Source organism: Nicotiana tabacum, chromosome 12, assembly GCF_000715075.1.
Source record: "Nicotiana tabacum cultivar K326 chromosome 12, ASM71507v2, whole genome shotgun sequence".
Classification (NCBI taxonomy): Eukaryota; Viridiplantae; Streptophyta; class Magnoliopsida; order Solanales; family Solanaceae; genus Nicotiana; species Nicotiana tabacum.
The window spans coordinates 61,890,201-61,962,289 of record NC_134091.1 but is presented as its reverse complement, the minus strand read 5'-3'; the positions used below and the strand labels follow the sequence as shown (position 1 = coordinate 61,962,289).

Genomic DNA, 72,089 nt, shown 5'->3' with positions numbered 1-72,089 from the left:
CACGTAGCTAAAATCATGTTTATGTCCGGGTAGACTTAGGATTTACCATGCATTATTTATACTACTTGATCTAAATTTGTTAGCTTAATTAATTAAATTTATAATTGAGATTGAATTAGAAATTATGTTAGGCCAAGACTCTTTACCTTGAGTTTTTGGCAGGATACGATTTTGGAATTTTGTTGAAAACCCTAGTGTTTAGTAAAAATTGAATTTGACCACAAAATAAATTATGGAATTGGGTATAATTTACATATTTAAGTTCGTAAAGTCATAGGCAATATTTATCTTCAAAAATTTCTGAAATTCAGGCACGTGGGCCCGAGGTTGGCTTTTATGGACTTTTCGAGTTGGGTTGAAAAATTACTCTAATAGTTAAATTATAAACTTTTGAACAAATATTGATTGATTTATACGTCATCTGATTAGTTTCGGGTTGCTCAGCATTGTTTTGAGGCGACTAGTGAGGTTTGAGAGCCGAGTAGAGGGCTTGGAAGCGAAGTAAGTCTCTTGCCTAATCTTGTAAGAGGAAAATTATCCCTGTAGGTATTCTAATTATTGTGTATTATGTTTTATGGGTGTTACGTACGTACGAGGTGATGAGAGTCCGTGCGTAGCTAAAATCATATTTATGTACGGGTAGATTTAGGACTTTACCATGCGATATTTGTATTACTTGAACTAAATTTGTTAGCTTAATTACTTAAATTTATAATTGAGATTGAATTAGAAACTATATTAGGCCAAGCCTCTTTACCTTGAGTTTTTGGCAGGATACTTGATTGTCGGTAAAATTATGCTTTCTTTATGTTCCTATCCCTGTGGTGTATTTATGTGACCCGTAGTTCGGAAAGTTCCTCTATTCATGTGGATCGGGTCGTACACCTCGGCAATGCTATGAAATAACATTATGGATAGGGTCGTATGACCTTGGCAGTATATTTGAGATGCATCTATGGACCGGGTTGTATGACCTCGGCAGTGTACACTATTATTAGGGATCGGGTCATATGACCTCGGCATAATTTGTGTGTAATATCGCTAGGACTTAGAATATACATGAGATTTCCTTCTTGACTTGAGACTTGACATTTACTTGATGTTCCTTATCTGTTTGAGGTAGAACATGGTATTTAAGTATTTTATATTCGTATTATGTTAAAGGATCATGTTAGTTACAGTTACTTCCTTTATCACTATTTATTGTGTTCCATGCTACTTACTTCATCGCTACTTATTGTTTTTCATGCATGCCGATGTTTCATGCACTTTATATATTGGACCACTAGTAAGAGTCGATGTCGACCCCTCATCACTACTTCTTCGAGGTTAGACTAGATACTTACTAGGTACACATTGATTTACATACTCATACTATATTTTTGCATTAATTGTGCAGGTATTGAGGCAGGTACTTCAAGCAGTCATCCGGGCACGCATACGCTCTATCCGAAGACTTAGTGGTGAGATGCTCTCCATACTTCGATCTGCAGCACATGGAGTCTCCTTCTTGTTATATTTACTATTTCTTCTACATTATCTCAGGCAGTAGCTATATTGTTTTGTATATTCTACTAACTTTCTCGTGCACTATTGACACCGAATTTTTGAAAGTTTCTAGTAGATGATTATGGTTTTACCTAATATTATCATCATTTCATTTTATGTTTTATTATTCTTTATGGCTTAGTAAGAATGTAAGTATGTCTCTAAAGTTTCTTCACTTAACTTCATTTACTTATGAAACACATGTTTTTAAGATTGTAAAAATGGACAATTAAGTTGATGCTTCATCGTTGGCTTGCCTAACGGCGACGTTAGGTGCCATCACGGACTATAGTGGGAATTGGGTCGTGACAGCTTGGTATAAGAGCATTAGGTTCACATAGGTCTCACAAGTCATGATCAGGCCTAGTTGATTCTTGTGGATCGATGCAGAGACGTCCGTACTCGAGAGGCAATAAGGTGTTAGGAAACTTATATTTCTTCAGCTCTTATCATGCAGTTGAAGTTGTGCTAAGTATCTCACTCATATTCACTTACAGATTGTGAGAACGTGTGCGACGGCAGTACCCAACGGCAGCGGGGCAGCTCCCCCAGCCGTCAGAGGTAGAGACATAGGCCGAGGGAGGGCCACGGCTCCTACTAGAGGACGGGGGCATCCTAAAGTTGCTCTTGTAGTACCACCAGTGTATCCGGTGGAGGATCCTATTAGTGAGGAGCAGGATGAGGCACCTATAGTTTTATGACCGCACCAGAATTTCAGGAGGTCATGGTTCGTATGTTACGGTTCATGGATTTTATGACTCAGGCTAGACTATTCCCAGCAGATTCGGCCATCTCTCAGGCGGGAGGGGGAGCACAGACCCCTACCGCTCATGCTCCTGGGCATGTTGCTGCCGTTTATCAGACCCTAGGTACACTACCTGTGGGCGGGGTTCAACCGGTTACAATGGTTAGGGCAAAGACTAGACCGGTCACGACCATTGAGGAGCAGAAGCGGCTAGACAGATGGACTAGGCTTTATCCTCCTGTCTTTCGTAGTGAGCATTCAGAGGACCCACAAGATTTCATTGACCGTTGTAGGGAGAGACTGCATAATATGTGGGTAGTGGAGTCTAATGGGGTGAACTTCACCATATTTCAGCTAGAGGGGAAGTCCCGCAGATGGTGGCATTCTTATCTCTAGAGCAGGCCGGCGGGTTCAGCTCCCTTGACTTAGGATCATTTCACACACCTCTTCTTGGAGAGATATATTCCACCCTCACAGAGGGAAGAGTTACGGGATCAGTTATAGTAGCTCCAGCATGGTCAGATGTCTGTAACCGACTATGAGGCGAGATTCTCTAAGTTCTCTCATGATGCAGCTATCATATTCCCCATAGATGCGGAGAGAGTGCGGAGCTTTATTGTAGGATTGCACTATAGGATCTAGGTTTCTATGGCTCGAGAGGCAGTTATAGGAACTCCTTACAATCAGGTTGTAGAGATAACTTAGAGGATCGAGTGTATCCGCAACCAGGGCCGAGGGTTCACATCGAGGGGTAAGCGGCCTCGGCATACTGGTGGATTCAGTGACTCCCCGTCTAGGGGCAAAGGTCAGTCCATGAGCGGCTAGCCTAGCAGGCCTATGTATTCAGCACCACCTCCTGCTTGGAATGCTATAGTGTGTCCCTACTTCAGCGCCATTCCAGAGAGCACCTACCATCCACCGGCTATTCAGGGTTCCTCTAGTAGGTATTCAGGTCATCCGGTTCAAACCCAGAGTCAGCACTTTTCCACATCGAGAGGTTGCTTCGAGTGCGTGGAGCTTGGTTATGTGAGGAGGTTTTGCCCCAGGCTTCAGGGCAAGGCAGTACCGCAGGTCCATAAGCCCATGATTACCGCACCAGCTGCCGCATCGCCCGTCTGGTTGGCCAGAGGCAGAGGGAAGGTGGGTAGAGGTTGCCCTAGAGGGGGAGGCCAGCCAGCTGGCACTCTGGCTAGATTTTATTGCCTTCCCAGCCAGACCATATGCAGTAGCCTTAGACATCGTGATCACAGGTATTATTTTGTCTACCGTAGGGATGCTTCGGTACTATTCAATCCAGGGTCTACTTATTCATATTTCTCTTCTCTATTTTTTCCTTATCTGGATGTATCTTATGAGTCCTTGGGTGTTCCTGTATATGTGTCAACACTAGTGGGTCAATTTGTTGTCGTGGGTCGAGTTTACCGGTCCTGTGTAATGATTTATGTGGTTATAAAACCAGAGCGGACCTTCTATTACTTTATATGACTGACTTTGAGGTCATCCTGGGCATGGAATATTGTCTCTTCACCATGCAATTCATGATTGCCATGCCAAGACTGTTACCTTGGCGATGCCAGAGTTGCCTAGGTTGAAGTAGGGGTGAGCATTCGGTATTTCGGTTCGGTATTTAAGACCTACGGTTCGGTACTTCGGTACTTCGATATTTGGTTTATCAATTGTATATACCAAATACCGTACAAAAGTAGTTCGGTATTTCTTGTTTGGTTCGGTACGGTATCGGTATGATTTTGGTATATCAATTTACATGACAAATGTTCATATGAATATAAAAATTAGGAAAGGTAGCAGCGACCAGACATTAAAAAGTGAACCAGAGATACTCATGGCGTAAAACTTTCAGTTTTACTTTGTGATCCCATATTGAATCTTGAAAAATTTTCAAAACCATGCATGTTCTAATAGTTTTTTTCTTTCTCCAACATGATCCGATAGTCAACTCAGGAAATCCGGTAGAGTAGAAACATGGCAGCTAGCTCTAGCAACTAGAAAGTGTTGTGCAACTAACGAGCAACATCAAAATATTTGTAATTTAAAGCCCATAATATTTCTAATATTTTGAATAGCCCATAATAGATCTAAGTTTTAACCGACTTTAAAATCAGAACAATCAAAGGATAAGCAATTAGCAATGAAATTTGCAAATAGGAAAATGAAATAATAGAAAGTATGAATCTTATAAGAGAAAAATGATGAGTTGCACGAGGGCTGCCTGCTAAACATCTAAACCTAACGGAAAGATACATCTAATAATCGTATGCGTTGCTGCTACCTGCGAATTGTGAGAAACATTTGAAAAAAAAGTTCGGTACTTCGGTTAAACGGATATACCGAAATATCAATATCTTAATACCGAGGACCGTACCGAAGTACCAAACTTTCAAAAAATCCATACCGAATTAATACCAAAGTACCGAAGAACCGAAATCGAAGTACCGAATTAATTCAGTCGGGTCCGGTTTGTTCATTTTTTGGATTTTATGGCCACCTCTAGGTTATCTCGTTCTTGAAGGCTCGACATATAGTTGAGAAGGGTTATTTGGCCTATCCGGTCTTTGTTCAAGATAATGTTGTGGAGACTCCTATGATAGATTCAGTTCCCGTCGTGCAGGAATGCTCCTATGTATTTTTTGCGAATCTACCAGGCAAGCCACCGAATCGTGATATTGATTTCGGCAATGATTTGGCGCCAGTCACCCATCCTATCACTATTCTACCTTATCGTATGGCTCCGGTGGAGTTGAGAGAGTTGAAGGAGCAGCTTCAGGAGTTGCTCGAGATGGGGTTCATCAAGCCAATTATGTCGCCTTGGGTGCATCGGTATTATTTGTGAAGAAGGATGGGAGCATGCGGATGTGCATTGACTATCGCCAACTGAACAAAGTCACCATCAAGAATAAGTATATATTGTCGTTCATTGATAATTTGTTTGATGAGCTACATGGTGCTAGAGTGTTCTCGAATATCGACTTGAATTCTGGGTATCATCAGCTAAGGATTCGTGCTTCAAATATTCTGAAGACGGCTTTCTGGACTAGATATGGGCACTATGAGTTTCTAGTGACGTACTTCGGCTTGACTAACAAGCCGGCAGAGTTTATATATTTAATGAATCGGGTGTTCATGTCATATCTTGACTCATTTGTCGTTGTCTTCATTGATGACATATTGATCCACTCGCGTAGCATGGAGGAGCACGAGCAGCATTTGAGAGTGTTGCTTCAGACCTTGCGAGAACAAAATCTATATGCTAAGTTCTCCAAGTGCGAGTTCTGGTTAGATTCTATGGAATTTCTTAGGGAATGTTATATCAAGAAAGGGTAATAAGGTGGATCCCAAGAATATCGAGGCGGTTTAGAGCTATCCTCATCCCACCACGGCAACCGAGATCAGGAGATTCTTAGGGTTAGCACGTTATTATTGTCGGTTTGTGGAGGGATTCTCCTCTATTGCAGCTCATTTGACTAGATTGACCCATAAGGGTGCTCAGTTTAAATGGTCCAATGATTGCGAGTCAAGCTTTCAAAAGCTCAAGATCGCATTAACTATAGCACCAGTGTTGGTTCTGCCCGCCAATTCAGGGATATATACTGTGTATTATGACACTTCAAGCATCGGTTTGGGCGTGTATTAATGTAGGAGGGGCCAGTTATTGCATATGCTTTATGTCAGTTGAAGCCCACGAGAAGAATTACATTGTGCATAATTTGGAGTTGGTTGCGATAGTTCATACTCTTAAAATTTGGAGGCATTATCTTTATGAAGTGTCGTGCGAGGTCTACACCAATCATCGTAGTTTGCAACATTTGTTTAAGAAGAGGGATCTTAATCTAAGGGAGCACAGATGGCTTGAGTTACTGAAGGATTATGACATTACCATCCTTTATTATCCAGGCGAGGCGAATGTGGTCGCGAATGCCTTGAGCAGAAAGGCCGAGAGCATGGGTAGTTTAGCGTTCATTTCAGTAGAGGAGATGCCATCACTATGGATATACTGGAGTAGAAGTGGGAACACATCACTATGGATTTCGTGGTTAGTTTGCCGCGAATGTTGAGGAAATTTGATGTTGTTTGGGTCATTGTCGATAGATTGACCAAGTCTCCACACTTTATTCCGGTAATGACTACATACACTTTAGAGAGGTTGGCCCAGATTTATATTCAGGAGATTGTCTGATTGCATGGAATGCCTATTTCCATAATTTCATATAGAGGAACCCAGTTCACCTCGCATTTCTAGAGAGCGGTATAGAGTGAGTTGGGTACCCGGGTAGAGCTCAGTACAGCCTTTCATCCGCAGACCGACGGGCAGTCGAAGTAGACAGTTCAGATTATGGAGGATATGCTCATAGAATATGTGATTGACTTAGGAGGGTAGTCCAGCTTTAAGATGGCTCTATTTGAGGCTTTGTATGCTCGACGATGTCGTTCCCCCATCAGATGGTTTAAGCCCGGCAAGGCTAGGTTATATGGCACTAATTTGGTAAGAGATGCCTTGGATAAGGTGAAGCTGATTCAGGAGTGACTTCGCACAGCTCATTCTAGGCAGAAGAGTTACGTAGATCAGAAAGCGCGTGATTTGTCATTTATAGTGGGCGAGAAGGTTCTACTGAAAGTCTCGCCGATGAAGGGTATCATGAGGTTTGGAAAGAGGGGCAAGTTGAGTCTGAGGTTCATCAGTCCATTCAAGGTGTTGGAGAGAGTTGGAGAGGTTGCATACAGGCTTACTTTTCCTCCTAGACTATCGGGAGTTCATCCGGTGTTCCACGTGTCTATGCTCCGGAGGTACCACGCCGATAGGTCCCATATGTTGTATTACAGTACAGTTCATCTAGATGAGAGTTTGGGTTATAAGGAGGAGCCAATTGCCATTGTTGATAGGCAGGTTCAGAAGTTTAAGTCTAAGAAGATTTCAGTAGTGAAGGTCCAGTGGAGGGGTCAACTAGTCGAGGAGGCGACTTGGGAGACCAAGGAGGGTAAATATTCACATTTATTCATAACTTCAGGTATGATTCCAACCCGTTCGAGGATGAACGTTTATTTAAGAGATGGAGAATGTAACAATCCGACTGGTCATTTTACTTTCTAGATCTATGTTTCCCTATTTAAGACTTCTTTTATGTGCTTTTATTATTTTATTACTTGCAGGGGTTTTTTATTTGGGTTTAGAAGGGTTCGGGTTAAATCCGGAACACTTAGTTCCATTATAATGGCCTAAGATGGCCAAGTTTGACTCGATCAATACTTTGAGTAAATGATATCAGAACCGGGATTTGAAGGTTCTAATAGGTTCGTATGACGATTTTGGACTTGGGCATAAGTTCGGATTAAGTTTCGGGTGGACCGTAGCGTTTCAGCGCTTATTGTTGAAAGTTGGCATATTGAAGGTTTTAGAATTTTTTATGTTTGATTTGAAGTAGACTTTGGTATTATGATGTTCGTTTGGGACTTTGAGCCTTGGAATAGGTTCGTATGGTGATTTGTGACTTTAGCGTAAAATTTGGCATCATTCGGAGTTGTCTAAGTATGATTCATCGCGTTGGGAGCTAGTTGGAAGAAGTTTGAAGTTCAAAGGGTGATTAATTTGGTTTTGAGGTGCGATTCTAGGTTTCAATGTTATTTTACGTGTTCCGAGACCTCGATTAGGTTCGTAGTATGTTTAAGGACTTTTTGGTATAATTGGATGGGGTCCCGGATGGCTCAAGTGAGTTTCGGACCACCCAGAGCAAAGTTGAAGTTGGTAGATATTTTGGTGCTGGTTTTGTTCTTCGCGGAGTCACGCATTCGCGATGAAGGATTTTAGGTTGGCGGCATTTTTGTGCTTCATGTTCGCGTTCTGGGCATTGCATTCGCAGAGTAATAGGGTCAATGGCCTACGGGATCGCATTCTTGGCGTCGCGTTCGCGAAGGGGTAGGCCGGCTGAGGAATGGCAAATCTATGGCCTTCGCGTTCGCAAAGGGTCGTTTTTCCTTTGCGATCGCGAGGATACTTCCTCAATCACGAGGAGGGAATGCCTGAGCAGAATACATTTTCATAACAGGACTTACGCTCACTTTTTTCCATTTCTCATTTGGCTTGGCTGATTTTGGAGCTTCTTTGTCACGACTCCAATTTCCCACCTTAGGATGTCGTGATGACACCTAGTCTCTAAGACTAGGTAAGCCTAATATTTAATAATAACATAACAGGAAGAACCAACTAAGATACTAAAATAAAACATAACAACTCATATAAATTTCCAAAATAGAACCTCAACCACATATTCCCAAAATCGGTGAAACTGAGTCATAAGCTCTACAGAATAATCTAGAATGCCTACTACAATACTGTCTGAATAAGAAAACAACAAAATGAAATGATATGGAAGGTGACTCCGAGGCCTGCGGACGCCAATCAGGTATACCTTGAAGTCCCCAGAAGGCAGCTAACAAGTCAATCAGTAAAGTTTAGCATGGGAAGACGTACCTGGATCTGCACAAAATGATGTGCAGAAGCGCAGTATGAGTACACCACACTGGTACCCAGTAAGTATCAAGTCTAACCTCGTTAAGTAGTGACGAGGCCAGGTCATGACACCTACTAGGGCATGATAAAAATAACAAAATATAATAACTAGGAGTAATGGAAAAACTGAGAGATGAATGGTAACGAAGCAATTTAATAACGTAAACTAATGACAGAATTGTAAGTAAAAAGATAACAAGAAGGAAGAAATTAATGAGAACCACAATTAGTCAATACGGACAAAACTGATAAGACAAGGAAGAACAAAAAAAACAACAAGAACTATCCAACCAATAACTCTTTTCATTATGAAATGTACAATAAGAATCACAATTGAGGTACCGCCTCGTATTCACTTTTCATAATTTTAATCACAATATTTCCTTATACCACCGCGTGAGCCTTACATTTAGATAGTTTTGAAATATTTTTCCCGAAATAGCTACATGCACTTTAGCCCACCTTATGACGTTGTGTAGCTTCAAGTAATTCCCTTACTAGCAACACGCACAAAAATTTTACCTTATGCCGCCGCATGCACATTAACCCCTATCCTTATACCTCCGCATGCGCATTAATATCACAACACAATAACAACTCGCACCACAAGTGCCCATACTCCACAACTTGCCAAAAATCAACAATATCAATATTTCCATAACAAATAGCCCATGGCTCAACCACAATGTGTACAAGAGTATCAACAATAACAATGAATGTGAACTGCTCAACAAGGAAGATATTCCAACAATTAATAACTTCGCCTCAATATGATAACAGCTTTCACAACTCCGACACCAATAACTCAAAAAAGACATATTTCACGAAATAACAACTTCAAGTAAAAGTAATTCAATAATTAAGGGTGTAATAAGGCAATAAGGAAGGCAATAACTTCAACTAAAGAATATAAGAGCAAAGTATCAAGTAACAGGTAGAACAAGTGTTAACAAAGTCAAATAAAGCATATAAGGATAGACTAACATATGTAAGAGTAGATTAACAATGAGAATTAAAATGTGATATGACAATTTAAAAAAGGCGTGAAAAGAGTCTAAATAACCTAAACCGGTCAAATATCACATATAACCCGTGTACCCACTCGTTACCTTGTGTACACGGATTTCACATAACACAAATAGCACAACCAATCCCAAATCCTAAGGGGTAGTTCCCCACATAAAGTTAGGCAAGATATTTACCTCAACTAGGCCAACTCAACCCACGAAAAATAGCTTTTCCCCTAAAATCCCCTCCACACGGCTCAAGTCTAACCAAAATTGACATAATATCACCAAACAATGCAAGAAAAAATAAATACAATAGATAAAGCTATGATCTTTACACTTTTTCTAAAGTCAACAAAAGTCAACCTTTGGCTCATCCGGTAAAAACCCGAGTCTAAAGGTAGATTCCAACTACCCATAACCCCACGAGTCCATATATATGATTAGTTTCAAAATCCGAGTCCAAATCGACTCTCAAAACTCAATTTCTTATTTTTCAAAAACATGAAAACATTTCCCAATTTTTCTTCTTTGATTCACATAAATTTGATGTTAAATCTAAGATATATTCATGAAATATAGTTAAAAATTGATTAGAATCACTTATCCAATATTTGTAGATAAAAATTCCCTCTCCAAATCGCCTCCTACCGAGTCTAGGGTTCTAAAATGTGAGAAATGAGACTAAATACCGACTTTCCAGCACTTATGTCCAGCTGCAAATGTCGTATTTGCGACAAACGGTTCGCATTTGCGAACCCTTGAAATGCGTACCAGGGATAGTATTTGCGACAAATGGTTCGCATTTGTGAACCCTGACAGCCTCAACAAATGTTGCAATTGCTACAAAGGCTTCGCAATTGCGAAGCTGGACAACTTCACAAAAGTGACCAAGTGGTCGCAAATGCGACCCAAGACCCAGGCCTACTGACTTTGCAATTGCGAAGGGGTAAGTCTCAATTGCGATATCATACCACCCCCTGTCACCTTCACAATTGCGAGGCTAGTGTTCGCAATTGCGATAACAGAGCACCAGCACACCAGCAATTCCATTTTCAGTTCAAACCATTCTGAAACGCATCTGAAACTCATCTGAGCCATCGGGGCTCCAAATCAAACATCTACACAAGTCTAAAATATCATATGAACTCGTTCGTGCGACCAAAACACAAAAATAACATCTAGAACTATGAATCAAACACCAAAACGCATGAATTTCAGAGTAAAGTTCAAGAATTACTAGAATTGCAACTAAGCATCTGAATCCTATCAATATTACTTCAAATGATACCAAATTTTGCAAACAAACTCTAAATAGCATAACGGACCTATTCCAAGTTCCAAAATTAAATTCTGAGCCGAATAGCCAAAAGTCAACCTATGGTCAAATTTTTAAACCTCAAATTGCCAATTTTTGGCAAAACAACACAAATCAACCTATGGACATCCGAATTCAATTTCGGGCATATGCACATGTCCAAAATCACGATATAAAGCTATCGGATCCATGAAAATACCGTTTTGGGGTCATTTTCAAAAAAGTCAACCATTGGTCAACATAAACAACTTAGGCTTCTAAGCCAAGAATCAAAGGATCCAAAGCAACCCGAAATCTTCCCGGAATTAAACCATTCAACCCCGTAAGTCATAAAATCAAAAATAAATATGTGTGAAGCATCAAAAGGGGAAACAGGGCACAATTACACAAAATGACTGCTCGGGTCGTTACATTCTCCCCCTATTAAAATAAATGTTCATCCTCGAACGTGCATAAAGACATACCTGAAGTGATGAAAAGGTGAGGATAACGACTCTGCATGTCGTGCTCGGCCTCCCAGGTCGCCTCCTTGACTGAATGACCCCTCTACTGAACCTTCACTGAAGCAATGTTCTTTGATCTCTACTTCCGAATCTGTCTGTCCAAGATAGCCACTAGCTCCTCAATATAAGTCAAATCTTTGTCCAATTGGACTGAGCAGAAGTCTAATACATGAGACAAATCACCATAATACTTTTGGAGCATAGAAACTTGTAGGCCACCTCCCCCACTCTCTCAAGGATCTCGAAAGGACCGATATACCTAGGGCTCAACTTGCCCTTATTCCTAAACCTCATTACACCCTTCATGGGTAAAACCCGGAGCAAAACTCGCTCTTCAACCATATACATCATGAACCTTCCGGTCAGCATAACTCTTCTATCTAGAATGGGTTGTATGAAGCCGATCCTGGATTAACTTGACCTTCTCCAAGACATCTCGAACCAAATATGTGTCCAACAATCTTGCCTCACCGGGCTCATACCAACCAATGGAAGAACGGCGTTGTCTCCCATACAGGGCCTCAAAAGGAGCCATCTGAATACTTGATTGGTAACTGTTGTTGTAGGAAAACTTTGCAAGTGGGAAGAACTGATTCCAAGAACCCCCAAAATCCATAACACATGCACGAAGCATATCCTTAATATTTGAATGGTGCGCTCGGACTGCCGTCCGTTTGGGGGTGAAATCTTGTACTCAATTCGTGTGCCTAGATCATGTAGCACGTCTCTCCAGAAGTGCAATGTAAACTGCGTGCCCCAGTCAGAGATAATGGATACTGGCACGCCACAAAGTCGGACAATCTCACGGATATAGATCTGAGCCAGCTGCTCTAAAGAATAGGTAGTCACCACCGGAATGAAATGAGCCGACTTGATCAACCTATCCACAATCACCAATACATCATCACATTTCATCAAAGTTTATGGGATCCCAAAAACGAAGTCCATAGTAACATGCTCCCATTTACACTCGGGAATCTCAAGTCTTTTAAGCAAACCGCCTGGCCTCTGATGCTCATACTTCACTTGCTGACAATTTAGGCACCAAGCTACATACTCCACTATGTCTTTCTTTGTTATCCTCCACTAATAGTGCTGCCTCAAATCCTGATACATCTTAGAGGCTCTCTGAATGTAGAAACCAAGGTAGGTGCATGTCTAGACAACTCAATGAATCTGATGGCATACTCCCACACTGTCATAGTACCCTGGCGTAGCTGCTCAAACTCCGCGCACCATGCATCCCCAAGGGTTTGGGGAACAAACTCTCTCAAGAACATCTCTGAAAACTGATTCCATGTAAGTGAAGCCGCATCGGCTGGGCTACCCTCCTCGTAAGCCTACCACCACTGATACACTGCTCCTGACAGCTAAAATGTAGTAAAAGCAACCCCACTCATCTCCACAATACCCATGGTGTGTAGAATACAGTGGCATTTCTCTAGAAAACCATGTGCATCCTCTGAAGCTAAACCACTATAAGTAGAAGGATGATACTTCTTGAACCTCTCAAGTATACATTGCTCCTCCTCAGATACCACTGCCCTAACATCGGGCTGAACCAGAATAACAGGTTGCGCTGGCATAACCTCTGGGACCTGATCAACATAGAGCCGCTGCTTTGGAGAACGGGTCGTGGGAGTCTGAGCTCCTCCTCCAGCTTGAGATATGGCTGGTGCAAGTGGAACCAACCCCGCCTGAGCCAGAGTACCAAACATGGTCAAGAACTGTGCTAGGGTCTCTTGAAGTGCAGGGGTGACAACAGACGCCTCGGGTACCTGCCCCCCAATTAGAGCTACTAGCGGCTCCTCGATCACAGCTCGGGTCGGTGCTCTAGCTGCACAACACCCCCCTTCTCGGCCTCTTCCCCGGCCTCTCGCGGCTCTAGTAGGGGGCACGGGTGTCTGATCGTCGGATCCAGCAGTGCGTGTCCTCACCATTTGTGAGAGAATAGAAAGTCAAAAATTTAGATTTCAAAGTCAACCAATTCGCATGATAAGGAATCAAAGAAGTGGAAGTTTCCTAACAGTTACGTAGCCTCTCGAAGATAAGTACAGACGTCTTTGTACCGATTGGCAAGACTCTACTAAACCTGCTTATGTCTCGTAACACCTATGAACCTATAGCTTTGATACCAACTTGTCACGACCCTAATTTCCCACCTTAGGATGTCGTGATGGCATCTAATCTCTAATACTAGGTAAACCTAATATTTAATAATAACATAACAGGAAGAACCAACTAATATACTAAAATAAAATAGAACAACTCATATAAACTTCCAAAACAGGATCTCAACCACATATTCCCAAAACCGGTGGAACTGAGTCATAAGCTCTACAGAATAATCTAGAATGCCTACTACAACACTGTCTGAATAAGAAAATAACAAAATAAAATGATATGGAAGGTGACTCTGAGGCCTGTGGACGCCGAGCAATTATACCTTGAAGTCTCCGGAAGACAGCTAACAAGTCAATCACTAACGTCCAGCACGAGCAGACGTACTTGGATCTGCACAAAAAGATATACAGAAGCGTAGTATGAGTACACCACAATGGTACATAATAAGTATCAAGACTATCCTCGGTAGAGAAGTGACAAGGCCAGGTCAAGACACCTATTAGGGCATGATAAACAGAACAAAATATAATAACGAGGAATAATGGGAAAATGGAGAGATGAATGGTAATGAAGCAATATAATAACGTAAACTAATGACAGAATTGTAAGCATAAAGATAAGAAGGAAGCAATTAATGAGAACCACAATTAGTCAATACGGATAAAACTAATAAGACAAGGAAGAATAAAAAAAATAACAAGCACTGCCCAACCAATAACGCTTTTCATTATGAAATGCACAACAAGAATCACAACCGAGGTACCTCCCCGTATTCACTTTTCACAATTTCAATCATAATCTTTCCTTATACTATTGTGTGAGCCTTACATTTAGATAGTTTTGAAAATATTTTTTTCCTAAATAGATACATGCACTTTATCCCACCTTATGACGCCGCATGGCTTCAAGTAATTCCCTTACTAGCAACACGCACATAAATCTCACCTTATGCCGCCGCATGCACATTAACCCTTATCCTTATACCGCTGCATGCGCATTAATATCACAACACAATAACAACTCGCACCACAAGTGCCCATACTCCACAATTAACCAAAAATCAACAATATCAATATTTCCATAACAAATAGCCCATGCTCAACCACAATGTGTACAAGAGTAACAACAATAACAATGAATGTGAATTTCTCAACAAGGAAGATATCCCAACAATTAACAACTTCGCCTCAACGTGATAACAGCTTTCACAACTCCAACATCAATAACTCAACAAAGAGATATTTCACGAAATAACAACTTCAAGTAAAAGTAATTTAACAATTAAGGGTGTAACAAGGCAATAAGGAAGGCAATAACTTCAACTAAAGCATATAAGAGCAAAGTATCAAGTAATAGGTAGAACAAGTGTTAACAAAATCAAATAAAGCATGTAAGGATAGACTAACACATGTAAGAGTAGATTAACAATGAGAATTAAAACGTGATATGACAATTTAAATAAAGACGTGAAAAGAGTCTAAATAACCTAAACCGGTCAAATACCATATATAACCCGCGTACCCACTCGTTACCTTGCGTACACAACTTTCACATAACACAAATAGCACAAGCAATCCCAAATCCTAAGGGGTAGTTCCCACACACAAAGTTAGACAAGATACTTACTTCAACTAGACCAACTCAACCCTCGGAAATAGCTTTTTCCCTAAAATTCGCCTCCACACGGATCAAGTTTAACCAAAATTAACATAATATCACCAAACAATGCAAGGAAAAATAAATACAATAGATAAAGCTATGATCTTTACACTTTTTCCAAAGTCAACAAAAGTCAATCCTGGCCTAGTCCGGTCAAAACCTGGGTCTAAAGGTAGATTCCAACTACCCATAAACCCACGAATCCATATATATGATTAGTTTCAAAATCCGAGTCCATATCGACTCTCAAAACTAAATTTTATTTTTCAAAAACTTGACAAAATTTCCCAACTTTTCCTATTTGATTCACATAAATTTGATATTAAATCTAAGATATATTCAAGAAATATAGTTAGAAATTAATTAGAAACACTTACCCAATATTTGTAGATGAAAATCCCCTCTCCAAATTGCCTCCAACCGAGTCTAGGGTTCTAAAATGTGAGAAATAAGACTAAATCCCGACTTTTCAGCCTTTATGTCTAGCTGTAGATGTCGTATTTGAGACACAATGCAAACCCTCCCAATTCCGGACCAGGGATCGCATTTGCGAACCCTGACAACCTCAACAAACGTCGCAATTGCAACAAAGGCTTCACAATTGCGAAGCTGGACAACTTTGCAAAAGCGACCAAATGGTCGCAAATGCGACCCAAGCCCCAGGCCTGCTGACTTCCAAATTGCGAAGGGGTAAGTCACAATTACGATATCAGACCACCCCCTGTCACCTTCGCAATTACGAGGCTAGTGCTCGCAATTGCGATAACAGAGCACCAGCACACCAGCAATTCCATTTTCAGTTCAAACTATTCTGAAACGCGTCTGAAACTCATCCGAGCCCTCAGAGCTCCAAACCAGACATCCACACAAGTCTAAAAATACCATACGAACTCGCTCGAGCTATCAAAATACAAAAATAACATGTAGAACTACGAACTGAACAACAAAATTCATGAATTTCAAAGTAAAGTTCAAGAACTACTAGAATTGCAACTATGCGTCTGAATCCTATTAATTCAACTCCAAATGATGCCAAATTTTGTAGACAAGTTCTAAATAGTATAACGGAACTATTCCAAGTCCCAAAATCAAGCTTCGAGCCCGATAGCCAAAAGTCAACCTACAGTCAAACTTCTAAACCTTAAATTGCCAATTTTCGGCAAAATAACACAAATCAACCTACAGACTTCCGAATTCGATTCCGAGCATACGCCCAAGTCCAAAATCATGATACGAAGCTGTCGGAGTCATCAAAATACCATTCCGGGGTCGTTTTCACAGAAGTCAATCATTGGTCAACATAAATAACTTAGGCTTCTAAGTCATGAATCAAAGGGTCCAAATCAACCTGAAATATTCCCGGAACAAAACCATTCAACCCCGTAAGTCATAAAACCAAAACCACACATGTGTAGCATAAAAAGGAGAAACGAGGCGCAATTACCCAAAATGACTGGTCGGGTCGTTACATTCTTGAAGCGGGTTTTTATCAAGCATTATAAAATGAGTGATTTCTACCTAATATAAGTTAAATACATGGATTATGGGTAGATTTTAACATAGCAATTAGTAGGATTTGGGGATTTTGTTGAGAAACCTAGGGTTTAGTTAAAATGGGATTTGACAACGAAATTGATTATGGAATTGGGTATAATTTATATATTTGTGTTCGTAAAGTCATGGGTAATATTTATATTCGAAATTTCTGAAATCCGGGTACGTGGGCCTGGAGTTGACTTTTATGGACTTTCTGAGTTGGGTTGGTAAATTACTCTAATAGTTCAATTATGAACTTTTGAACATATATTGATTGATTTCTGCGTCATTTGATTAGTTTTGGGTTGCTCGGTGTTGTTTTGAGGCGACTAGTGAGGTTTGAGAGCCGAGTAACGGGTTGGGAAGCGAGGTAAGTCTCTTGCCTAATCTTGTAAGAGGAAAATTATTCACGTAGGTATTCTAATTGTTGTGTGATATTTGTTATGGGCATTACATACGTACGAGATGACGAGAGTTCGTACGTAGCTAAAATTATATTTATGCCCGGGTAGATTTAGGACTTTACCATGCAATATTTGTATTAGTTGAACTAAACTTGTTGGCTTAATTACTTAAATTTATAATTGAGATTGAATTAGAAATTATGTTAGGCCAGGCCTCTTTACCTTGAGTTTTTTGCGGGATACTTGATTGTCGGTAAAAATTATATCTTTATGTTCCTATCCTTGTATTGTATTTATGTGACCCGTAGTTCGGAAGGTTACTCTATTCCAGTGAATCGGGTCGTACGTCTCGTCAATGCTATGAAATAGCATTATGGATCGGTCCATACGACCACGGAAGTATATTTGAGATACATCTATAGATCGGGTCATACGATCTCGGCAGTGTACACTATTATTAGGGATCGGACCGTACGACCTCATAATTCGTGTGTAATTTCGCTAGGAGTCAGAATATACATGAGATTTCCTTCTTGGCTTGAGACTTGACATTTACTTGATGTTCCTTATCTGTTTGAGATAGCAGATGGTATTTGAGGATTTTATATTTTTATTAGGCCAAATACATAAACAACCCCTTAAACTTGTCACCATTTTTTACTTAAACACTTTAATTAAGCTTGTACCCTATTGGCCACTCAATGTCTATATAAAATGTACCAATTAAACACTTTACGAACAATCAGCAAACAAAACAAAACGTGTGATTATCAAACGCACTGACATGGAAAAGTATCAAATAAAATTATGACACGTGGCTGGCTAACATAGACTCACACAACACAAACTTGTCTCTTTCTACATTATGTTGAACACGACGGATGACAGTCAAAGAGAAGTGGTGATGACGATGTTGCTAGCGGCACTCACCGCGTCGAAATGGCAAAGCAGTCAAAGAAATGAGTATGGAAGAGACTGTCGTTGACTATTTCCGGCAAGAGGGCTCGTGAAGAGTTTGTTTCTGACTAGAATATTTTTCATCAAAGAATCCGGCTAAGAGAGGATATGAGTTTTACAGCTAGAAAGTCTGGTGAGGGGGCTCGGCGAAAAATGTAGAAAAGGAAAAAATTAGCAACCCAGCTTACCATGACAAATATTATTAGAGGGACTATGAAAAGATTGAAACTCTGAAAAACCCAATTTAGTTAAGCCTGGATTCTTGATTTCAAAGTGACATCCAGTAGGCCACTCTTTGCAGGTTCTAAATAACTATGGGAAATCAAGATCATGAAAAACAAAAGGAAGCAACAGGAAGAAAATAAAAGACCTAGCAAAGAACAAAGAATTAAGAAGCTAAAAAAAATAAAATTCGAAGTAACAATGCCTAAAAAATGGTAGAAGGAAAAAAAGTAAGAAAAAGTGAAAATTATCGTTTTAAACAAATGTTTGATGTTTCTGATGGTATCCTATAAATGAATATTTTTTAGGAACTAAAATGGAATGAATACAATCCCAGAGTCTTGATAGTCTTGGCAACATCTGAAGGAAATAATGATGGTTTGAGGATTAATGCTGGAATGTGGTGACAGGATGGCATAGAAAGAAAAGTGGAAAGGGGAGGTAGGGGTTGGGTAGGGATGGTGGAGGAGGTGGTAGTAGGGAGAGAGTAGCAGAAAGGAGAGAGAGAAAATTATAGAAAAAAGATCCTCTCACGCACCCTTGAATAGGTATCAAACAATTTTATGCCATGTCATCAATGTGTGTTTAATAGATACATATTCAGTATAGTTTAAGTGTTTAATAGGTCAAGCTCCAAGATAAGGTGTCTAAATGAATAATTGGGACAAGTTTAAGGGGCTGCTTATGTGTTTGGCCTTTTTATTATGTAAAGGATCATGTCAGTTACAGTTACTTACTTCATCTCTACTTATTGTGTTTCATGCCTGCCTATGTTTCATGTACTTTATATATTGGACCATTAGTAAGTGTCGATGTCGATCCCTCTTTACTACTTCTTCGAGATTAGACTAGATACTTACTAGGTACGCATTGATTTATGTACTCATACTACACTTCTGCATTAATTGTGCTGGTACTGAGACAGGTACTTCAGGCGGTCATTCAGGCGCACATACGCACTATCCGCAGACTTAGTGGTGAGATGCTCTCCATGCTCCGATCTGCAGCACCCAAAGTCTCCTTCTTGTTATATTTACTATTTCTGTCTATTTTATCTTAGATAGTAGTTAAAATGTTTTGTATATTCTACTAGATTGCCCGTGTACTTGTGACACCGGATTTTGGAAAGTTTTTAGTAAATGATTATGGCTTTACTTAATGTTATCATCATTTTGTTTTATATTTTATTTATACTTTATGTCTTAGTAAGAATGTAAGTATGCCTCTAAGGTTTCTTCACTTAACTTTATTTACTTATGAAACACATGCTTTTAAGATTGTAAAAATGGACAATTAAGTTGATGGTTCACCATTGTATGCCATCGCGGCCTATGATGGGAATCGGGTCGTGACACCAACCTCAAATGCCATGTATGATCAAGATATAAAATAGAAGACTATTAGCAGAAATATCAATTAAAGAATCAGCAGACTCAGAACTGGAACTAAAACTACTCTTTATAAATTATCAAGGATGGCGGTTATGTATTTATAATTGCAGAATCACATGAATCAATAGGAGAAAGATTATTTGAATGTAAAAGGTACAACCCCTTTTGAAGTCTACCAAGAACTAGTGACTTTTTCTGAAAAGGGCCATGCAACAAGATACAAGTAGTAGGTGTGAAAAGTACACAACTAGTCAGATGTAGTAATAATTCACACAGAGAAATCAGATTGTAGTGAAAAAAGGGAACAAAAAGTACATTAGGAAGAGAAATACCAGAGGACAGTTACAGGTCATTTTAACCTTGTAACCATTGGGAAGAGTTAAAAGATAAGGAAAAATTAAATGTTTGACATCTCTAAGGAGTGATTTATGAGGTGTCATATGGTTGGTATCACCAAAGTCTATAATCCAAATAGTAATCTCTATCCTAGAGACATTGCAAGCAAGAATACTATCATAACAAAGATCAGTATAATTTAACATACCTGCAAAATTAGCAGACCCTGAAGACAAATATTGAGGAAAAAAGGAAACTTTAGACTGTTGGATAAGAGAAAGAATATGTTCATATTGTTCTTTAGCAAATACATGACCTCCAACATCAGTCTGAATCACCTTAGGACCATCTATTACACAATTCTTAGAATTATCTACCATCTAAAAATTATAAACCCGAGCACATGCAACATTCCTCCTTAGTCTGATTCCAGAACTAGGTGGATATCCATGCAAATTTGTAGCACTTCTCAATGGAGTGTCTAGGTTTCTTGTAATATTTGAACACAAGATTAGAATTAAATTTCTTAGAAGGGTCAAAGTTGACTCTCTAATTGTATGGTTTCTGAACTCCAGTAGAAAATAATTTCTAAACTGCAGTAGAGAATAATGCAGACTCTGAGCTGAAAGAGGGAATTGAGCTTTTGACATCTGCCTGGCTTTTATTCAATGAGGATTGCATATACAGCATCAATATTTGAAAGAGGTTTCATCATCGGAATATTTCTCCTAACATTCGAGTAGGTCTCATTTAATTCCATTAGGAACTGGTGAACTTTCTGATCCTCTTCTATCTTATGAAAAGCTTCTTTGCATCCACATACATAGGGAGGATAAGATATAGAAAATGCTAACTCAACCCAGAGTTTCTTAATCCTATTGAATTAAGATGCTATGTTAGAAGATCCTTGAGAAATGGAAGAAATATCTTTGCGTATCTAAAATATTTTACTCCCATTTGGCTTTCCATAATGTTGTTATATTTCCTTCCATAACTTTTCAGCAGATTCTGTGTACATAACACTCTCTCTAATTTCTATGTCTTGGCTATTTAGAATCCATGTAGTTACCATATCAGTACATCGACACCAAGTCCCATACAAAGAGAATCTTCACTAGGTTTAGCAATTATTTCATTAATCAATCATAGTTTATTTTTGCATGGGAGGCCTAGCTGTATTCATCTACGCCAGCTCCAATAACCCAAACTATTAAAAATATTAGCAACAATAACAGTTCCAGGCGAGTCGGAGGGATACAAATAAAGTGGGTACAAAGGTTCCATAGTAGAAAAAGTGGAATCAGAAGATGTAGATTGTGCAGTCACATTCGAAGTACCACTAGCAATACTCATTGTGTTTGTTAAAAATTTAAGATTTCAAATTTTGAATGACAACAACAACCAATTACAATCAACCAAACAACGAAGCTGAGAGAAGAAACAGTACCAAAATTCTTTAATAGAATGAAGGAGCCTAAAAATAATGTAAAGCAATTCACCGTCAAAGGCACAAAACAAACTCCAGTAGCCGTCACCGAAAAATGAAAACACCATAAATCTAACCACAAGGGTAATACCAAACGAACTGTCGTGCTACAATTTATCGAGCTCTTGGATCTAATACCATGTTAACACCTAAAATCAAAATCAATGGAAGAAATTTCTGAATGCAAACCCTAATTGTTGGGTAAAGATGAAGAATTGAAGAGAGGAAAATTCAGATCAATTTTATTGATATTGTAAAAAATGAATTACACGTGAAAACATAAACTCCTAACTATATATACAAAATGCACCAGGGCCGGACCATAAATAAAAGAATTAGGAGTTGGGCCCAATTGTTATTCTGCTGGACTGATTGGGCCTCCCTCCGTTACTAGGCTGGCCCAAACCAACTTGAGCTACAACAATCTTTAAGACTTGTATTATTCTAGGTTGACCATCTTTAAAACTTAGTGAACAATGTGTGGGTAGTCTTCTATGCCCCTAGAGATTATCATCTATATTTATTTTTGTTTGACCAACTCCTTCTTTGCTATTATATAAAGGGATGTCTTATTCCTTCATTATAAGTTATATTGAAGGAAAAGTCAAAGAAACATTTATCATGAATTTCTTCTTTGTTAAAATTGTTGGCCTATTTAACATTTTTTGTCCTAACTAGAAAGCAATATTTTATAAAATTTCGGACAGTATTTAATTGAGGTAGAAAACATATTGACAAAATAAAGTATTTAAGAGTTAAAATGTGAATGGATATAAATTTTACTTGAAAAAAAAAATTATGAGCATATTATTACTCGTCAAGACACTTATTTCTCCTATTAGCCCACGTGAAGGATATTTTGAACAAAATCTAAATCAAAGTTGTTCCTGAAAGTACTTAATCGTACATATATTTGATGTCGCATTACTTTGTATGTATGCCTAATTCTTGCACATCATCTAGCTAGTATAATATTCCAGTATTGAGCTTGACAAAATTAATATGACCTTACACTGGAGCTGCTAATGTTACATGAAAACTACGATTTCAATAACACTCGAAGTCTTCAAATGCCAATTAATTTGGAGAAGTATGGATTTTCGAGCGAAATGGCTGGCTCGTGTCAAAAGAGGTAAAATAACATAATTGCTTATGAGTCAAGTGTTATCATCTTATAAATATATTTTTTGGTTGATCAAAATTTTACTATTTTATCTCTAAAAAATTTCTTTTATCCTGAAATACATATATTTTCCAGAAAATCCGCTAACTTCCTTCCCATTCTGTTTCCACCTTTGTTCGTCTGTATGTAAGAAAAGATAATTTTCCTTTTAAATAGCTTTAAGGTTAATTTTTATCATCTTAACACATTAACTGCTCATTACCGACTTTAACATTTCTATCCAAACATATTTTTTCAGCAAATAAAAATGTTTTTTTAGCAATTGATGCTAATAATTAGTTAAGTCAAAAACGGATTATTACGCTTAACTGTCACAGTTAATTTGCTCAACAATTAGCTAACTAACTAGCAATGCAGTAACTAACTATTTTTGCACACGTGACCCTCTAAATTTGTTGAGCTAGTTGTATTGCATTTGAACTATTTGGGATGTTCAGTGAGATTAATTCACTTGTCTTGTGCTAAACTTCAATTTCATTTGTACAGTATCAGCTAAATTCATCTATATCGGGACCACGTAACTCTTGCATATATACTGTAAAGAAATTGTTATGGCCTGTAACACGCTAATAGAGGTGTAAGGGCTAATTGATTCTATTTAATTAGACTAAATTTGCCAAATCAGATCAAATGTAGGTTAAATATAAAATTACAAAATAGATGGATACGAATCCAACACTATGCGATAAATATGACAAAAATTACAATATACGACAGTACTCCTATTCTATCGCGAATAAGTTGTGTTCGACTTTATGAATCATGATGTTTTATCTATTAAATTCATCTAAGACCAACATTAATATATATTGTAAATAATAAGAATAAAAAGTAGTACAAGTTTTTTTATATTTTCTACTTGCATACAAAGAGTCAGCCGCAGAATTTTCCTTTGGGCAGAAAAAAAAAATGCCAACGATATTATATTCTTTCACGTTGTCTGTTTACTATTGCCCTATGCACGCAACTTTTGTAAATCCCATTTGACAGTGCCTGCATTTTGTAACAAGCACATGCATATGTAGTTTAGAGGTATGTATGTAGTAGCAGTTTAATACATACATACTTGAATTTTCCTCTCCACTATATATTAGCTAGATTGTGTAGCCGCAGAATTTATAGTTTATGGGTTCAGAAATCTAATCTTTTTAAGTTATTAAATTTAAAATTAATAATACATATTCAATAGATTTTCAAGATAAATACATAGTGTCGACCACTATACTCTAGCTCCACCCGAGATGAAAGGTAAAGTTGCAAGCTTAAGATTTATAACGCTAGCTTGTTTCTATCATTGTTGTATTTCACGCAATCTATTCTGTTCGTGTTTAAAGGACGATTTAATTTTAGGACTAGTTAATTAACTTTGGAATTATATATATATGTTTATAGATTTGTCAAACTGTAACGTTCACATGTCGTATTTATCAAATAGCCTCTATCTCGTACTCCTTTATTTTATGAGAAATCACCAACTATATAGAGCTGACATGTTTCGACGCTACTTAGAGCAATTATCTGAACCTAACTTATACAAATTCTCTAGTAATCTGGAAATTGTGTCGACGCTTTCTTAATTAATCAGTTAAACATGATCAACTGCCATAGCATACGTAAAACAAAGTTTGTGAAGTAGAAGACAAATTTACCTTATGTTTAAAAAGTTTGTAAATTAAATATCCTTGTAAAACACATTCGACGCAGGAAAGAGCAAAGGAAACGTTTGTTTATGACACAAAAGAAAAGGATAAACTTCTTTAACTATGACAGCAGAGCGTAATGTCACAAGTTTGTTATTCTTTCTTAGCAGAGCAGAGTACATGAATACTATATATTTTAGATCAAGTTTATCAGGCCTAGCTAGGCCCTAGGCATGCACTGACTTCCACTTGCTAGCCTCCAACTTGGTGTTGATGAAGTATTGTGAAAGAGTTAGGATCAGAGTGAGGTGCAGTTCCAAGGGCTAAATCAGGGTCTTGGCAAAGTTAGATAATGATTACATCGTTTTTTCTAACCCCCTCCCCCCCAAGGCTCATTCCTCCATTATAACAAGTCAGTGCGACCTCTTCATTGCCTTGCAGTATCTCTCAAACAACACTCTATACACTTCCACAATTAATAAATTACAAACAGATCAGACAACGAGATGATTGTCACTACTTGGTAATGTTCAATTGAAGCACCAGAAACCATAAGAGCTTGTATATTTTGATTATGCTTTCCAATCGAACGCTACTCGATACAAGTCAAAAATAAACACATATATAATTACAACTCCAAGAGTTAACCTGTCTAGACAACATCAAAGAGGTTACCTACTTTCTTCCAACTCCTGGTGTTTGGGCCTGTCTCGTCCAATACCTCATGGATAATTTTACGAAAAGCTGAAACACATCTGCTACTGCTAGTGTTCTTAAAGTTACAATAGTTGTTTTCACCCAAAAACAACTTTCAAGCTGTTGGTTCTTTTTTTTTTTTTGGAAATGTTTATTTTGTTTTCTAAAACTTGACCAAGAAGCAGAACAAAATAAATTTGTTAAAATGAGCAAACATTTCTCGAATTCCCAAAATTATTTATCAACTAGCCGTCCTCTTTTTCTGATGACGCAAGACCATGGTAAATCAAATGAAAAAAGAGAAGATTAATTATATGCACCTTGTGAGGAAATTGCTAAGAAATTGACTGGTCCTGAGCAGAGGCCTTCTGCAACAAGTGTACTTAATGCTGCCTCTTGCAGTTGTAGTTGCGAATGTCAAGGTAGAACATGTTAGTACTGACCGGAGCTAATTTTCTTAAAGACTTGAACTACATACCTAGTCAAGCAGCAACTATGAACAATAAACACTACAGGGGGGGTGGGGTGGGTTTTGGGGGGGGGGGGGGGGAGAGATTCAACGCGGTGAAGCAAGCTTGTCTTTCAGGCATTGCATCTACTCTAGCACTTAGTAACCAAACATCTGAACTTAAGTGCCTTCACTTAACAGAAAGGAAAGTTAAATTAACATGATCAACAACTTTGGACAGCACAAGCAAAAACTTAAAACAAAATCAATAACCTTTGAACCAGTACCAGCAAGTTCATGCAGACCACCAACTTCAACCATCAGCAGAATTTTCTTTTTTATGTTATTACCTGCGTAAATATGCCCAGACAATCACTGGATGATGATCTGGCTTCACCAGTGGCATAAGGCCTAGACATTCTCATGTTTCTTATCAGATATAAACAGCCTTCACATCATTTGTTCCAAAACTTGCAGAGCACACAGGGCATTTGCGGTGACGAGTCTCAACAATTTTTTGGATACACGGATTACAAAAGAGATGGAAACATTTCGTGAGGACAACCTGTAATGTAATAAAGACATCTTAGCTCTCAGTAAAACAGTTATCGGTAGAAAGAGTAAGAGCAAGGTTAAATTCTTTCTTCAATAAGGAGATTATTACATGTTTGGAGAAAAATAGACACACCCAAGGATGTGGCCTAGGGGTCTATAAATTGGGTGGAAACCTTGGAGACTAAGGCTCAAATCGCTGCCAAGACAAAAAAGGTGATTTCTTTCCATCTGCTTAAGTCCTTGGTAGGCAAAGATATTTGATATCTATCCTAGTGGGAGGTAACAAGTACCTGGTGGAATAGTCGAGGTGCACGCAAACTGGCCAGATGCTACCATTATAAAAAAAAAATATTTGGAGAAAACTAGTTCTATTAACACCGTGGCAAAACGAGAACCAATCATCGCAATAAGTTGGCATTCAGAATCTCTTATGATCTCACAAAATGGGGGAAGTATCAGTCTATCACTACGCTCATCCACATCAGACAAGATCACCTAATATCTATATTGCAGTTAGCCTACTGCCAAGCACATGTTTGGTTATATGTACTATTCAGTCTCATTAATTCTGGCTGTTCCCAATATTTAAAACCATAGAATCTCATCACTGAAGAATCTCTTGGATAGCTCATACTATTATCTCAATAACCAATCTAAACTAAGAACCCATCATCTTTTCATCCCATCTGCTGCCAGTATCAGAAACCAGTGGATCCTACAACAGATGTGACATTTCATGTGTTTTTTCAGCTTCACCTACCTGATGCTGATCGACCAAAGAAATAAGAAAAAAGTCAGTTGGTCCTACCTCTTTTCGCTTATCAAAGCAAATACTACAGTTGAGTATTTCCTTGTATTCCCTTAGCTTCTGCTGAAGCTTCTCAATAACAGATGACCCTTCGATGTGTGATCTCAACCGTGAAGTCTTTCTCCTCAGAGCTTCTACATCCTCCTCTGCTCTTTTCCTCTCAAACCTAGTCAAGTAACGCGAGGACAAGATAATAAGGGAATGCATAAGAGACTATTGGTTTAAGAGCTAAATTGGTACTCGGGATACAGACAAACATTAACCTCCAATTTACCTCTCTTTCTCTAGTTCTATCTGCAATTCTGCAAGATCAACTCGACTTTTGTCTATCTTGGACTGCAATTCTTCCAGTGTCTCCCGCAATTGCTGGGACGATTTTCTTACATCTAACAACCGTTTTTGGGTGTTCTCCAGAGCAAGAGAACTCTGAATCCTATCTTCTGCAAGTTTCTGAACTAGATCTGAGCATCCCCTCAACTGAAAGGAAACAAACACACTTTAAGTCCCTGCAGCAATATAAAGCATTTGGAACTCCAAAGAAGATCCCCAATTACCTGGTCATCAACTTTGGCAGCTTTCATTTCATAGAAACTGACCGCTGTATTGGCATCTTCAACCGCTCTCTCTATGGTTTGAGTTTCCCAGGCCAGACAATCCCGCTGCTGTCTTGCCCGTAGTCCCTCTAAAACAAGCTAAGGAGCAGAAGATAAACTTATCAGATAGTACTAAATTGGCAGCAGTAGAAACCTGACACAATAGAAATGCAAAGACTGATGACTGTTCAGAGTGTGCAATCCAGCAATCATGTAAAGCATGTTTTTCAGAGTATCCTCGAAGATCTTGAACTGATACAACAAAACTCCTTAAAACATCGTGGATAGAAAACTCCTTTAAAAACCCAAAATATCAATGCAAAGCTACGGAAGAGTGTCTAAAATAGTGGTCACAGAAAAGCAACTAATGCTGTGAAGGTGAAAACCATGGGCAAGGATAAAACCAGCATAGAACTAGGACAGTGGAAAACATTCTAAGCAGTTTCCCCAAATAAATACGCATAAGAGAGTAATGGCTGATGAAAGATAGCCATGGAAGTAGTAGCAAGTCAATATGTTTACTGAAAGCAAATCCAAAGCTGCAATTAGCATTAAATACAGATGTATTTCTCTACTCTATTTTTGGTGTAAGTAATGATGCTGCCCCTTGTATATATTTTATAGCACTCTCTTGTCGCTGGATATTAATAATATTTATCCTTATCAAAAAAAAGAAAGGAAATAACTGGGTATGGTGGGTTGTCATCACTGATGAAAACAGAAAATGTAGATCAGGGTCACTGGAGGGGTAGTACCGTAGTAGTGCTGAGCATTTAGACGTAAAAGAGTTAATTGGTATGGTAAACCAATAGAGAGGTAGTAACAAGGTTGCATCAGAAATTATTAACACCCCTAAGCAGTGTAAATCATTCACCAGGAACAATGAACACCCATAGTCAATCACTTTTTCTCATTGTCATATGATGTAAAACCAAAAGCAAAAGTTAATCACTCGAAACCATCTGACAAATAAAGTCTGAACAGAAATACCAAAACCATGCTTCTCCCTAATTTTACTGACTCCTCCACCAAGATGCAACTTTAGTTCACATGAAGAAGTTAATTGATTCATGAAGCATCTAATTGACAACAAATAACAGAATTCACCAATTAGAGCAAATAGGGAGGACTAATGGTACCTCTAAGTAACTAATGGTACATAAATTAGTTGAAGATTTTTGCCAAATTTACAAAAATGATAACAGATTGAAGGCATTTCTGTCAGATATATTACCTTGATATTGTAATCATCTCTCTCTGTGATTTGCTGGAAGAGCTGCTGATTTTGTGATTGCATATCATCGTAGGCTTGCCCAATTGTCTGGAACAAACGAATCTCTCTAATCTTTCAGATTGTTTTACAAAGCTAGTGTTCTATACAACTGACCTATAAGCACATACAAGTTAAGCAGTAAACAGACCTCAATCTCAGAGAGGTAGGCCTCAGTTTCTTCATGCTTGGACTTCAAGACTTCCGAGAGTCTAGACCGTTCCCTGAAGTAACAACTAACAATCTTTGTGAATATTCTTCACGACGCTAATTAATTATTACAAGGAACAAGGAAAATTCGACTTATTAGTATACTTCTTGTATACGGGTGAGGCTTTTCCCTTTTTTAATGAATTTTATTACTTTATCAAAAAAGGAACAAGGAAAAGAAGAGTTCTATCAAATTGATAAAAAGACCATATATATTTTAAAGCTTCTCAACACTAGAAATGCAAATAATCCTATTACCTTTGTTGCAATCTTGAACCAATTTATATGAAAGAAGCTAGAAAAATAAGCCCACAGGTATATGGAAGAACGTAATGAGCATCGACTACCGCATTTATCTCAGAATCTCATGACCCAATTGGACCTGCTGGTGAAATCCAGGTCAAACGCCCATAAGCATCAAAACTAACTAGCATCCTAGAAAAGATTCATTCTCCCAACATAACTGACCGGTTATATAGAATACATCAGGAGCGAAGGTGTGGATCTCAAAATCTCCCTTATCTCGACAATTCCATGAAGCTTGCACCATAGAATACTCAGTAAATCCCCGAACACTCTCCAGGGCCATCTTTCTCTCCAAAGCCCAAGGCCCTCTCCTAAAACCATCAAGATAAGATTCCACTACTGCAACTTTGATTGGTAAACATGCTCAGGGGCGGCCCATCCCTAAAGCAAGTAAAGCAACTGCTTTAGGCCCCACATTTGTGGGAGGCCATTTTTTGTTACAGATAATAGGTTATATATAAGTTTAAAAAAAGTTATGTGAAGTGAAAAGGTTTGATTTATTTCTTCAACAAATATAGAGAAGAAAGATTTGCAACTGCTATGATTTTTGCTAAGGAAATTGCATTTAAAATGAAAATCGAACCCAAATTTCACAAGGAACGTGTGATATATAGGAAGAAACAATTTGATGAGAATATTGATAATGAAATCTCAAAATCTTTCGAAGAGTCCTTTAGAGTTGATTACTTTTTATACATAGTAGACAACGCTATTTTCTCACTTCAAAATCTAACAATTCGAAGCATATGAAAATATTTTTGATTTTCTATTTAACGGTAAAAAACTGAGATCAGTAGATGATGAAAATTTGAAAAAAATATTTCCTTAATCTTGAATGTTCCTAAGACTTAATAATCAATCCGATATTGATGGTTTAGATTTATTTTCTGAATTAAATATGTTAAGAAAAATAGTACAATTAGAAGATAATAGTTTAATTGATATACTCAATCAAATAAAAAGATTTACTTCTTTTCCAAATGCGTATATTGCTTATAGAATAATGTTAATAATTCTTGTTACCGTTGCTTTAGCGGAAATAAGTTTTTCAAAATTAAAATTGATAAATCTTACCTAAGATCAACAATGTCTCAAGAGAGGTTAAATTGATTAGTTATATTGTCAATTGAGAAAGACGTATTAGGAGAAACTGATTATAAGAAAATTATTAATAACTTTACATCTAAAAAAGGTAGAAAAATAGACTGCAAATAAAAAAGTTTCTTTTATAAAATAAGTTAAGGCCCCTCATAAAATTTCGCTTTAGGCCACAAAATTCGCCGGGCCGCCGCTAGAAGTGAAATGAAGCCGGAGGCATGGGCATCCTCACAACCTGGCTAAAATCCACTCTTCCCACTAATAGTGGACTTGTGCCCCTCCAACCATTACTTTCGACTTAAGAGTTTTTCATGTATGGGAATACATAATAATTTCAACCCCTATTTAGGAAGATGTCGTTTAAGCGCACACATACAATTTTCTGAATGATCTACCAACAGCACTATGATGACTCGTCATTCAATATAACAAGTGGTTGAACAGACCTTTTAGAAGCATCCAACTTCTGTCTCAGCTCTGCAATCTCAGCTTCTGCAGCAGCTAGCTTCTGCTGGGAGTTAGCCTCGGCTTCGATAGCAGATTTCACTCTTAATTCCAAATTGTGCTCATCAAGAGAAGTCTTCAGACTTTGAACACAAGCCCAAGCTCTGTACTCAGAATCCCGAGCCTCAAAAACATCCCTGCGGTCACCATGGTAATGTTTGGAAGCATAGCGCACCAATTATTTTATCAAAAATTCAGTGAAGAAAAAGATCCATTCAAGTAAGATATATGCCCATTGAGGAACTACATACCTAAAATATATGAAATTCAATAGCTTATCAGCAAGGATTTCTATCAAAGAACACTAAATGCTATTTCAGTATTACAAATTGGAAGAAGAGATTCTGCAAACAGTGATTGTAAGGACTTCAGTGCAAATAGGAAAGTATTGCAAGCTGGCCCAGAAACTATTGTTATCACAAAAAAAAAGGGAGGAAAGTATTCACCAATTCATTTTTTCTCCAAAACCATCGTGAAGTCAAGCATGGACATACAATTTGGTCAAAAGTACCTTTGGCAGCTCAATTGCAATTAGAAGCACCGTAAGAAACCAAAATGACAATGTGATATATCCAGTTAAATACGTTTGATTTACAAGCATGATGTTGGACGGAAGAAACCTTCCCAGACCCCACTTTGTGGGATTACACTAGGTTTGTTATCGTTGTTGTTGATGTTGGACAGAAGCATGTCATATTCGGAAATATAAAGGACGAAATGTTTTCTATGTACACATGATATAACAAATTCCAAGCTAAACCCATCATTGCATTAAGGCACAATATGGTGCTCCAATTTAAAACAGAAATTATTTGAGAAAATCCATCATCACACTAATCCAATGTATATAACGAAAATATTTCAAAAGAAATAACACTAATGTCACTTCCCTGTTTACTGCTCAATTCTAACTTCCAGTAAACACTATCTGAGCCCAACCCTTCCTATTTCCCCTGCTTTCCTCAATGATTAATTAAAAAGCAATTAGTCCACAAAAGGCTCTTTAACAAAGTGACTTCGCTTAATCACAAGAAAGTGACTTCACTTAATCACAAGAGAGACATTAAGCGTGCACCAGTAAACTCTTAAAAAATAAAAATGACTTACACTTAATCACAATAAGCATTTAACCATGCCTTACCTTGAGAAAGCGGATTCACGCTTATACATCTCCCAAATAAGCTTTAACTGCGTATCACTCTCTTTCAAATCATTAACCTGTGGCACGAAATTCAAACCAAGGAGCAATCTCATGTTAAAATTTGTACTCAGTCAAGCACCTGAAATCGAAAACACTCATAGAAGAGGCCAAAAAAATGCAAGTGAAATCCTTACCCAGATGCAATGAAGTAAAAACTAACAAGAAATTAATAAAGCATCCAACAAGAACAGCATCCAGAAAATAGATGATGAAAGACTGCAGAGAGATTGGAGCAAAGTTGAACATACCATAGCTTGTAACTTCAGTATTTCAGTCACTTGGGAAGCTGATTTGGCAGACAACCTTTCTAGCTCTTTAGACTATTGAAAAGCCAAACAAAAACATTATATTTAAATAGCTAACCAGTTGAAAAATAAAGGAATAGGAAAAGTTAGTGGATTAGCACCAAAACCTTTCGGTCAAGAATACTGGAAAGTGACTGAACATCAGCTCGTAGTGAATGAACATCTGAAGCAGTCTCCTTGTAATTACTTAGTTGATTCTGCATATTGCCCATTGTTTCAGGGAATGAAGAAACCAAGTTTTTAAATTCTGCAATAATTTCTTTCCTGCCTGAAACAAATGGCATCTATAGTTAAATAGTGCTGCCTGTTACGACATTAAAGTACACATTTTAACCAAAAAAGGAACAGTAATCAACAGCAACTGCTTTTTCGGTATACCAGGTTCTCTTGATGCTTCTTCCAGCTTAGCCTCAATCATACTTCTTTCTTGCATGTGTTTCTGTATCTCCATTTCCAGCCAGGCTATTCTGGAATCAGCAACAGTGGAAGATCGCCGAAATACATCAATTAAATCATTCTTCAAATTCATTTCTTTTTCCCTCCAAGAAAGATTGTCTTTCTCCACCTATTTAATGACAAAAATTTAAAACAAGAAGATAAACCAAATAAAGAACAAAATACAAGTGAACTACCAACCAGCTACAACCTGTAGTTTCTTGTATAGGGACTGATACAGAGATACATCTGCTTTAGCTTTCGCAAGTTGATCTTTAACCAAGGCATATGGTTGGGAAGAGCATATGACTTTCACATTCTTTAGTTTGTTCTGTCAAGAAGTATCCATTCAAAACATTAGTGAAGAAGCAAACAAACGAGGTACTACAACGGTAAAACAGAGAGAACACTAACAAACAACAGAATGGAAGAAGGAAATCAATCAAACCAAAGTTAACCTGTAAGTTGGACAACTGCTTCAATATATCGATCCTTTCTTCATGAAGACGCTTGAGTTCGAATAAACGAAAAGAAGATTGGTCCTGTAAACAGGATCTTGTTCATATAATACATTCACCTACTTAAGTGGGATCAAACATGAGTGTAGACGCACAAACCAGTAAATTACCAAATACTCCTTAAGTGTGGTCTCCATATCCTGCATGTCTCTCTGCTTATCTCTCGCCTTATCATTACCAGTGTGCTTATTTCCAAGATTCAGGACAGGGAAATGGACCCCCTTGGCAGCATCTTTCTCTGCTTTTAGAATTGCCAACTTGCTATTACTTTCGTCCAAATCCGCAATAGTTCTCTCCAACTCCCCTTCATAATAAATGAAATGAAAGTTAATCTTGAAAGCCAACCTTAGGCCCATATGGAATTAATATTCATAATGCACCACCAAAAGTTGACAGTTTTGACTGAAAAGCCTATAGAATAAATCAGAAAAAGCACATGAAACAAATTCTAAAATGCATTTGCTTGATCACAATAATGCATTTGATATTCATAATACAGCGGTCCAATGTTTTCATTTACTTAAACATACCGGTGAAGATATATTTTTTTGCTTTCCACCTGTATTTAAACCAAGGCTTGAGAAAACTTCACAAGGAAAATCAAAAAAAAAAATTAACAACACATGGCAAAGGAAAATAGCTGTTAATAATTCTACCAGTTCAGCACTTATTGTCTCAGAAATCTCTGACATCATGATTTGATGACTAAAGCGAAAGTCATCCTATACACTACAGCCATACCAGAATAACAATACTAAATGAGAAAAGAGTGGTAGTCACAATAACTGCGCCAAAGTGACCAGAGTTCTGCCGGTAAAAAGAAACATTATAAGTTTAAACAAATCAACGAAGGCAACATGCTCAGTTAAACAGTATTGACTAATTAAACAAGTTGGCACCTACGATGACAAACTGGAACGTAGCATTTCAAATTTCCAGAGTATTTTGAGTTTTCCAATAATAAAATGTCAAAACATTAACCATTAGTTGAATCATGGTTGACTCAAGAATAGGGAGTTACCTCTTAAACGCTTAAGCTCGGCTTTATACTTAGCATCGGTATCTTTATGGCTCTGTAATGCACCAGCCAGGGATCGATGCTTCAGATGTAGTTCATTTATTGCTTGTCTCAGATTTTTAACTCCTATACGCAAATCATTTGATGACTTTTGGAGGCATGACCCTACAGAGCAAAAACTTAAAATATAGTAAAGCTGGAGAAGGAATAAGGCAGCCGTCTCAGAGAGATGAAAAAACATTTGAAAACTTTTTACCGTCTTCAGGAAGCACCTTGAGAACCGCAGCACACAACTTGTCCTTCATTTGCCAAATGTCATCTACAGTGGCTACTATATTCTGCAATATTTTCATCATCTTTTCATCATCCATTTGCTTGTGTTCATCTTCCGTTTGAGTTACATTGTTAACAGCAGAGCTGCTTTCAGTTGCACCAGTTTGTAACAGGCGACTTAAGAAAGAATCCTCACATGCATAGAAAGAACCATCTAGCAACAAGGTGATAACGAATAGATAAGAGAAACAAAATTGATGCAATTTCAGAAACCTAAAGCTACAACTTTTTTCTTTTACTGGGATGACCAAATAACGCCAACTCTAAGTTAAAAGAGAAGGAATCTTCAGAATAAATCTATCTTACCATAACAATATGTATGAAAACGGCTTTAGAAAAACACAACACCAGCAATAGCACTTCTACCAAATTCTTAGTATTCAAGGTAAGACAACGAGAGGTCTATATTTTGAGGTCCATCAACCGTATTAAGTACCGCTTAGATAGACATAACACACAAATTTAACAGCAGTGTGCAGAGAATAAGACAATATTGGCTAGATAGCGAAAAGGACGAAAACAAAAAGCACGGAAAACTGTACTATATACCCTGGTGTTCAATGTGAGAGAACGTTCTGCACCATACCCTGTAACCCAAGGCATTAGAGTTCACCATCTGCTTTTGGAAAACCAACACCCAACCTGAAGAGCGTATTGGGAAGCAAAAAAGCACCTTACAGTAAAGAATCCTATCTCTTTCCACTACAGTAACTTCCGTGTTTTATTTCAAGAGTTCCGAGAAGATAGATAAAAACTAGAACAAGGTAGTGAAGGGAATGGAGCTTAAGATCACTGCACACCTCCTGTTAGGCTTAATATTGTATCCCTAGCACTTACATTGATAATCTCAAGTTGAGCCACTAATTAATTGAAAAGGGATACAATGGCCTACAAATTTACCTAATTAACACTACCAATGGTCTACTACGGAGTTTAATATCTTTGCTTCTTGTTCCTACCTAGTAAAAAAACAAAAATTAGATGCTAAAATTAGTATTCAACAATCATTAATGAAAGAAGTTAGTTATCATAGCTAACTAAGTTATACATAGTTAGAAGCCAGCATGGACTGTTACATCAAAATCTTCTTCTATGACAAACTTAGATAGCAACCATATCCTCTTATCCTCAGTGAATCAGAACCTTCTAACCTTTTCAGAAAAACACATTATGTTCCTTTTTAGAAGGAGAGGGAAGAGAGTTTGGGAGTTAACAAGGAAAAAAAACTAGCATAAATGAGCATCTCTCACCTTCTGTACTAGACTGATGGTTACTTGCATTTCCATGTCTTAACGAATCCATTGAACGGATGGAACATACTTCCAACTCACCAACCAACTAGTAAAGAAGCAAGACAAAAGTTCCATTCAGAAACACGCAGCACTATACAGGACACGGATAAACATGTCCGTGCATGTAAAAAATGTCTATCTGTGTGTACTTTGAGGATCAGACTGACAGGACAGCTATAGAGAGCATAAATCTATGCTAAATAACAGAATCATGCTTAAGCATCTAAATGCTGAAACCAAATACAATACCTCTTCCCATGATTTCTGAATAACTGCTAGACTGTTATCATATGGCTTCTGTTTATCCCTCAATTCAGTAAATTTATCTTCAAGAACCGCAATCTCAATCTTCTGAGATTCTAGCTTTTGAGAGAGTTTTTGGTTTTGATGTAGTAGGACCGCAGTATCAAGCTATAGTAAGCAAGAATAATAAACATGAATGAAACAAAATGTGTTAGGGCAGTATAACAAACCAAACTAAAATACAATCAGAAAGATGGAGAGACCTTTTGGCAATTTTATTTCCAAGAAGGTGAAGACTAAACAATTATGTCTCAGATAAGAAAGAGCAAATGGAAAAAAGACACACGTCTGATTGGTTTAAGGGAATATGAAGGAAAAGTGGACCGCATAAGAATGATTCCAGCCTATGCATTCTTTCAATTCCTTTACTTTCATTTCCATACTAACAAGTCACCCCCTTCGAGAGGAGTTGCCTACAGTATCTTGCAGGTGGTTTTCCTCTTGCATGTTAGATGCAAAAAGGTAACAATTCTCAAATGGTCAAAGAGTATATCAAAAAAAGAAGGAAAAATAGGAAAAACTTAGTTTTGAAGGAATAAAGGGCTGCTCAGTGCACGAAGTACCCAGTTCTCATGCAAGCCTCGGGGAAGGGGTGTGATGTGGGCAGCCTACCCTCACACAAGCATCAATGGCTAATCCACTCAAACACTTAACCTATATGTCACACGGAGGCAATTTTACCATCGCTTTAAGGCTCCCCTTCTTAGTTTTGAAGGAATAACAAGGAAAAATAAAGACAACTACATGAGAAGGATTGTCTTTCTTAGCATATCTTCTATTATAATTAAACAACCCCTTAAATGAAAATAAATTTACACTACTAGCAGTACACATATATCATCAGTAGTGATTCTCCTGCAGTTCATCTCTTTCACTATTCTGCAATATCAATCGCTTTCTTCCTCTCTGTTTTTCTTTATTTTTTGTTCTTGTGAAAACCACTACCCCAGTTAGATATTACCAACACTTTACTAGGATTTCTTTAACTGGCACTGTACTTCCTTGTAAATATATTAACTGTTCCAATTTGACAAAAATCTACAATCAACCACTCCCTCCATCCCAATTTGCTTTTCGAAAACCAACTACTATGTTGATTTTCATTAAGCGGAGAATCATCAAAAAGGAAAGTACACATTACGCTATTGAATTTCGATTAAACTAAGGTGAACGTTGCATAGTGAAAAAGGTGAGGGGCGGAGAGTACTGACCGGTAATAGGGTTTCCATTGATAAACCAAAAAAATATATTTGAACTTGCTAATATAGATAACAGTCTCTTTACTATCTCCGGCAGCGAAACTGCGACTCCGGCAGTATAGTCATCAGAAGGAATGTTTTTGTGAGTAGGGTTACAGTTTCCGACTGTAATATGAAAGAAACTGGTTTTTCACCCTACAAAAGATCCGACTATAAAAGGAGCATCGCTGAAAACAATAAAATTATTTTTACGTCCGTTTAAAAATAAAGTAATATTTTATTTCGATAATCAAGCAATATTTCGGTTATGATGTTTAAAAATTTGATAACTTTTTATTGTTGAATTTTATGTATAGTAATTTTGCAGTTTATAGATGTATAAATAAAATTTATAAACCTGAGAAACTAACGCTGAATTTGGATGAAGGCTAAATGTTTTTGTATAAATATTTTGAATAAGATTATAGGATGAAACATTATATGAAAGTAGTACAAGTAAAAACATAATCATCAAAATTAATGACTACTGATATCTTTGGCACGATTTTTCAGAATTCTAAAATTGTTATAATGGGCGTAATCAACAAGGATTACGTGATCTCAATCTTAATATTATTTAGTTAATGCAGATATTAACTCTTCCGAGAATCTTTAACCATTATACAACTAATAATAATGACAATTACGGTAATATTGCCATTTAATTTCTACAAGGTCAAGAATCTAATTTTATTGTATTATCCTACTTCATTAAATAATAAACTATCAGTTAAAGATTATGTTAATTTTTATTTAAATGACTAGGAAAATATTATTGACATGTTTAAATTTGTATATCATTGTCGTTCTTATATGTTAATATAAAATCAATACAATTAAATAAACAACAAATATATCGTCCTTAATTAGAACTATCATTTCAAATTTCTTATTTATTTGATAAAATATTGTATGCTATAACATGATTCAAGGTAATTTCAGCTCTAAATGTTCTACTTACTTAACTGTATTTAAAAACAATTTTGAGGTAATTTTATCGCTTTCTTTCAACTTGTGCGTCACCAAATACATATGAATTACTCCAAACGAAAGCGATTAGTATCCCTGAACTGGTATTGCTTGCAATGTGTATCTCAAGTGTTAATTTTGGTTTGTTATGTAATTTTCATCAAATTAAAATAAAACATCAGCAAATTTAAAATATATTAATGTATTATTCGTATGTTTTTTAGTACTTTCAGATAACGTGTTAGTAATAGTATTGTCTCAACCTCTCTTTTTCGTCGAGCAAGCCCTGTTATATCTAATGGTACATGCTGATACGATTATTCAAGCCACTCGAATGTGAATAAGTCTTATATTAAACCCATCTGAAATAACTAACAAAAGTTTAGCAAAGATAATATCTAAAGAAAATTATAAACTCATAAATGGAAGGCACGATCCTCGAAGGATTAAAACAAAGAACAAAGTCTTCGGAGCATCCACCTGGAATGATAAAATATTTAAAAGTAACTGAAATTATAATAGTCAACTACCGCTAGAAGAAATCAACGGAGTCTATCTACTAGTTCCACGAAAAGTTCGAAATTTAGCCACGAGCTTTGTTACCTATACACTCAATGCTTGTCATACGATGTGACAGGCCCAAACGGGTTAAGTACCTCAAAGAATACCAAGTAAGTCTTGTTTATCACCCCATAAGCAAATGACAAGATTTTTTTGGACTATACAGTTACAATAAAAACACAATAACCATAAACTTAAGTAATTAAATTAATTAAAACTTAAGTCTGAAAGCTAAACTGGTACATGAAATTTGAGTTAAGTTATGATAATTGAATATAGCTGAGTTTCTTTATTCTGAAAATTCTATCTAACAAGTAATGGTGCCTGCAAGTGTGAGGATGATTGGCCCAATCCCCGGTCGTGATGACTTTTAAATCCGGGGAGGTTGACCACTTCTCCCAAACACATAAATCTGGTGGCACCTGCAAGTGTGGGGATGGTTATCCCGTTCCCGGCCCTAGCAACTCTTACACTCGGAGAGGTTAAACCATATTTTTCCTTTCCTTTCTGAATCTAAACGTATTAGCACCTACAAGTTGGAGGTAGCTAAACACCTCTATCGTGGCACTTACACTCGGGAAAAGCTGGCTACTTTTCCCTTTTGAATTTGAATGAATGCAAGCAATAGCATAACAACAATCAAATCAAACAAAAGTTTCAAATACTTCTGATATTTTGAGCTAGCTGAGTTATTATGCAAGGCAATTTAGTTTTTGTAAGTTAACTGTATCATGAACTAGCATATATTTATAGCATTAAAATAATCAAGGATTTCAAAAAAATAGTCAAAGTATTTACACCTAAGAATCAATTAGGCACTTTCTCATCAGTAATATTTTATTAAGCATTTTCTTATTACACCCCGATTTAGGGAATTGTAAGCTTAACATACCTTAATTGACTATCAAGAACTCTACCAACGAATTCGTGTAGCCAAACCTTTTGAGAATCTACAACAAGGAGTTAGAACCATTAGCCCAACCATTAACTTTAACCCAAATTACCAAATTATGTTCTACTTGGCCATAACAACATAATTAGATTTTTTTCTATGAACTATGTCGTTTCCGGTCCTTCAAACACAATAATACACTGTAAAATTTATGATTTTGATGGTAGAGAGCAAATAAATTACCTTAGATATTGCTCTCAGAAACCCTAGGTCTTGGATTCTTACGAAACCCTTTGAATTCTTGCTGAAAATATAGGATTTTAAATTTTTTAGGTGTTGAACAACGTTAATCGAAAGTTCCTAACTTGAATTCACGGTAGGATTTTTACCTTGAGTGGATTAGAAAACCCCTAGGTCATACTTGCTTCGAAAAACCTCTCCAAAATGCTATAAAAATAAGTGGGCTTCTCTTTCCCCGGAGTGCCTTATAAAATATGATTTCGGTGTTGAAAAATTGACCTAGCACGTCGTGCGACACATTGCATGGCACCCCGTGCCAAGAGAGTTTTCAAAATTTTGCCCGTTTGACCCGAATTCGGCCTAGCACGTCGTGCCACATGTCCTTTGACACGTCGTGCCAAGGTATTTTTTGGGAATAAATTATTGTCGCTATCCTTCAGTAAAATAATCATAACCTCTTGTAGAAGTGTAGGAATCACAAACGATTTTTCTTTACGAAAATTAGACTCAAAGATCTTTCATTTGATATATAATTCATAGCTTAATTCATAACACATTAGGAGTGATTTATTGAAGTTAGGTCACGTGCGCTTATGTTCCCTTTCTTCTATTAAACATTTCTAATTTGTTCCAAACTACTTGTCCTCCCTTATAGATGCCCATATAACCTTCCAAACATAAGCTTTAGGTACTATAAAGTTTACAACTTTTGGATGCATGTCCAAGTTAGAGACTGGACGAAGACGTAATAGATAGCAAAAAAGTTTCTGGGGTATTATATTTAAATTATCTACATCAATACTTAATATCAAGTACTCCTTATTTTGCAGATTCCTTATATGAATTTGGTGTAAAAAGTTATTTGAAAATTGAGATTAGATCTGAAGTGACCTGATAATATAAGATGTATTTAATAATACTACAATAGTATTTCCTTTCATATGCGAGTCTGTTTAGGAACCTAAACAATTTGATTCATTCTTCCACGCTGTTTTCACCTCACATTATTTTATGTTTCCCCATGACTACTCTGGGATATAGCTTATTGCTCCCTCTTACCTATGGCACCGTTTCCCCCTTAAACTTCAAATGCCAAGCGCCAATAGACAATTTCGTCTTGAATAGACCCATTAAGTGTCGTAGGTATAACTGCAAGTAAATCCATTGTCAGCTCATGAAATCGAGTAACTTTGTTGCCGACAAGGTTGCAGTCGTTGGAAGATGCAAGAAAACTGTTTGATGAAATGCCTGGGAGAACTCTACCTTCGTATTCTTGCTCTAAGTCTGAGCAGTGGAATGAACTTTCTTTATTTTGCAGTTAATGATAGACGAGGAGGGCTTAATGCTAGATAATTATGTGGTCCCTACATTACTCAAGGCTTGCGCGGGGATGAGATTATTAAAATTCGGGCAAATGGTTCATGCATTTGTAGTGAGAAAGGGTATAATTAAAGATACTTTTGTCAGTAATGCGCTTATTCATATGTATGCAAATTGTGGAGAATTGGAATCATCAGAGCGTTTATTTAACTCAATGGAAGAAAAAGATGTGGTTTCTTGGACTGCTTTATTATCTGCTTATATGAATGCAGGGCTCGTGGAGGAAGCAGAACGTGTTTTTCACTCAATGAAATAATAGGGTAAAGCCCGATTTGATATGTTGGAATGCACTTGTATCTGGATATGATAAGAATGGAAAGGTTGATCTAACTATAAGGTGCTTAAATGAGATGCAAAAGAATGGAATGAAACCTAAAGTTACTTCTTGGAATGGTGTAATTTCAGGATGTGTGCAGAATGGTTATTTTGAAAATGGCCTGAATGTGTTTAATGAGATGTTGCGGTCTTATGACCAACCTAATGTTGTGACAATTGTTAGTATTTTACCAGCATGTGCAGGCTTGGGTGATCTGAAGATTGGGCAAGCAGTTCATGCGTATGCTATTAAAAATGAATTTTGTGGTAATATTCATGTCGAAGGATCACTTATTAATATGTATTCGAAATGTGGAAGAATTGATCTCGCAGAGTGTGTTTGTGAGGATAAAGGAGAAAAAGACTGCTGTGTTGAACGAGATGACCGCTGCTTATGTTGATGAACATAAAATGGATGCTGCACGTAGTATTCTTAAGTCAATGCAAGATTATGGCTTAAAACCTGATGAAGTTTCATTTAATACTCTTCTAGCTGGACACGCAAGAAATGGGGAAAAGAATGAGGCTTATGAGTTACTATCTGAAGTGGTCAATTGGGGTCTAAAGCCGAATCTTGTGTCTTTTAATGTACTCGTATCTGGTTTCCAACAATCTGGGCTTAGTTCTGAAGCTTTAAAATATTCCCAATCATTCAATCATCTTCCAGCAAATATATAGAGGAGAAAGTGCCAGTTCCTCCAGTAAAGCCAAATCCTGTAACATTAACTGGAGTTCTGGCAGCTTGTGCTGATCTTACCTTACTGACGCAAGGAAAAGAAATCCATGGTTTTGTTTTGAGGCCAATATCTTTATATCTAGCGCACCCTCCACTTCCAACCAAGAGGTTGTGAGTTCGAGTCACCCAAGAGCAAGGTGGGGAGTTCTTGGAGGGAGGGAGCCGAAGGTCTATCGGAAACAGCCTCTCTACCCTAGGGTAGGGGTAAGGTATGCGTACAAACTACCATCCCCAGACCCCATTAGTGGAATTATACTGGTTTGTTGTTGTTGCTTTAATCGACATGTATGCAAAATGACATGATATAGCTTTGGCAACAAAGGTTTTCTGCAATATGTATGGAGGATAGAAACACAGTTACATGGAACTTTGATAGATGGCTTCATTAAAAATGGGCAGCCAAAAGAGGCCATTAATCTCTTTAACAGAATGCTGAAGGAAGGTCCTCATCCAAACTCAATGACATATCTCATATTTCTACCAGCATGTGGTGATAGGGAGCTCTAAATTTTGGAAGAGAGATTCATGGTCATCTGATAAAAAGCCAACTTAAGGAACTCGTTACTGCCAAAACGTCCAGTTTGGTAGACATGTATGCTAAATGTGGTTGTACTAAGGAGGCACGATTGATACTAGATAAGATGACTTCTAGTGCTAATGTAATTGGCTTTGACACTTTTAGATTCAACTTCAAAGGATATTTCAACATTTCATGAATATTACCAAAAGTTACATTTATGTTTCAATCATTTACAATTCATAAATCATCATTCTGCCGAGAGTTGTCCATCAACTTCCCCTCTGGCCAGATTCTTGTTGACTGGTGAAGGGAGTACGTATATATAGGTATGGATGTATCTATATATATATCAATTACTTCTCAATCCAAATTAGATATATCCCACTATATATATCCTCTATATCTATTCCACTCTATTCAGTACTCAGGCACATGTTCAAATATGAAATATTTCTCTTTTCAGGCTACCTACGAGTTCTCTAAAACTAAAAGTTCTTTAATCTCACTTATGCCTATACAGAAATATCTTCAAACACATTTTAAGCAATATCTTTCTACGCAATCTCTGAAAACGTGATTCGCTTAGCCAAATGGTTTTTTCATATTAATGCAAAAGAGAGTTCACAAGCCTATGACCAACAGCAAACAAGCACATTTTCCTTCGACAACCGGATTGAATTTCTTAAGATTTAAAGGAAGTATTCCCCTCTTTCTCATCGTATACTATCGCTTGCCTAGACTGAAGAGGATTAAAATCCTCTATATGAATGGAGGTAGTATTCGCTCTTCAAAAGAATTGAATGTATCCCTGTCAAATTGAACTTAGCTATCATCAACTCCGGCAGTTGCTGCTGCGGATTTCTGTGTGACTGGAGAGGGTATCCTTCTGCCAGGTCCTGCTGAAACCTTAACCATTGCAGGCCTTAGCAGGCGGTCTCCAAGTAAAAACCCACGGCGGAATTCTTCTATTATTATTCCATCATTAAACTCCTGAGATTCCTCACGAGCAACAGCCTCATGTAGCTGTATCAAGAAAAGAAACCCATACTCCAAAGGTTAGTATTAACCAAGACATGTAAGGCTGCATGTATAATAACAGCAAGCTCAACCCACCCCCCCAACCCCCCCAAAAAAAAAACCCGCCCGAAAACAATATAAAACTAAATAAACAATGTCAAGTCAATGAATGTGCCAAAAGGAATGGAGTATAAGGGAGAGGAGGCATTGCATGAGGTAGATGTCACAGTCAAGGTTATTCTCAGAAGAGAAGACACAGTCGACTTTGCAGCCAAATCTGCAGTTGAACATATTGTATGTATACATCGCATTCGGTATAATCATCAAGCCATGTTTAATTAGCTCATCATCAAATATCGCAGGAAAAGTCAGACATGTTTAGTAACTAACAGAAACATCTTCTCTAGCTGAATATAAAGTACTGCTTCGTCTTACTCATATCTGTAATCAGAAGGAAAGGTTTCTCTTTACAAACATTAAAGAAAGAAAAAATAATACGAGAAGGAGAAAACTGATTGCAGTTAAAGCAAGAATCTGAATAATGTCAGATCCTTCTTGAGTCTAAGGATTGGTTCTTAACTGAAAATTTAAAGCAAAATCACTCACTAGTCTTTCTAATTGTTTCCCTCCCTCTCTATTTTCCCATCTCTTTCTTTTTTTAATTTTGTTTTCCTAGTCTAAGTCTACCTCGATGAAAAGAAAAGTCTTAGACATGTTCGACTTTGAAGAGGCTTAACTTAGCAAATACTAAAGAAGAACATGACGAAAATCAAGAAGGAAATTGTAGATGTCAAAGAATGGTAAACCACAATTGCTCGTTTCTCTCTTCAATGCTTCTAATAGAAAGATAGTTAATACTTTAGTAACAAACATTGCTGAACAAGTTGTCTTTTGATTTGACCAGCAGTTGAATACTTGAATTATAATATAAAGAAGCTTAACGAGCAAATTTTGCTGCTATCATTAGATAGGACTAGCTCCAGTTACTTCACAAAGCATAATCTAATAGTTTGTTGAATGCTATTAAGAAGTTTCTTGGTTAAGATCCAAACTGCCGTTAACACTCACAGTATTCTTTGAAAAGTTAATAGAGTTTTTTTATTTATTTTTTAAATGAAAAAAAGAAGCTATCGATGTTATGCTAATAAAAATTTCTCCTTTCTTCTTCAACCAACCTCTTTTCTTTCATTTTCCACTATAAAGGGTACAGGTGCACACTTTCATACTTGACAAAAGTTCACGTTCAATAAAAAGTTAGTTATCTCTATTTTCGACCTTACCATTTAAGTACAATAATTTTTAAGCTCCTGTCATAATCCCTGTGCACTTGAGATTGAATACATATGCTATACTAGACGTGTTAAGCTTGTAGTTTGTACAAGGAGAAAAAAGAACACTATTTTATAACTTAAAAGTATTTCTCAATACTTTGAACTACGTATCTTCATTTTGATTTCCAACGCTACGAAACCTCTTCTTTCTGTTAAAAGTTCTAAATTTGACAGCAATATTTACTTTGAATATAATCCATCTTATTTCCTTTTTGAAGGTCAGAAGCACTCAAAAGGTACATCTTTAAAATGTCACTACTCTAATGGTAACAAATATCAGCAATCCTCATACAAACTTTACCAAATATGTCATAATCCTTTAACATTCAAAACACAAGCTATCTATTCGGGGGTTATTCAAACGTGGCAAGTTAGCATTTTTCTACGTAATATGGAAAGAAGTGAAATAGCCAACTTTCAGATAATTTTATTTATAAGGACAACATTCTGATAATTTTCACCTAACAAAACCTTTTGTGTATAACAGTATTCTTCAATTTCTCATCAAGCAAAAAGAATTTCCCACATTAACTATAATGTACTTGTGTCAGTGATCACGAGGCAAAATTTGAATGCAATGACTAAGACCCTTTTCAGCAATTCAAAGATGGGGAATTCAACCCAAGTAGCATGGATATGGACAAATCCATGAATGTACGAACGCTTCAGTAAACGGTGGCACACAACACGAATATATGAATTTAGTTTATATGCATATACATATGAACATGTACGTACATGCATACAGACGTCTGCGTGCACACATGCATTGTGTGTCTGTGTATAATCAACATCTCACAATAAATTTAGAACCTTCATAGAAAACATATATAGGATAATTCCTTCCTTTTTTCCTGATACCGTGGTGTCTGGACAGCTTGCGCACCTCGAATTTCACAGCATACATGTTACCTCCCACCAATATAAGTACCATGTAACTTTTCTCACTAAGGCTTAGGCATATGGGTAAACCACCTAGTGTTTTTGTCTCTGTTGGGATTTGAACCTTGGCTACCAAGGTTTGCACCTACTTCATTGACCAGGTGAAAGGATACTCTATTAAATTCATAAGTTATAGCTTCAAAACTATATCAATCAACTACATTTCAATCCCAAATTAGTGAGGTAGCCTATATAAATCTTCTACATGCATTACTCTAAACATGCACATTTCATTCCAATACCAAATCATTTGCTTTTTAAAGCATATTAGGGGTAAATCTCACCTTCATCTTACACGGTTAACTAGTTTAGTCCCAATTAGTTGGCACCACTTTTTTTGAGAATGAAATTAGTTGGTACCACTTATATGGATTCTTTGTTTCTGTAGTGTTTTGATTTTTAGTTAATAAACATTAACACAACTTCATCATATGATTTTATCATGTACTCTTTGGTATCTTTAATCATCATATTGTCACACCTATGACCTAGTACATCCGGAGGTCTACGTAAGGATTGGTGCATCTGGAGGTGTACATACAACATGGCAATCTTCATAAACTATGATTCAAATAATTCAGCGTCTCAATAAAGATTAGAACAACTACTGCTACCTCTAAATCCAGACAAGTTATGGTCCGCTATATGAATCCTCACTGACCATGTTTCACAATAAAAATTAGAAAAAGTATCTGAATAGTTCAAGTTTCTTAAGCAAATGTAAAACATGTACCAACGTTTTAAATTGGAGAGAAATCTTAATGTTGCCTTTTGAATTGGAACCTAGTTTGTTGATTAGGTCGAAACGGAATAAGATATAGAAAGAGTGCCACTATAAGGACCTATGGATTTTAATTTCAAGGATGTAAGGGCAGCCATAAATTATATATCCATTTTCCAATTAATATTTATTTATTCAATGCTTTAAAAGATTCTTTTATAGTTCTGATGGAGCCAGTTATTCTAGCAAGACTGAGTTTTGAACAACTGAATCTCGGAGGAAAGAAGAAATATAGGTAGTAATGACTCATAGGTGTCAGTAGGGTGACACAGTTTGCCCACATGAGTGACATAGGTTTCCAAATTTAGGACATTTAAAGAAACTGGGCAGTGTATTTGACATGTGTTGCTGGGCATGTCATACTAGAGTACAACATGGATCCACAGCCATATATTTGCTGGTATGCCTCCCTAGAATGTAATGTTAGCCCTCCCCCGTAAAAGGGGAGAAATAATGACTTCATAGAGAGGGAGAGAAGGGATAACAGAGAGTCAGTAATTTCTTACCGCGGGATTAAATGGTTTGCCAACAGTTGGAACAGCAGCGACACGCAAGCTCTTCATTATCTCCACGAATTGTTTGTATATTCCCTGGTAACTTGCATCAATTTTCTTTTCCGTCTCAGTTTCTAGTTTGATCTGTCGCTTAGCTCTCTCAAAGTTATCAACCATGGGCAAGAGGCTCTCAATTATTTCCCCTTGAGCATTTGTCCTGATTGTTAGTCTCTCTTTCTCAGATCTTTTCCTAAAATTATCAAAATCTGCTTGCAAGCGGATATATTTTTCCTTCCCAGAATCGATCTCTGCTGATAGAGCTGATACCTTTTGGGCCAAGTCATCTCTCTCCTTTTCCACCGAGGATATGGCTGCCTCAATTTCATATATAGCCTTTACATCTCCTATTAGGATGGCCTCCTTGTAAACTTGCATGAGGGATTTCAATCTAAATGAATAATTCTCATCTGCTTCATCTTTTGACACTTCCAATTCACTGAGGCTATCCTCGTCATCACTCGTCTACAACAAAATTATTTTGTCATCGTCAGTTTCACAACAGTAATATTCTGAAAAGTAAAATCCTTTGATGAAGGAATATTAGAATTGTTGAGTTAGATTAGGTAACCAAGGGGATATCAATCATATAAAAGAACATAATCAACAAACAAGAATATAGCTTTAATGAATGCAGCTCTTCAAAAAGATATCTAGGTAACCAATTTAAAACTCTAAATTTCAAAGTATAGTTTGTGAAAGTGAGAGATACATATCATATTTACAAGATAACTTATGTCAGAGTTGAAGTTTTTTCAAATATTCTTTTATACAAACACTTCAAAAGTGACAGGAAGTGCTCCTTTGTATGTCATTGGTTATATGAACAAATGAAAAACCCTGCTCATGAAGTGAACCCTGCTCATGAAGTGAACAACTAAAAAGGAGCTACTTGCGTACCACTTTTCTGTCAAAGTAGCATTGGTCCTCCTATATTATCTATCCCCTACTCAATAACCAGGCCGCCTTCTACAATTTCTAAGTCAGATCCCAAATCAATAATCAATAATCAATCATTACAGATGTAGTTCGCTCAGTAATGCCGTCAACTGAAACCCTCTCCCTTTATACAACTGGCAATTGTCATCAGTATTATCTCACAAAGCAACCAACATAACACAATTAAGCACATTTTTTAGGTCATGTGATAGGAATATTTGCATTATTTGCACCCCATACTAACGGAAATCAGCACCGTCTAGCATACACTGGAAGGAAAACACCAACCAACCTTTAGATCAACAGAAACCAACACTTGAAATAAATTGGAATCAAAGACTAGGTCAAGTCATCAATTGCCACTTGTGCTTACTACTGAAGGCAGATAACTTGGCTCTAGGACTAATCCACAAATAAAAAGAAAAAGGAAGATAACTTAATCCTATTATCAAAAGCATTTAAGGGATAACAACAAGTATGTTTTTATGGACAAAAAAGAAGAAGAAAGTCATAATCTTTCCCAGCCAATGCAACTATGCAAAAAAGGGAGGTGAGAAAAAGTTGCTAATTTCCTATACTTGACAAATTGATTCTCATTAGGACTACAAGCACTCAACAAAAGATGAGATAAATTTTCTATAGCAACCCAATTAAGATAACTAACTACTCATAAAAATAGAGAGGAAGAGAGTACTTGAGGAGCAGAGTCTTGGAACGAGAGAGAGGTTTTGAACAAGGAACGTCTGCTACGGTTGATAATTACTTTAGAGAGAGCAAATTTAGTGCTTTCAGAATGCTTGTTGAGGGGAAAATGGTGAATTAAGGTTCTTGGGGCTTTAGAAACCGTAGAAGAAGGGAAGCCAAGTGTGTAGAAAGTGTGAGAAAGAGGAGCCGAAGCTGCCATTTCAAATCAAGCGGGTATTACAGATAGATAGGGATTCAGGTTTCTTTCCTTAATAAAAACAAAAATCCAAAGGGGTTGGATCTTCTGTGTATGCTGTTTGGAAATTAGGGAAAGGAATTGAATCAGAGCAATATTTGAATTTTTTTAGTTGCAGTTAAAAATGAAAAGGTTTGTGGAAGTTTAATACTTCACTTGTAAAAAAATATAATTACAAAAACTGAACAGTTGTGAGTAAAAATTGGCTCTTCACTGAAAGTCAAAATACTGTTTCAAAGTTCAAACACTCTTTCACTATTTTAATACATATGAAGTTCATTATTTGCAAATATACATGACTAAACTAATATTCTTTGTAAATGCACATAGATGGCTTTTAAAATTTGTCGTAAAAAATAAATCATAAGTAATACTTTTGTGAATATAAATCAACTCATCAAAAATAGAATGAGAAATTTAAACTTAACTTATTTTTAAATATAAAACATACTTATTATTTATTGTGAAATGAATCTCAAATAATATGTGACAGATGCAATATTTGAAGTATATTGAAATAATATTTCATAGACTTAATTCATTTGCTTTTTTCCTGCAAGTAAAATTAATTTTATTATTTGGAGACAAAATAGTTTTTCTTTTTCTTTTAAAGGTTATAATAAGTTACTTGGGTGGAAGCTATCGTTCCGTGATAGATATTGGCTATTTAAAAAAAATTTCAAAACATAATTTATTCATAAAATATGATAAGTTCTTTAAAAGTTTGAGTCAAAAAACTAGTTTATGAAAGTTTTTGGACGAAATTTTTTTACTTTCCACTTACCGTACTTTAACTTTCCTTCAAATACATACTCAATCATAAATTTTAACTTTTAAAAATTATATTTTAATACATTTTAAAAACTTTAACTTTTTCTCAAATAAAATATATATAAACACTATTATAACTTCAAAAACTATTTTTTGAAGTACCGAATCTATGTCCAAACGCATGGAAGAATAAGGTCCTATAAATTAACGGAAAAACCAAATTCCTTTTACTAGCGGATTCAGCCGAATTTCAATCAAACGCCAAGTTCTTTCTTCTCCGGCAACTTCCTCGGCGATTTCATTCCGGCGACATCGAGTTGTTAGTTGTAGGTTACCTTCTATATCTTTCTTCCTTCCTCTCTAGATTTTTATACCGAGTACAAAGCAACAACAACAAAAAAAAGCCCTAATTCCTTTCCCTTATGTATAGTAGCAAACTAGCAATAGTGAATTAGTTAACGATATTTTGTGTTTGCTTCCCCCCTGCATAAAGAAAAAAAATTAATATGCATTACTATTTGCTATACAACAACAACTATGACTCAATCTCAAGCAAGTTAGCGTCCGCTTCATGAATCCTCACTGTCCATGTTGCAATTTGCATTATCTTAATTTATTTTCAATCTATGTCTGTCTACCTGCATTAGATATCTTGTATTTGTTGTGTAGACAAAAGCTAAGCTAGTTTCCTTAATATTTCAGGTTATTTGGCTTCGATAAAAGAAGCATTGATGAAGCCGCAGTCGGCATGGGGCTCACTAAAGAACCCGGTGAAGTTCAAGATGTAACACTCCTTATTCCTTATTATACAAATATGTTGTGATGGTATAAGACATGAATAATTCGTAGTGTTTAACAAAAAGTATATGCATATTTACAGTCCAACCGCGGAGAATCTTGTTCCTATTCGTCTGGACATTGAAATTGATGGTCAAAGATTTAGAGATGCTTTTAGTTGGAATCCAAATGGTACGTTATTATTATTATTTTTGTAGTTTTAACCACCATATAAACATTGATACAGCTATATGCACTCAATTTGATGCTTCTGTTTCAGAATGTAGGTTGGAACTGGCTGTTTTCTTGTATGCATAGTTGATGTTTTTAATTAGTAGTTGCTGCCAATAAATGTTGAAATCTTTTATTCTAAATGCTGAACGCTACCACAGCTCATCTGTACGGTCAAAATGAAAATTTTAGTTTCTCACTACAATGATCAAGAATCATTAGTGAGCAAATTTGTGAAAATGTTGAGTGGACATGCACATTCCAGGTAAGGGATACATAATTAACTAAATTTTCATTTGTTTTTGTATCTGGGAGGCACTACAACATTGAATGTGCATCTAAGCTGCTAAACATAAGTTTTTATGAAGGCATTCTCTGGAAGATAACTGGCAAACAATGGAATTTCGGTACATGATTTTTTATTTTTTATTTTAGACGTTACCAAACCATTTTCCTTTAATTTTGTGGGGTTGACTTTATAGTGCTCTGAAGATCTGTAAGGAAAAGTTAGCACACGAAGATCCTTATAAGGGATTCTCTGTTGTGATAAAGATTGGATCTTATTAGGTTGCCTGATCCTTCAACATGGCTTTATGAAGTAAAGGAACTTTGCAGGGTGCTATTATGAAAAGCAGAGTATAACATTATAGAGCTTATGTCCTGGCAAAAGATAGCTTGAAAACGACTGTACACTCTGATTTTTGATAGTTCTGGTACTTATTTGCTTTTTCCTATGTGATGCTTCATATACAAAGCCATTTGTATTGTCTCGAGTGAATGGTTCTGCTGATCACCTTTAAAGAAAGAAAATTTATAGTTGAGTTTTCCTAATATCTAATATCATTATGAACTGACCTAGTTATTGTCCCTCTCTGAACTTATTAACTGCAGATCCTGACTCAGAAGTGGTGGTTTTCGCGAAAAGAACTGTGAAGGATTTGAAGCTTCCTCCTGGGTTTATCACTCAGATTGCTCAATCCATTCAAGTAATTTATAAGTCATAAACCAGTACATGTTTTGTGCATCATTTCATCATCTTTCTTCATGCTTAATGGTATAAATAGTATTCATGGTGTGATGTTAAGAATTGCTCGAAAGAACAGGATGTATGACTCTAATTGCTGCTTGCATACTTGGGACCAGTTTACATAGGATTCATGGTGGGAGATTGGGGTTTAATTTTAAACATGCCTCTGACTATCTCTTCTAAAAGCTTAAGTTGTTGGAAAGAGCACACTTTATTTACTTAATTATTATTTTAACACCCCCCCCCCCCCCACGTGTAGGCTTGATTTTTTTTTTTATGAGCCAAGTGCGTGAAAATTCTTTAGATAATGGGGTGGCGGTGAGACTCAACCCAGTCAATGTTGTTAAAGGCGCGCTTAAGCCCTGAAGCGAGGCTCAAAACATATTGAGCGCTTCGCCTCGCTTTGTGGGCGTTTCAGTGTTGCATCAAGGCTCTAAGACATACTTTTCCTTGCCAATGAGTGTAATCCTGAAAAGACGACACTAAATAATTGGTATTTCACTTTATAGTAAAACATTTTCAATTTCTTTGTCCATATATATGTTATTCATGCCTATAATTATTGGTCTTAGACTACATATACATATTTTTACTCTTTCTCTAGTTGCGCCTTTTTTCTTTAAAGCCCACGCTTTATTTGCGCTTTGCGCTTAAAGCCTCAACGGACCTTGGAGCTTTTTTGCGCTTTTCGCCTTTGATAATACTGATTACCCATGACCTCTGCATGCTCAAAGGCCATGTTGAATGTGTCTGACCAACTCATTTAAAAGCTTAAACCGTTAGAAAAAGCACACTTTTACAACAACAACAACAACAACCCAGTATAATCCCACTAGTGGGGTCTGGGAGGGTAGTGTGTACGCAGACCTTACCCCTACCCTGGGGTAGAGAGGCTGTTTCCGATAGACCCTTGGCTCCCTCCCTCCAAGAACTCCCCACCTTGCTCTTGGGGTGACTCGAACTCACAACCTCTTGGTTGGAAGTGGAGTGTGCTCACCATCAAAGCAACCCACTCTTGTTATCTTAACACTAGCTATAGGATGAAGAAATATGAAATAGAAGATAACTATATCTCAAACAATGAACTATGCCGTAGTTCCCAAATTAGTTGGGTTGGATATATGATTTTTTGTATCATATCTGCTATCTTCAGGTCAAATGTCATTCCAATACTGAATAATAAGTCTTCTACGCACACCAGAGGTTCTCTAGAAATAGAACTTTGAAATCTCACACGTATCCCGTACAAGTTTTAGTAGGAAAAGAAAGGAGTGGAATGAATTTCTATTTTTCTACTTATTTACTGGGTTGCTCTAGTGGTAAGCACCCTCCACTTCCAACCAAGAGGTTGTGAGTTCGAGTCACCCCAAGAGCAAGGTGGGTAGTTCTTGGAGGGAGGGAGCCGAGGGTCTATCGGAAACAGCCTCTCTACCCCAGGGTAGGGGTAAGGTCTGCGTACACACTACGCTCCCCAGACCCCACTAGTAGGAGTGGAATGAACTTATATTTTTCTGCTTCTTTGCTGGAACGCTGCAAGTTTTGATAGACGCTGAAGCTTATATAAGCGTAGAGCAACAACTAATTCTTAATTCCGCCTTGTTGGTATCGTTGATACCGTTGTGTTCAGTCCTTAGCTAAGTCCACATTGATTACTCAGATAATTCCACATTGTGTTCGTCATCAACCCATGTGAAAGTCTATCTCGTCATCAACCCTTTCAATCTTCGTATTATTGCACCTATGTACTAGTACAATTGAGGTCTACGCTGAATATGCCTAAACCAGCCCGACAAGATCTCCTAATAAATCGAAGGAGATTTGTTGAGGAATTAAAAGTCAAAATTCCGACATAGTTTTTGATGAGATTACCCCCAAAAAGGGGAGTGGCCACTTTTGTAGCTATTGTCAAATATTGTTAGACGTCATATTAGGTTTTATTATGTAGTATTTTGTTTGGCGGTGGTTTGTTTTGTTTTTCTGGGCTTGGACAAACAATATCGAAGTACTTCGTGAGAAAATGTAGGATCTCTCCCTATTTCTTTTGGTCAATGTTGTGTATATTGAAGGAAAGGTTACAAGTTTCAATTCTTGAACCATAATCATGCAATCCATTCTTCACTTTGTCAGCATACTTTTTTGATGCTGTGCTGGTCATTGTCTACCCAAGTTTGATTAATTTGAGAAATTTACCCCAAAAGAAAAAAAATACTAAATGATTAAATGTTTTGGTTTCTTGTTTTAGTATTGCCCATGTAATGCGTGACTTTGCTAAGGCATTTGAACTAATTCTGATGAAAAATGTATAGCTAATTGGTTGACTAACTAACAACTGATCTGTGTAGTAAAAGGACACTAGGCTGTTCATAAGATGTTAAAATTAGTTGTTAAAGTATCACAAAACAGTATAATTTGGAGAAACCTCATCCGGATATCTTCCGTTTGATGTGGGAACTTTTATCTAAACCAGCCTGTGTTAAGCATGTAGGTCCTTTGGCTATAAATATTATTCAACAATATATTCCTTCTTTTTTTATAAGGCATTCAACAATATATTCCTTTATGTACTTATCCAAAAAAATAACCCTTTATGTCTGCTAGTCCTTTTCCTGAACAAAAACTTGGTAGTTCTCTAGTGACTGAGGACCTCTGTTGCGAAATGGCTGCTTAGTGTACATCTTTTTCTGTTGTTTCTGGCAAATTATTTCTTATTGGCTTCTCATGCTACTTCCAATTTTGCAGTCACAATTAACAGAATTTCGGTCATATGAAGGACAAGATATGTACACTGGCGAGAGAGTTGTTCCCATCAAGGTTTAGCACAATTGTTTATGTCGATATTGATAACATTATGAGGAAAGATTGGGTTGCTCTAGTGGTGAGCACCCTCCACTTCCAACCAAGAGGTTGTGAGTTCGAGTCACCCCAAGAGCAAGGTGGGGTGTTCTTGGAGGGAGGGAGCCGAGGGTCTATCGGAAACAGCCTCTCTACCCCATGGTAGAGGTAAGGTCTGCGTACAAACTACCCTCCCCAGACCCCACTAGTGGGATTATATTGGGTTGTTGTTGTTGTGTTGTTGTTGTATGGTGAAAGATTATTTATTCCAAAAGAAATGAAAGATACCTATCTTTCTGACTTTGATGGTCACAACTGTTGTGGTATCATTAATGAGGTACTTGTATTTATCTCTTTCCTTTTCTTTTCCGGGCTTATTCAGCTTGATCTCCGAGTAAATCATACAGTTATCAAGGACCATTTTTTCTGGGTAAGTTTAACTAAAAGGTTATGTCTCATTCTTGAAATATCTTGATATCTGTATAAGAACTGTGATCAAACTTGCAATTACTCTGCTTCATATGTTGCTAATACAAAGAGAATCAAAATAATTTCAGGACTTGAACAATTTCGAGAGTGATCCTGAAGAATTTGCACGGACTTTTTGTAAAGATATGGAAATTGAAGACCCAGAAGTTGGAGTAAGCTCTATTTTTTTTTTGCTTTCCTTTGGTTGTTATAAAATAATTTTTCCCCATTTTTCATTGGATATTCTTGTAAGTTTGATGGTCATCATCATGTGATATAGTTTTGTGTGATGGGGGTTGATGAAGTTAAAGGGTTTGGGGGGGGGGGGGTTCCCTTTGCTCCTTTTTCTTCCCTTTTTTGTTTGTTTATTTTTTGGAGTTAACTGGAGTGTATATCAGCTGGAGACGACTTAGCCCTATGCCCTTAAGATTCTATGTTCAAATTTCACGGTACTTTCACATCTCTGATGCGTGATATTGAATATTTTTGGTTCAATGTTTGCAACTTTTAAACTTATGCAGATAAAACTAACCTCCCTCCTATTTTTCTACAATTAGAATGATCTTGTGTAATTTGTAAATGGAAAAAGTTGTTCAAGGGGAATCGTAAAGTCAAAATGCTATTAGGTCTCATTTCTTGAAAATCTTGTGAGGGAAATGTTAGCAAAATGCTCAGTTCCTTTATCAAGAAGTTGGCCTAGTTGTCTTTGATGTTGGATGTATCTGGCATAAATATGCCATCATATAATTCCAACTCTCTTTAACCACTGATAGAGTTATGAGGATATGGATTTTGGTTAATTGTTTTTAACGAAAGGAAACAGTTATGTTTGCTGGAAGTATAATAAAATATTGTTTTCACCACAAGCAAGAAGTGAGACTAATAAATATATTTTTTCTGTTTTCTTTCAAGTAAAATATTGGAAGGTAATTATGGGTGTTTAACGGGCGGTCTGGGACGGGCCGGACACAAAAAAAACAGCCCGTCCGTTTAACGTTGCGGGCTGAGTTAGCGGGTTGTACTTTTTCGGATTTTTTTTGTCTGTCCGGGTTCGGGCTTAGCGGGCTGGACCGGGCTGTGCAATTTTTTTTTTTTTTTTAAACTAAATTTTGTTTTTCTTATTCAATGTTATTGATACTTAAGTGTTTGCAAACTTTTAAGGCTTAGAATTAAATTTTGAAGTTTAAAGTTTTAAATTTGAAATTTGAATTTTACAATTTTAAAATTGAAATTTGAAAGTAAGTGGCTACAAAAAATTATTTAATAAGACCAATAGGCAATATGTAAGGATCAAGCTCCGAAGACTTTCATGTGATATTTTTATTGAATAATATATAATACTTCAAATTAAGTTGCAAGTTCTTTTTTGATTTTGTTATTTTTGAACTTGCAAATTAAAAGTTTACAACAATTATAAAAAAAGAAATAGTACATCACATGCTTTGCATCATTTTTGTAAGTTCATCCATGTCAACATGAGGTTCTTGGTTTCCGGCATTGGTTGAATCAGAACCATAAACCATTATATCTCCAATTTCTTGGTCCTCCGCTTCATCTACGTCGTCACGCCCTTGATTTCGCCGTTCTGATCTTATCCAATCTCTGAAGCACACTAGAATTTTCAAAGCGTTGCTGCCCAATGAATGACAGATATCTCCTAGTTGCTGCCTTGCTTGGCTAAATGCGCTCTCTGATGCGACTGTTGAAATCGGCACATTTAGCACGTCTCGAGCCATGGCCGGAAGAACAGGAAATTGATTTGAGTTGCTCCTCCACCAACCCAGTGGTAGAAATTCCTTTGTGCGGCCTCTGCTGACTTTTGCAAGTAGAATTGAAGTTCATCAATATTCCTGCTACTGGTTTGTTGATGCTCCCCTAGTGTAGACCAAATCAAATAATCTTTAACACCATCATTATCATCCAAGCACTAGTCCCAGATGTTGAAACTGAACTTGAAGGAATATTTGCATCAACATCAGAAGAAGCATCAACAATGTTAGCATAATAATTTTATAATATTTCTAAATGTTTGTGTAGATCAGAAATACAAATGTCAATATCAAGAGTTTCAGTTGGTCCAATATACATATAAGAATATAAAGCAGTGATTAATTGGCGACAAGTGGCCATTTTGATAGAAGGGTTTAAAATAACACCAATTAGGTAAATAGGGGGAATTGGGTAGAAATATTTATCTAATCTCTGAAGCATAGATTTAACAACAAAAGTATATCCTTCTTTCTTCTTCAAATTATGTAGTAAAAGATAAATTTCAGCAATTTGAACTAAACAATTTGCAATATTTGAATTTGACCGTTGGCAACGGTCCCAAAAAAAAAAAAACCCCCGTTAAAAAACGGGCTGAACCAGGCTGTAGCCCGTTAAAAACCCGTTAACGGGCTTAGCGGGTTCCGGTGCACCGGTATCAAAAAACTGTTCGTTTGAAACTCGCTCCCCGCCCAACCCGTCCCAGCCCGCCCCCCACGCTATAGTACCGAACTTACGCGTGCATAGACTCCGAAAAACATGGTTCAATGCCCCTTCTAAGACGGCTTTTTGTCCACCCATTCAGACAATGATACATTTATAATTAATGAAGTATATTTTACAAAATGACTTATTGTTGACAAAATCTACTACTAACTATTTTTGCCACATTGGACACTTTTCCCTTGTAAATAAGGTTCACGTGTTGAGTTTTTTTTTTCTTATTTGTCAATAATGATAAATATGCCTCATTTTTGTAACAAGAAGAACAGATCTGACCAAATATTAACGGAGTTATAGATTTGGACCATTTTACAAAGTGCATGGGCAAATTTGGATGCTTTTCCTTATTCGTTTATTTTGATACTTGCTTCTAACGTGTATGGTCGAGTTTTTAGTCAAAATTGTCCCTTATGTTTGGGGATAAGTCTAACTTTGTCCTTTATTTATTGCGCTGAGCACTTATTGTCCTTTAAGTTTGCTAAACTTGAGTAGGTTTAGTCCATTTAACAAAAGACCCAAAGGGAGACCTAAAAACTAACAGTGATTTCACTGAGTCAACTGGGTAAAGAAACTTTAAGTACTCAAATTTTGCAGAACTGATGTAGTGAACCTAAACCTGTTTAACGGGCCGGGTTGACCCGGTTCTGGATCGGCCCAGACTGGTAGTAAATCGGACCGGTGGAAGGGGGCCGGATAGGGCTGGGTTTGGGGGGTTGGTCCGTATATATATTTTTTACCGGTCAAACCCGGTCAATGAAAATTACTGTTGAACCGGTTAAACGGACCGGCCTGACCCGGGTCAACAACTTATTTTTTTATTTTTTTTTTTTTATTATTGTTAAAATTATCACACTTGTTTCATTGTATTCTATTATCTTAAATTCTTAATGAAAAATTCAAATATTAGAATTTTAAGGCCTTTGAATCCTTTATTCAAACACTCTTTTTTTAAGATTGTTTTTTTGTTTTATACATATCGTAATTTATATTATATAAATTACGATATGTATAAAACAAAAAAACAATCTTAAAAAAAGAGTGTTTGAATAAAGGATTCAAAGGCCTTAAAATTCTAATATTTGAATTTTTCATTAAGAATTTAAGATAATAGAATACAATGAAACAAGTGTGATAATTTTAACAATAATAAAAAAAAAAAAAAATAGCCGTTGACCCGGGCCGGTCCGGTTAACCGGTTCAATAGTAATTTTCATTGACCGCGTTTGACCGGTAAAAAATATATATACGGACCAACCCCCCAAACCCAGCCTATCAAGCCCCCTTCCACCGGTCTGGTTTACTACCATTCTGGTCCGGTCCGGAACCGGGTCAACCCGACCCGTTAAACAGGTTTAGGTTCACTACATCAGTTCTGCAAAATTTGAGTACTGAAAGTTTCTTTACCCAGTTGACTCAGTGAAATCGCTGTTAGTTTTATGTCTCCCTTTGGGTTTTTTGTTAAATGGACTAAACCTGCTCAAGTTTAGCAAACTTAAAGGACAATAAGTGCTCAGGGCAATAGATAAAGGACAAAGTTAGACTTACCCCCAAACATAAGGGACAATTTTGACTAAAAACTCTAGATGGTCACGTTCTTATCAAGGTGTTATTAAATTACTTCAATTCTCTTTATTTTTTCAAGTTCACAAGCCATATACATATTAAGCTCATATACATTTTCTTATTTTGATATAGTGTTTTAAAAATAAATGAGTTCAGCATTTTATTTCATACTTAGTTTTTCTATGTTTAAGAGGTCTTTAACTTAAAAATATGGACAAACATATTGGGCTGTGGTCAAAAGAATAGTCTAGACTCTAGAGATTGTGTTGCACACAGGAAACAAGTAATTTACAAGGTAATCGTCTTGTTATTGCCATATTACATCCTTCTTTTCCCCAGTCTCTTTTTTGTTATACTGGTTACAAGAAAAGATTGCTTATTTTGATTCAGCTGTGTGAATCCCAGCTAGAGCGATTTGTCTTGAACTTGCTTACTTTTTACATTTTTGTCAGAGAGTTAAGATCCAATCCATAATTGGAATTGGAGGAACAAGACTACAGTCTACAATAAAGAGCTTTTGTTAAAATTAAACAGAAAGATTGTAATTTCTATTTAATTAGTAATCATTCAACAGGGATGTTAAACCTCTAGGCATTGTAGGCCTTTGTATTATATGCGTTGAAAGATTTATATCTATGTTCGTGTATAAGTAAACTTTCCTTATGTAGCTCAGTTTTTAAATGAGATTTGGTCCCAACTTCATCCCATTGAGAGAGTATTTTATCTGTAGTTGTTTCTTCTCTGAAAGTATTGAATTCTAGTTGTGTTGGTAGTTTGTCTTTATCACTTTTTACTTACAGAAACTAATCACTGGATTGCAAAAACAGTTTTTTACTTTCCTCCCTAAAATCTTTTCAACTATGTGAGACTGTCATTTTCAATATCCTTTTTATTTGAAAAGCTGTCGATGCTTTCTTCTTGATAGTTGACTTCTTTCTTTGCAGCCTGCAATTGCCATATCAATTCGAGAGCAACTTTATGAGGTGAGGATATATCATTCTTCATTTGGTGTATGTGACCTAATTGTTTCTACCTGTCTTTCAACCAGTTCATAGTTGAAAGCCAGCTACTTCAAGGACTGTGACCATTTTTGTATTTATTTTTTTCAGATTGCAATTCAAAGTGTTGCATCCGCAAGAGAAAGTAGGGCAAATAAGAAACGCAGAGTAACGGAACATATCTCAGCCAGGTTAGCGTCATTAATCTCTGGCTTTTGCTGTTTATGCCCATCTTTGTTTAATCTAGTGACTAGTCATAAGCCCTTACACTATCCTTAGGACTTCTGTTTCCTAATAATTATCTTTTTGACAGTAAGACAGGTGTACCTGCATTGGACCTGGTGAAGTTATTTGGCATTAGATCAAGTGTTGTTCGGTACGACTCTTTCTTTTCTTCATATCAATAAAATATGGAAGAGAAAAGGAAATTGGATGTTCTGGAACGAGGATGTTTTATCTGTATTTCAATGCAATGGTATCTCATTAGCACATACTCGATATCCGTTAGTCAGAAAACTCCATTTGGTCCAGTTTTTGGATTCATTCATTTCAAATGTGACTATTTCAGAAAAAGGAAGGACTGGGATGTATATGAACCAATTGTTGATCTCCTTTCAAATGAGGAGGTGGATGCCCTCGAGGCTAGAGAAGAGAAGATTGCTCGATGATACAGCCAATGGCCATTGAAGGAATACCAGCATTTGAAAGAGAAACCGTGTTAAGTTTTAGATGATACAATGAGAGACTAAATCCTAGTCTTAGTTCAGCCAAAATCCCATGGTAGTCATAGATAATTTTTAGATTTTAACATTGATCCGCAGATCGCTAGATAGGTTTGTTGAAAGAATATGGAACAACACTTCAGTGTCCTGTGTTAATATATCTTCACCGCGCTGAGAAACTAATGATAGCTAATTTAGTTGTGTTCTAAATCCTGCTATATTCGTAAGAGCAACCTACTTTGAATTTTTGGCATAAAAAGGATGGAAACAAAGACTGTTGATGGACCTGGTTAGGGCTGGGACCCTGTACCACGTTCATTTCTAAGTTAATGCCTCGTCCATTAACCAACAGTCACTTAGATAACAAAAGGTTATGGAACTTTTTCCAGTTATTGCATTATAAAACTATTTTAAGTTTTTTATTCCAAAGCTTTTGGTAGGAAAAGAAAAAGGATAAAGCGAGCGAAATGAATGCAGGTGTTAAGATTGATTCTCCGTATCCTGTATATGGACTAGGGAGATGCAGGAAAGATGGTAATTCTTGAAATTAAGGAAGTTAATATAACTACATGTTGAGAATGTGTTTAGATTGAGAACATGTCTTGTTTTAAACTTAAGTAGCAGAGTAGTGTCGTGCATCTTATTCACATCATATTCCACAGTGTTGTACATGACCAGACCCTCTTATACAATTTTTTTTTTTTTTTTTTTTTACAAATTTATTGTCACCATTGAACTAAAAATTTATGATCAAACGGGAGCTAATAATCACCCGGCAAATATAGGAAAGGGACAATAATTCTGTCCAGTTCCTGGTAACCAAAGATATGGCATCTAAGGGAAATATTACATTGGGGGTGGTGGGGAGGGTTAGCTTATAATACGTGAGTTGACCGTTAGTAGATAGGGGGGTGACATACCACTTTGTTCCCAATGAGTGAACCATTTACCAAAAAAGGTTATACATTAAAAAGGTTCTTTTCAGTTTTGATCCTAAACAAAATCAGTTGATCCATGTCATTCTTCAAGGTGTCTTTCACCTTTCCTGGTAAACTGTCAACCTCCATGAAGATAGCTGAGGATAATGTTTTGTATGCTCCTGTTAATTTAGACTTCACTCAACCACAAGAAAGGGGTTGAATTGTTTCTCACCCCATTTTTGCGATTTCAAAAAACCTAATTCTTTGAACTAACTATTCTGACACAAAAGTAAAGTGCGAAATTTAACTAACACAGAGATTTGATGTGAAAAACCTCCTTGCTCAAGGGAGTAAAAACCACGACTTATCCAATAAGATTTGCTTCAAACTTCACTAATTTCAATGAACAATTTTATATTACAACTCTATAATCAAGGAGACTAACTCTAGCACCCTTCCCCTACAATCAACCAAATTGTAGGTATCCCTTCCCAAATTAACTCTAGTCTAGGAAGCGAACAAAAATTCAAGTTTCTGTACTAACCTATGATTATACTTCTCAAAAAGCAAATAGGTTACAATTTAGAACAATTGACTCAACCTAAACAACTAAAGAACTTCAACAACTTTGTCTTCTGGAACAACTTCTTTTGTTGAGTAACTTGAATCTCCAAAAGCACATTCTTGCCGAGATTACTATTGCGAAGAATATTTATAAGAATTAGTTCGAATATTATAAGTTTTGAAAATCCGTAGAAGGTCTCTTTATATAGGTGTGAGGTTGACCAAAAATCTCTTCCAATTAATGCTCTAAAACCTAGAATATTTCGGTTAAGAAAAATATCTCATATTTTGATTTGATTTCCTTAATTAGTCCAACTCCTCAACCTTCTTCCTTCAATGCAAGTATCTCCATAATAATAGAATCGTTTCCAAATAAGAATTTCCCCACTTAATATTTTCCTTGTAGCGCGCGAATAGGTTTTCTTGAGAAATCCAACTTGCATATAAATTCTGACTTTCCGCATCTAATCAATATTTTGCTCTTCATCTGCTACAAACCTAGTTCTTGCATTAGCCATATATCATATCTGCGCACCAGTCTAGTATAGCAACCTGTCCGTGAACTTAGTTCTTTCAACACAATAGATCTTGATTTGTTATACCAAAAGATAATACGTGCTTAGCTCAACATTCTTTTTTGATGAAGACAAACTCATGTGCAAATCACCCCACTACTCGAGTAATTTTTCAGCATAAGAATCAATTTCATTTGCAATACTCTTCATCAATTTTGTTCATGTTTGCATAAGTATAAGGGATTCGCTTTCTATTCATTGCAACCTAAATATGGCTAGGCATAATTTAGTCTTAGGACCTGCAAGCAGAAAAACTCATCGACAACAACTTCATTAGTTCCAGTTCATTGCTTAAGAACTAAGTTTATTGATCATCATGTGTATATCCTTAACTTTCCCCTTTTGGCATCATCGAAAAAATAAAGTGAAAGTAAAGTCAAAAGTGAGAATTTAGCAATATGAAACACATGGTCACTGGGGTTACACTAACACGAGCACAATGTCAACAACTCAAACGTTCAATCTAATAAATTATCCAAATGTAATTGTACTAGTATTTGCCAAAAAACGAGAAAATTTGATTGATTTATCAATGTATCACATCAATCCCAGAAGGCCCAAATCAAAAAATGATTGAACAAACCCGTCAAACTGTCAAATCAAAAAAACAATCCAGAATCTGGTCATTGAAAGGACACGAATAGGAGTTAACTGGAACTAGACTGAGAAGCCTAAGAGTATTGAGGACCAAGTTCTTTGTTGGAAGAGGGTGCTCCATGAATAATCCCCCAAAACTTGTCAAAGCGAGCAACAAACTTTCATTCTTTCTTCATCTCCTCCTTCAGTTCCTATTTTCCTCATTTAAGGAGGCAATTTCCTCTTTCATTTCTCCTTCTCCTCATTGGCAACAATCAATTCCTCCAAAAGATCTGTGACCATGCTTTTAATCTTTGTACCGGTGGGCGCTCAATACAGTCACACTCCCTTGATGTTTTCTTATTGAAATGTCCTTTTTAGGTTCTCTCACAGGGACCTTGAAGTGTTCAAATATCCCAGTCAACAAGAACCCATATGGCAGAGCATGCATGCCCTTTTCTTGATCAATTGTCCTTGCCATATACTTTATCATCAGTGAGGGCAAGTTGATTAGCTTATTTTGATACATCACTTCCATAACTTCTATATCCAAATAAGTAGCTTCATGCATCCTTTCAAATGGAGGCAACAAACATTTGTTCACAAACTCAAGTAGGAGCTTGTAAACTGGTTCCATCTTCCTCTTTCCTACTTTCCTTGCAATTTGTTGCTCCCTATTCTGAGTAGGAGTGTCAATGGTTCGGTTCGGCCGGTTATTTTATAAAATTCGTACCATACTATTTTTTTGGTTATTCTATTATGTATAACCAAAATTAAACTTTTCAAAACCGTCTCAATCATGTCGGTTTCTCTTCGGTATCGGTACGGTTCGGTTAATTTTCGATATTTTTTTAAATATCATGTATAAGTCACTAGTAGAAGTAGAATACAATAACATACATTCTTTTTTAGGACTTAGCAAAACTGGCCATACATTTTTACTGTTTAGAGAGTGATAAATTTAGAAAAGATGAAAGATGGCCAAAGTATAGATCCATTAACTATTCTACAACAACGTAAAAAAACTAAGCAGAGACAAAAAAAATATAAATCACATAAGTGGAAGGATATTAACCAAGTTGGGACTCAAGAATAAAGTTTATAAAAGATTAAATATTTAAAAAGATAAATATAAATCATACAAAAGGAAACATATAAAATACATTATAGTTTGCTACTCATAATCGCTAGAATACTTTGTATCTTGCTAGTGAATATGCTAAAAATAATTTAGTTTCAGTAGGAGTAATATAATAGGTATGTGAATTAGGATTTTGAGTTTAATCACTTGTTGACTTGTAACTATTTTCATAATTTCATAGGCCAAAGAAAAAATTTAATGATTTATTATTTTTAAACTTAATATATAAATATATTTTTCACATATAAATTTATTCAGTATGGTTCGATATTTTTTGGTTTATTTTTATAAAATAAAAAACTACCCTAATTATCGGTATTATTATAGATTTATATAAAAACCTATGATTTTATTAAAAGAAGCCTAAAAATCGGTTCGATGCGGTACAGTTCGGTCGGTTTAGTCGGTTTCTAAATATCCATTGATACCCCAAATTCTGAGTGTACTTGGAGGTCAAGTATAGAACATCTTCATTCTCTCCCAAATTGGTCTACTCTCGTCTCACATAGGTGTCAAACCCATCTACATGCACATTCAGTTTTTCCCCAAGCACTTTTGCATCAAGAACCATGTCCACCCCATTTACCTCAGAACTCACTGTGCCATATTCCAACACTTTGAAGTTCTTAAAAAATGAAGCATTATTTCACCATACATAATTGGGAGTGCGCACAAAAACAGGTGTGTCCATCACTAATTCTCAATCTTCTCTAACAGCTCCTTCGTCCCAAATATATTCACAATGGCTGGGTCGATTACTCGGACCTTTAACATTATTATCCTCGCAAACCATTCTTCTCTCCCCACAATGACAATTTTTCTCTAGTTTTCTTCCTACGTTTAGAACTGGTTCCTTTCTCTGTAGACTTAGATACTACAACCTTTTTCTTTCTTTAAGTTCTTTTCTCTTTAGGTGCAGCCGACGAAGATCCACCCTTCCTTTTCCTTTTTCCTGAAGAGGTACTTCCTCCCCTTTTTCTTCTTCTTCTTCTTCTTCTTCTTCTTCTTCTTCTTCTTCTTCTTCTTCTTCTTTCTTCTTTATTCTTCTTCTTCTTCTTCTTCTTCTTCTTCTTCTTCATCATCATCATCATCATCATCAACTCCCTCGCTCACAAGATCCATGTTACACCCCACATTTTCGTATGTAAAAGTACATTGTAAGTCAACTGATGTAAGCTCGGAAATGAGATCACATTTAAAAGCATATAAAGTAAGTTAATCATGTTACCTTGGAGTAAAAAATATTTAATATCATTAATAACAAGTACCGAGAAGGTTGGAAGGTTTAGAAGCTAAACAAATTGAAGAAAATAAGTTTCATTGAAAGTCGACAAGTTGAGAATGTTATAATCCGTACTTTTGGGGTTAAGCTAGGGTTATTAACATGACAATAAGGTTATTTTATGATTTATTTTAGTCATGTAATATTATTATGTTAATTTTTGAAGTCAAACAAGTGGTAAAACAAAAGTCGGCAAAAGTTGTCGCAAGTTACGTTCATAATTTTACTGAATTTTGGGTCTAACATCACTGAGATTTTATCTAAGTTTACTTAGAATTAAGGGGTGATCAACTTACAATATTGAAGTTCTATAATTCTAGTTTTTACTGTATTAAACCATTTATCGATACGATATCGGAGTAAAGAGATATTCACGTTTTTGCAAGACTACGCAAACAGCTCCCTTTGGGACCCACATGGTCGATTGAGGATTATATTAATATATAAAGTTGTGGCCTTCGTCTCCAAGCCTCATTTTAGACCCAAATCAGAAATAAAACTCTCTCTAGACCTCCTAATCATAGCCTTAGGGTTTGGAAAGCCAAATTAAAGGGAAGAAGATGAAACAAGTGGATTCAAGCCTTAAGAACTCGAATTAGTCGATAGTTCCCCTCTTTCTCTCTTTGTGGCTGATTGAAGAAGGCATAACAATGGAGTAAGCTCTAAAAATTGGGTATTTGTGTTCTATAAGATATGTTCTTCAACCCTATCCTTGGGTTGAGTTATTTTTAGGCCATAGCAAGCCTAAATGTTGAAGGAAAACATGTTAAACTTGAAGTTGGAAGTACATTTGAGGCGTTATGCGTATGAGACTGTTTTGGAAGGTTTTAAAGCTAGGTTTTGGCTGGTTCTTGATGTAGTATCTTGGATGTGTTATTGGTGAGGTTTTTCTTGTCATTTTTGGTGTTGGTTCGAATTGAACAGGAGTAATATAAGTGCTCCCCAATTTTCTGAAAATTGTAGGTGTGTTGGTGTTGATTGTTGGACTGTTTGGGAAGCTTAATATGATTATTGTTGATTTTATTTGAGCTGTTTGGTGATTGTTGTAACTTGTGGTAAGTCATATAAATAGGGTAGGGGTTGTCCGTTTTATCGTAAAATAGGTTGTGGTCGATATATAATAGTTACGACACTTAAACGATAACGATTGTACCATTTCTCTTATTGTAGACTAAGGAGCGGTGACATTTGCATAACTTGAGGTTTGGCAGTATATACAAGGTATGTGAGGCTATCCCTTTCTTTCTTTTGCATGACTCAAATTGTACGTAATGTAAACGAACGATCTTCCAATGATACTCCACTCTTAGAAGCTAGCAGTACTTACCTTGTTTCCCTTATTATGGAAAGATTGATATTTATGTTTCTTGTCTTATTCTTATGTATCAAATGTTGTTGGTGTTTCCTGATTTCTATATGATTCATGATGACGAGTTAGCTCTAATAACATATACTGAGGTTACCAACCTTACGTCACTCTGAAAGGTTCAGAATGTGATTCCATGAGTCCAACATGCATTATATATATGTACCTAGTTTACTCTACCGACCCACGCTATATTCGGCCGGGTATGATACCTATTGTGCAACCACTAATCAGTTGGAGTTTTACCGAGCTCCACGTGGCGGGTTACGATTCTACCGAGCCTTATGATGGCTTAGTATGTTATGATATGACATGAGACATTACCGAGTCCTCTTCGAGACTGAGTATGATGTGATGATGATGATGCCCATAGAGGTGTATGTGTTTAAAAGTATATGTATAAATAAATATATGTTTCATGAATTTTATGTCAGTCGCCCGAAGAGGCGATGTTACAAATTGTATCTTCTCTATCTCTCTTTGCATTGCGGTCCTTATTTATGCTTCGTGCCTTACATATGCAGTAATTTATTCGTATTAATATCTCTTTTATTTGTGGATGCTGCATGTCGTGCTGCAAGTCCTGATAGAAAGGTTGATGGTCCTCCCAGTAACTAGTTCAATAGGAAGAGTTGTTGCACTCCACTTGCCTCGGAGTTACCGTTCGAGTCAGTATACTTATGTGCATATGTTTATGGGTATGACGGGGACTGTCTCGACCTTATGATGTATATGTATTCCTTATAGGCTTGTAGACATATGTCATATGTATAGATGTTGTGTTCGATCTTGTATGCCTTTGGGGATGTTCTTTATCGAGTATTCTTTATGTTATGTTCGGGTTATTTCATGATAGCCCTTATGTACCATTTATGCATAATAGTATGGTTAAGGGTACGTTATGTTGGTACTCTACAAGTAAGACCAGGATACATGTCATGGCCCTCAGGTTTGGGTCGCTACAAACTTGGTTTCAGAGCAGGTCTGTCCTAGGGATGTCTGCAAGCCGTGTTAGTAGAGTCTTGTTTATGGGTGTGTTGCGCGCCACACTTATAAACAAGAGGATGTGGGACATTTATGATGGTTACCTTCCTTTTATGTTCTTGATTGTGCGATAGATATGAGTTGTATGGAATCGAGTCTGACGTATGCATTGATGTAGGCTGTACGGGGATGTCATTGCCCAGAAGAGCTGCAGCTAGTCGGGATGTTAAGGAAGTATTGGGGGGGGGGGATGAGACGTATGCCCTCTACTAAGACAGATCCATCTGAAGACCAGGGTGAGTCACTCCCTCAGATAGCCTCAGTTCCACTAGTACTAGAGGAGCTGATGGAGGCTCTATCATTATTAGCTCTACAAGTTCCACCACCAGCTCTATCTATGTGAGGAAAACGGTACAGGTATTGACGTAGTTGGTTGCCTCTCAGCTTTGGCATCACTCGAGGGCCCTGATAGTGATATAGTCCTTGAAGGGTCAGGAAATTCATAACCTAAGGAGTTCAGAGAGCGAAAACCATCTATATTTCCAAGATACTATTATGATGAAGCTATAGGATAGACTAGGAGGGACATGACGGTTGGTGATTAAAGAGGATTACCGGGTGGTGGTAGCAGACATAGTTAGTATAGGTAGAGTAGAGTTTCCCCGACCATTGTGTCATCAGTGCAGTGTGGCGCATGCCGTCCAATATTGTGTAGGAATAAGTGTTTGTTTTTTGGTGTGGTAGCAAGAGACACAATATACAAAAGTGCTTAATGCTTAAGCGTAATGACCAAGATAGGAGTGGAGATGGAGCGTCATGCTACGAAGATTACTTTCTGAGTACAGATACACAACCTAATTTTATTTTATAATGTTTTGTTGTATGTAATGATTACCGAACAATGCAGGGAAGCTCAAATAGATAGTTTTCGACCCTTATGGATAAATCGTTGTATATGCAAATGTAGTAAAGACAGACGACAAGTGCATCATGCGAAAGATATCATCGGGGAGGTTCTACAACTTATGGGGTTATCAGATAAGTAAAGTTATATCAGACGACTAAAAAATGAGGCCAGTTGGAGTACGGGAAGTTGAAAATCAAGGATGTTTTGTTGAAATTATTTTGAAGAAGACGAGAAATAGAATGTTGTGAAAAGTTTGTACGAAACCAAATAGAGCAATATGAGTGAATAGGGAAGACCGTTAAGAGATATAACTTAAAGTTGGGAGTTAGAATAAGATACGTGGGCTAGTGAGCTCTGAGGTTATAAAGTAGTATGGGCCACGTTTTCATTAAAACTGGATTAGTAATTTTAACGGGGATTATCAGAAGGGTCCATTTAACCACACAGATGCTAGGTGCTGATATCGAAGAATGACTTAGGATGAACTAGAACTAAGGTAACCATTACAGATACACTAGCTAGCATTGCAGTGATAGAAAGAGTGAATAAGCAGAAGGATGAAGAGGATTAGTAGGAGAAGAACCTTGAAACAAATTTATAAAGATATCCTTGACAAGCCATGTGAACTAAAGTTAAACTCGTCAAAAGAAGGCATACTAGAAAGAACGTATGACTCATTATGTATATCGACCCCTATAAGTTGTCTGAGGTAAGAAAGTTTACCCATATGTCAATCGTAAGCTACCAGGAATATGGACCTACGGAAGGCGAAAAGACGAGTAGGACTTCAAGCGTGAAATATTGAACTATTTCCTTAGGGGGAGACGAGGTGCTAAAGCACTAAGTCAAGAGCATGTTTGTTTAACAATGAAAAGATGGGAGAATTGGGACAGAAATGAGTATACACAACTGTAAAGTAATGCAAGGGTAAAAACGATAGGGAAAAGCAAAGATATTGGTTTATAAATTGACGATGAGCGTAGTCAAACACTTTATACATGGGAATGTTAAACTGAAGAATGTGTTAAAGTTGGAAGACATGACCCCAAAGGAAATTGCTGAGATTAAAAGGAGAAGGAAAGACAATCATATGTAGATAGAGAGGGACCCGGGTATTATGACTCTTGAAATTAAAGATAGACCATGGTAATATCTAAATGTTTCAACCGTGAGGGATAGTCGAGATGACCTCAAGAACAAGGGAGTTAGTACAATATTTCAAGGAAAAACCTAAAGAAGAGAAACCATCAAAGTGAAAACAATAAAGTCGACATTGAGGACAAGACATAGGATAAACAATAAGGAAAGGACGAAGTAGAAGAAGCATTATGAAGGTAAGTTGTTTCACAACGTCAGTTTCTTTTATAAATCGAAACCTAACCAATGAAGAAATACGTCAAATGTATACGGTAACAATAAGATGGAAATTAATAGATGAGGTCCAAAACTATATGTACAAGAGATTCCGAATTGAAGGAATTAGATCAGAGTTGCAAATAAGGAATATAATAATATAAGCTTAATAAGAAGCCGTTGACAACTAGGAACATTGATAGAAATAAGGAGGAATGGAGGACCATAATGGTATACATGTTTCATATAAGAAGACTTAGAACTAGAATAAAAAGAGCAGAATCAATATTGTAATAGATGCGTTTAGTCATAAGTCACAGGTGGTTTGATAAATAAGCAATCCCAAAAGGAAAAAGGATTAACTAGAGGTCTTCACCAATTAACAGGTTCGGAATACACTTGGCAGACTCAGTAATAAAGGTATGATGACATGGAATATTGTAGAGTCATCTCTCATAAATAGGAAAGATTTCCGTTTGAAGGATTGTTAAAAGAGGTATTCGGCAAGAGAAAACTACAGCTTTTGAGTCTATTGAAGGCAGGATCTTGAAATATCATGGCTGATTGCATATTAGGATAGAGGTTCATTATTCACGCTATTATGTTCATCTCGGAATGTCGAAAATATACCATAATGTTAAAGCATTACATTGGTAGGACGACATGAAGAAAACCATTGTAGGGTTCGTGGCTTAATATTCCAGTTTCTCATCGG

At 36.8% G+C, this 72,089-nt stretch overlaps 3 protein-coding genes across 5 annotated transcripts; 1 reads left to right on the top strand and 2 right to left on the bottom strand.

Annotated features, from left to right (window-relative positions):
• Positions 1-25,843: 25,843 nt before the first annotated feature.
• Positions 25,844-37,888, bottom strand: LOC107766185 (E3 ubiquitin-protein ligase BRE1-like 1). The gene is made up of 19 exons (XM_016584930.2): positions 37,687-37,888; positions 36,422-36,583; positions 36,131-36,218; positions 34,804-35,034; positions 34,551-34,712; positions 33,640-33,833; positions 33,470-33,553; positions 33,223-33,342; positions 32,955-33,141; positions 32,684-32,844; positions 32,520-32,591; positions 32,212-32,288; positions 31,013-31,207; positions 29,104-29,176; positions 28,917-29,003; positions 27,644-27,781; positions 27,364-27,566; positions 27,090-27,255; positions 25,844-26,291 (listed from the first exon to the last, which is right to left on the bottom strand). The coding sequence occupies exons 1-19, from the start codon at positions 37,702-37,704 to the stop codon at positions 26,160-26,162; spliced, it is 2,550 nt and encodes an 849-aa protein (XP_016440416.2). The 5' UTR covers positions 37,705-37,888; the 3' UTR covers positions 25,844-26,159.
• A 6,016-nt stretch (positions 37,889-43,904) lies between these two features.
• On the bottom strand, positions 43,905-49,947 carry LOC107766184 (uncharacterized). The gene is made up of 3 exons (XM_016584929.2): positions 49,582-49,947; positions 47,904-48,413; positions 43,905-44,349 (listed from the first exon to the last, which is right to left on the bottom strand). Exons 1-3 carry the CDS (start codon positions 49,789-49,791, stop codon positions 44,149-44,151), a joined length of 921 nt encoding a protein of 306 aa, XP_016440415.1. The 5' UTR covers positions 49,792-49,947; the 3' UTR covers positions 43,905-44,148.
• Positions 49,948-50,746: 799 nt separating this feature from the next.
• Positions 50,747-62,036, top strand: LOC107766183 (chromatin structure-remodeling complex protein BSH). Of its 3 annotated transcripts, none has more exons than XM_075226562.1 (11): positions 50,747-50,924; positions 51,301-51,382; positions 51,479-51,567; positions 52,498-52,592; positions 55,373-55,444; positions 55,848-55,895; positions 56,023-56,106; positions 60,931-60,969; positions 61,096-61,175; positions 61,298-61,360; positions 61,553-62,036. In XM_075226562.1, exons 2-11 carry the CDS (start codon positions 51,330-51,332, stop codon positions 61,650-61,652), a joined length of 723 nt encoding a protein of 240 aa, XP_075082663.1. In that variant the 5' UTR covers positions 50,747-50,924; positions 51,301-51,329; the 3' UTR covers positions 61,653-62,036. The 3 variants fall into 3 exon arrangements, with proteins under 3 accessions (XP_075082663.1, XP_075082665.1, XP_075082664.1); XM_075226563.1 differs by having other exon boundaries at positions 50,792-50,928; XM_075226564.1 differs by lacking the exon at positions 55,373-55,444 and having other exon boundaries at positions 50,759-50,924.
• Positions 62,037-72,089: the final 10,053 nt, after the last annotated feature.

Bases quoted from the DNA above. Each gene is read 5' to 3' on its own strand.
- LOC107766185 (XM_016584930.2), bottom strand. The intron at 33,142-33,222 runs GTTGTAGCTGGT...GTCATTAAATAG, and splicing joins CCCTATACAAGAAACTACAG to GTGGAGAAAGACAATCTTTC. The intron at 32,592-32,683 runs GTTTTGGTGCTA...GCTTTTCAATAG, and splicing joins CCAGTATTCTTGACCGAAAG to TCTAAAGAGCTAGAAAGGTT.
- LOC107766184 (XM_016584929.2), bottom strand. From the start codon at position 49,791: ATGGCAGCTTCGGCTCCTCTTTCTCACACTTTCTACACACTTGGCTTC. The intron at 48,414-49,581 runs GTACTCTCTTCC...ATTTTGTTGTAG, and splicing joins TCCAAGACTCTGCTCCTCAA to ACGAGTGATGACGAGGATAG. The intron at 44,350-47,903 runs GTAAGAAATTAC...TTCTTGATACAG, and splicing joins GCAAACCATTTAATCCCGCG to CTACATGAGGCTGTTGCTCG.
- LOC107766183 (XM_075226562.1), top strand. From the start codon at position 51,330: ATGAAGCCGCAGTCGGCATGGGGCTCACTAAAGAACCCGGTGAAGTTC. The intron at 55,445-55,847 runs GTTTAGCACAAT...GGGCTTATTCAG, and splicing joins AGAGAGTTGTTCCCATCAAG to CTTGATCTCCGAGTAAATCA. The intron at 61,361-61,552 runs GTACGACTCTTT...TGACTATTTCAG, and splicing joins ATTAGATCAAGTGTTGTTCG to AAAAAGGAAGGACTGGGATG.